Source organism: Pyrus communis, chromosome 1, assembly GCF_963583255.1.
Source record: "Pyrus communis chromosome 1, drPyrComm1.1, whole genome shotgun sequence".
NCBI classification, from domain to species: domain Eukaryota; kingdom Viridiplantae; phylum Streptophyta; class Magnoliopsida; order Rosales; family Rosaceae; genus Pyrus; species Pyrus communis.
This window is the reverse complement of record NC_084803.1, coordinates 16,165,891-16,237,979: the sequence shown is the minus strand read 5'-3', so window position 1 is coordinate 16,237,979 and position 72,089 is coordinate 16,165,891. Positions and strand designations below refer to the sequence as shown.

General features: G+C 37.6%; 5 protein-coding genes across 10 annotated transcripts; 2 read left to right on the top strand and 3 right to left on the bottom strand.

Moving 5' to 3' along the window:
* Positions 1-1,476: 1,476 nt before the first annotated feature.
* On the top strand, positions 1,477-3,100 carry LOC137708898 (GATA transcription factor 5-like). The gene is made up of 3 exons (XM_068448063.1): positions 1,477-1,579; positions 1,725-2,060; positions 2,159-3,100. Exons 2-3 carry the CDS (start codon positions 1,737-1,739, stop codon positions 2,828-2,830), a joined length of 996 nt encoding a protein of 331 aa, XP_068304164.1. The 5' UTR covers positions 1,477-1,579; positions 1,725-1,736; the 3' UTR covers positions 2,831-3,100.
* Positions 3,101-34,790: 31,690 nt separating this feature from the next.
* Positions 34,791-37,073, top strand: LOC137714540 (cytochrome P450 84A1-like). The gene is made up of 2 exons (XM_068453737.1): positions 34,791-35,881; positions 36,154-37,073. The coding sequence occupies exons 1-2, from the start codon at positions 34,952-34,954 to the stop codon at positions 36,772-36,774; spliced, it is 1,551 nt and encodes a 516-aa protein (XP_068309838.1). The 5' UTR covers positions 34,791-34,951; the 3' UTR covers positions 36,775-37,073.
* Positions 37,074-42,062: 4,989 nt separating this feature from the next.
* Positions 42,063-54,116, bottom strand: LOC137746475 (protein FMP32, mitochondrial-like). 6 transcript variants are annotated; one of them, XM_068486523.1, is made up of 12 exons: positions 53,813-54,080; positions 46,973-47,136; positions 46,178-46,253; positions 45,808-45,877; positions 45,485-45,699; positions 44,440-44,729; positions 44,145-44,276; positions 43,967-44,026; positions 42,831-42,907; positions 42,666-42,722; positions 42,491-42,557; positions 42,063-42,402 (listed from the first exon to the last, which is right to left on the bottom strand). In XM_068486523.1, the coding sequence occupies exons 6-12, from the start codon at positions 44,638-44,640 to the stop codon at positions 42,283-42,285; spliced, it is 714 nt and encodes a 237-aa protein (XP_068342624.1). In that variant the 5' UTR covers positions 44,641-44,729; positions 45,485-45,699; positions 45,808-45,877; positions 46,178-46,253; positions 46,973-47,136; positions 53,813-54,080; the 3' UTR covers positions 42,063-42,282. The 6 variants fall into 6 exon arrangements, with proteins under 6 accessions (XP_068342624.1, XP_068342606.1, XP_068342597.1 ...); XM_068486505.1 differs by having other exon boundaries at positions 44,834-45,699; positions 53,813-54,078; XM_068486496.1 differs by having other exon boundaries at positions 44,440-45,699; positions 46,973-47,150; positions 53,813-54,079.
* Positions 54,117-54,768: 652 nt separating this feature from the next.
* On the bottom strand, positions 54,769-59,152 carry LOC137735153 (uncharacterized). The gene is made up of 15 exons (XM_068474548.1): positions 58,812-59,152; positions 58,562-58,643; positions 57,823-58,464; positions 57,406-57,571; positions 57,145-57,297; positions 56,845-56,942; positions 56,629-56,720; positions 56,476-56,546; positions 56,246-56,381; positions 55,952-56,011; positions 55,789-55,871; positions 55,630-55,706; positions 55,475-55,545; positions 55,265-55,322; positions 54,769-55,101 (listed from the first exon to the last, which is right to left on the bottom strand). The coding sequence occupies exons 1-15, from the start codon at positions 59,039-59,041 to the stop codon at positions 54,979-54,981; spliced, it is 2,142 nt and encodes a 713-aa protein (XP_068330649.1). The 5' UTR covers positions 59,042-59,152; the 3' UTR covers positions 54,769-54,978.
* A 4,976-nt stretch (positions 59,153-64,128) lies between these two features.
* Positions 64,129-64,473, bottom strand: LOC137712773 (uncharacterized). Its single transcript, XM_068451972.1, has one exon. It carries the CDS (start codon positions 64,471-64,473, stop codon positions 64,129-64,131), a length of 345 nt encoding a protein of 114 aa, XP_068308073.1.
* Between the last annotated feature and the right edge of the window lie 7,616 nt (positions 64,474-72,089).

Here is a 72,089-nt window from a genome sequence, read left to right as displayed (position 1 = left end):
AAAACCTTATCGAAAAGAGTTGTCAGAGTAATTAATTACGAACAGTTAACTGAAACGAGATCTAACAGTTATCTGCTAAGTGCAAACATATGAAATCTTTTTTATAGCTATTAATTAAAACAAGGTCAAATATGTACACACTTATTTTGAAACTGAAGCGAGATCTAACTACATGTCCATTTTAAATCAAAATCCCTCTAATAGAGTTGAGACCCACATACGTTTACGGATCTTACTTTTATTAAAAAGATGATATAAATGATAATATAAATATGTGATAAGTGTAACATTACTTTATATTTCAATTGCACTAAATTCCATAGTTTGCTCTCAAAAGACAAAGTTGTGGTGTGAAAAAAAAAAAAAAAAAAAAAAACAGACGCAAGGCGTAATTTAGGGGTTAACTTGGTAATAAAGCGCGAAAACAATGAGCGGGGAAACAAAAACGTAACCAAGATGAGCGGCGATTAACGCGGTAGGCAAATTATGTAATTTAGTCAAAAGCAATGGGCAAGTTTATTTCTTTCCTTATTAAACAAGAAAAGTAAAAAGAAAAAAAAAGAAGAAAATACAACAAAGGTGGCGGTTTCCTAGTTGTTGACGACCCCATAGTTTCAATGGGACGAAGCACACCCTATGCTTCTTGCCCAAAATTGAATAAAAAGTTGGAAAAAAATCACACTAAAATGGAAGTTACACGTTTACCAAAAAAAAAAAAATGGAAAAAAAAGGGAAGTTACACAAATATGGTTTCCCATTTGTGGATATGGTCGGATTTGGCTTACCATATTTGTACAAACTCCAAACAAGAGGAAGAAAATACACTTTGGTATAGCGATACTCGACTTTCAATTAATTAAAACATGTTTAAAGTTCAATTTATAATCTCACACGAATGTATGAAGAATGTGTATTTATAATGAATGTGATACTAACTTACTAAGCGTTGAAAGACTGTGACTTGTCGTAGATGATTAACATCTTGTTGTTTGGTTGTAAAAAAGAAAACTCTTTCAAGGAGTATTTTTGATGTTTTGAAACACCGCTAAGGCGCCAATTGACAATATTATATTATTCTTTTACTAACATATGAAATAATACATTTCGTGACTTGTCTTTGCATTATCCAAAAATTTATCGGCTAAAAGGGGCAGGCATGGTGATTTCCGACACAAAAAGAAACATATTTTTCGATTTCGCTTTTTCCCTTTTAAAAGCATTCGATGAAACTGTAGGGTTGAATAGTAAACAGACTGCAAACGTATCAAAAGGGTGTATATACAGGGAACAGTAGTGGGTGGATGTATCATGCGCGAGGGTGTAGAAAGCAAAAAAGAAAAAAAAGGGGGTAAAAATCAAAAGAGAGGGAGAAAAAGGAGAAAGAAACGGGCACTTTTAGTAATAGGCCAAGGACGCTTTCAGCCCTAATTCAATGCTGTACCAAACTCACCCTCTTTTTATTCCAATTTCATCCCTCTCCCCCTTACTTGTTCAATTCTTTCTACAGCCTCAAGCTCTCTCCTCTCTCTCTCTCCCCTCCTCCTCTGCTCTCCTCCTCCCACCTCTCCCTCCCCAACAGGTACTTAACAAAATGGAATGCCAAAATTTTCAAACTATATCAAAATAAACCAGATTAAGAACAAACCCTTTTGCTGTTTTTTTGTAATTGAAGAAAGAATGTTGCTTTATTTTATTTCTGGGTTTTACTGGTTCTGTTTTCTTAGGTTGGAACTGAAATGGAATGCGTCGAAGCGGCTCTGAAGACCAGTATTAGGAAGGAGATGGCTTTGAAGGCGACCGGCCCACAAGTGGTGGTTTTCGACGACTTCTTGTGGGGCGGCGCCGTCGTCAATGGCCAAAACGCTTGCGACGATTTCTCAGTCGACGACCTTCTCAACTTCTCCAACGAAGACGGGTTCATCGAAACGGAGGCCGAGGAAGAAGGCGACAAGGAAAAAGTCAAGGGCTTTGTCTCTGTTTCGCCCCAAAAGCAGAACCAGGAGACGGAAAAGTCCAATTTATCGGAAAAAATCGAACCAGCGAGCGAACTCAGCGTTCCGGTACTTATTTTTGCAAATTTCCGTGTCTAGAAATGGTAATATTTTACTGCTTTTCGTGGTTTTTGACCAAAAGCTACCGTTGTTTTTTTTTTGTACAGGCGGACGACTTGGACAACCTCGAATGGTTGTCTCATTTCGTAGAGGATTCCTTCTCGGAATTCTCCACGGCTCTTCCGGCCGGGTTCTTGCCCGAGAAGCCCAAGTCCGAGAAGAGACCCGACCTGGAAACCCCTTTTCCGGAAAAGCCCTGTTTCAAGACTCCAGTTCCGGCAAAGGCCAGAAGTAAGCGGAGCCGGACCGGCGGCAGGGTCTGGTCGCTTGGCTCACCGTCGCTCACGGAGTCGTCCTCGAGTTCGAGTTCGTCGTCATCCTCCTCCCCGTCGAGCCCCTGGACCATTTACCCTGCCACCCAGAACCAGGAATTGGTCGAACCGGTCTTGTCTGTTGAGAAACCCCCGAGGAAGCCGAAGAGAAGACTGGTGGACGGAAGTTCGAGCCAGCCGCCGCGGCGGTGCAGCCATTGTGGGGTCCAGAAAACCCCTCAGTGGAGAACCGGCCCGAACGGAGCCAAGACCCTCTGTAACGCATGCGGGGTCCGGTACAAGTCAGGCCGGCTCTTACCCGAGTACAGGCCTGCATGCAGCCCGACGTTTTCGAGCGAGTTGCACTCCAACCACCACCGGAAAGTTATAGAGATGCGGCGGAAGAAGGAAGGCCCGGGCACGCCCGAACCCGGTATGACCATTGCTCCGGCGGTGCCCAGTTTTTGATTAGGAAGTAGTTCCACCAGAAAAAGGATGAAAGTTTAGTTAGCAAGTAGGGAAGAGAGGACAGTGAACCGGGGTTAGATTAAACCCGGTTCAACCAGGCCGAGTCAGTGTACATTTTTACCGTTGAATTGTTTTTCCTTTATCTTGCATGGTGGACCGGTGGTGGGTGCGGTGGGTTTGTAGGGATGTAACTGAAATTGCAGGAGACTTTACTAGTTTACTTAATTTGTTCTTAATTTTAAATTATATTCTTTGTTGGTTTTAGTTTGCTAAAGTCCGTGTGTTTTATAGTGATTTGATTTTAAGTTTCAGTTATTTTTTTTAGAGGGAAAGGAGGATTTGGTGGTGTAACTGACATTTTTGAAAGCCTTCAACTTTTTAATTTGGCGGCCGTTGGAAAACAAAAATGTTATGAACCAAGCGCGCCATGAGACGAGAGGGAGGGGTCGAAAAAAGGACATTTTTTTCAAGTGGCGTAATCTGCTCGCAAAGTTCTGAAAGAGTTGTGAAAGACGACGCTTCGTTACCTGCCAAGTTCTGAAAGAGCTCTTGTGGTGACAACTGAGCCACCTCTCACCTCGGGTTGAACAAGAGCAGAATCGGGTGCGAGCATGCAGGGCACCAGGTGTTTTTACTCAAATTTTTCTTCTCCGTAACGCATCAGATTTTCTCGTGATGGGTTTAGAGGCTATAATGTCAGGTGGGTAGGGCTCTGTTGACAATTGCCTTGAACTTAGTCACAGTTCACAACTCACACGGTAGTTTAGAATGAGTGAGGATTCTGGTCGGATTTTTTTTGTGAGGATTCTAAAGATTCTTAAATCATATATGTCATCGTATATTTTACGATCAGAAATCACGGTAATTTTTTATTATTTAAAATTGAATATAAACAGCATCTGATGAAAATTAATCATACGATATACGATGAATAAATATCATTAGAAAATTTTCAAAATCCTCACAAAGAGGATCGGCCCGTCCAGAATTTGAATGAGGGTGCCGCGCGCACACACTTAAGTGGTGACACTGACAACCATAATTACCAACAAGCCATGACTCATCATTCCATGTTGGTAGCATTGCTTACAAGCATACACAAAAAGAAAAAAACTCACTAATCCTTTCTTGATTTCAAAACAATACCCCTTTAAACCAATTAAAGTAATTTTGTTTCATAATCGGAGTAATCTAGGGTTTCATAAAGTTTGATTCTTTTATCTAGCAAAAAAGGAATTGTGATATAACTATGAGTGTATTAGTCATTTTTTCAAGTTTTTATAAACGTTCAGTTAAAAGTGAACTTTATTTCAAATTTATTAGTTGTGGTTAAGTTTTATTTTCATCGATAGACTAACAAGGTCAAAATATGTTAATCGCATCAAAGAATTATTAATTATATACACATATACCATAAAACTCTATCATCAAATTTGTGAGATAATTTTTCAGAACAAAGAAAGTAATCATACAAACATCCTTGACTTGAAAGGAGATGCATTTTACCATTTTCACACACGCGCGCGCGCACACACGTGTGTGTATATATGCACACACATATATATATGTGTATGTGTGTGTGTGTGTGTAATGTCTGAGTTTGAGTGGGTAAAAACTGCAGAGAAAAAAATTTCAAATAGATGGCGAGAATAGGATGCATGCCAGGTGAATTTCACATAAGACTATCCAGAGCTTAGAATGCGCATGCCATTTGTCGCCGTTACTTATACATGCAGCATTTGTCCTCACTCATATACAATTCTTCTTTTAATTTCTATATAACTTGCTGCTGGCCGGATTATGATTTAGACAGCAAAGAGCAGACTAAGATTAAACTAAATATTATTTTTCTACTTTAATATTGGACTATATATATAATTTTATATTGTTTTTGTATGAACACAAGGAGCAAGTTAATTATACTTTAAATACTTTAATCTTCAACTAAATATTCAAACCCAATGTCTACAAAGTTGTATTGTATCCGTCTCATTATTTGAATAATCAGATGCTAATTCCAAGTAGAAGAAACCACATTCTTGTCCTCAATCATACACGTCTATCAAGAGTCAAATATAATCATACACACAATTCCAGTGTTGCAAAGGTTTCTTAGGGCAACTCACTATTGAATAGCATCCAGTGAACAATAACTGTCTTTTGCATCTCCATCTCTAAACTAAATAGCCATGACAATAGGCAATAAAATATTAGTATTTTTTATTTTATAAAATAATACAAAATAATTTTATTTGTAATTTCGGATATAATTTTTAATCGATCTCGTTGTACCACGTGTCATTAAATAAGAAATTACAACCCAAAGTATTTGAGAAAATATAAAATTATGATGTAAGTTGGAAGATAATGATAACATATTTATAGAAAAAATTAAATCGATTTTTTTTAATTTTAATTTTTTTCAGATTTTTATTCAAATTCTTTTCCATGTCAGTCGGTTCCCACATCTCTCTAGCTCTCTCTCTCTCTTACACTTTCCCTCTCTCTACCGACGCAACCATTCCCCTTCATTTCTGAATCCTCTCTCTCTTCAATCTCTCGACACTCTCATTCTCTTTCTATAGCTCCGACAGCTTTCATCCTTCATCTTCTTCGAAACCGAAGCAAATCAAACTAACAAACTCTGAAATCTCAATCCCATGGATGAGAGGAACTCGAATATATCCTTGCATGCATCATCAGAGCACCATTTGGGTGATCTGTCATTAAAGCTGAGAGCTTTAAGCTTCCATTGCTCAAACCCAGGTGAGGTTATTGCCCTACTTCAATTACTTGAGTTATTCTCTGGTTTTTTATGTGTTTCGAGTTGAAACCCTTGGGTTTAGTCTTTGCCATTTGTCTGTGGGTGTATCATCAGCCTCGGTGATGAACTCCGATGAGAGCCATTCAGTTCGAAGCTTGCTGGGTTTTACATTTTTTTTAATATTTTACTTTTTTTTTAAATTTTTTACATTTCTTATTAATATTTTATATTGTGGCTGACGTCGCCCTGACGCTAGCATTGCATCACCCTCACCTCGGGCTCTCGGGCCATTGATTTGTGACGGGCCTGTCGCTCGGGCCCCCCCTGCGTTGAAGCGCGCATGGGTTGGAGTTGATCGCCACATCGATTTGCTTATGTGCAATCCATTGTCCATTGGGCTAAAGGCCCCGCTGGACTTGCTCTAATATTTATAACCATTTTTTTAGGAATTGGCTTCGCTGGTGCTCCAGCTTCATTACTTCATTGTTTGAGTGTACGTCGTTGCATGTTTACTTATCAAAAATAAGGGAAGTTGAGAATGGCGGAAGTAAGAACGAGAACCGAATTGAGTTCTACCTCCAATCCTAATTGTAGTATGTTTACTTCTAAGGCGAGACCACAAATTTTTTTGATTTCTTAGAACATCTCCAAAGGATATGTCTAAACATGAAATTTAAATTTAAAAGCTTATGTGGCACTTTGATCTCTTTTTTTTTTTTTTTTTTTTTTTTTTTTTTTTTTTTAATTTTGTTCTCCAACCAACATGTCAAATTTAAACTATTATTTACTTTTCATAATTGTATAATTATTTTAGAACAAAAAATAATTATAAAAACGATAAAAAGCATTTATTAATCACGAAAAATAGATTTGAAATTGTTGTCTCTTAAGCATTATGTAGAAAAGAGAATAGAGAGATTGTAGAAGAAGAAGAAGAAGAAGAAGGAAACAGAGAAAACTTAGAGAGAGACAGATAGAATGATTTTTCACTTGTATTTTCTTGATTGATTAACTAGTTACAGAGATACAGTTGCTATATAGATGGATATTCACCTAACTGCCTTATTCAAATCTTACACTAGCAACAATCCTAACTGCCTTATTTGTTTGGCTAATGACATTTGTCATAATCCACACCTTCCATTATATCCCCCCACAGGCTCATGGTGGTCCAAGCATGAGATTGTTGCAGTTGGAGAGTATCTGGGCAATCTAAACTCTTTTTGGATAGTATTCCTTGCAATTGGAGAATGGAGTATCTGGTCATTGTTGCACACATACCCTGCAATAAGAAAACCTCCTAGCATATGGAGCTTGTATTTTACCATTATATCGTGTATACCATAATACTAAATCAACATAGACTTGGTGCCCCACCCTTATAAACAATTCTCATATGGTAGCCTAACTGAATATCAAATATACTTCCACCATTGCATAACCGAAGTACATAAAATCCTCGGAACTCATGTACAACAGTTTGAGTCGAAACACCAATTTTTGCCCTGTTGTCAAAGTTAAGAACTGGAAATGTCACTCGAATACACGATTGTAAACCCACTGAAATTAGCTGAGAGTATGCACTTTCCTTGTTAATACATTCCAAAACTTGTTTTTCTGCATCATCTAAAAACATTTCATCTTCTAAAACAATGAAGTGAAAGAGAAAACCAGACTAGCGATCATAAGCTATAAAAATTTCGACATTAGAATTGCTCTGTAAAGGTGTTTCATGATTTTGCAGGATGACTGGACACACTAGTTTGAGTTGTTGATCCAATGTGCTTTGACACGATTCAGGGGTTGAAATTGAAGATTGAGCATTATGTATGTGATAACAATCATCATCAAAATGATCTTTCTGTGAACAAATTTGATGTGATCCGCTAGTTTGTGAACTTTCTTCACCAACAGAACTAGTTGGCTGCTCCTCGGTTTTCATTATAATTGTTGTATCACAATCGTTCTGCTTTAGAGCACTAATAGAAGCTCCCGTTGTCGAATTAAGTGGTAGGGAAAATCCAAGGTAATGAGAGAAAGAATTGACCATAACAGAGTTCGTCTCAATTGACTCCATTGAATCAGAAAATCGAACCTGATCCTGCAAGTTTGGATATTGTGTAATAGATGAGTTGGTAGTTTGAGCAAAACAATGGGCAACAAGATGATCCTTATGTGAACAAATTTGACATGTAGTAATTTCAAGTGGCAGAGAACTAGGATATGAAGATGGAGGTGAGCCAAGAATTCCATTATAACTATCAACATTATTACCATAGCTTGACTGGCATGAACTAAAATTGGATTGAGCATGATAACCACCATTGAAGCCAGCATGAAATTGAGAGCTAAAGAGAGGAAAGAAATATCCTTTTGTCTCACATTCAACAAGAGCACAATCCACAATGGCTTCCTTAGCGAGCAATTATGCACGAAGCTCCTTGAGTGAAATGATGCTCTCACACCCTTTGAGTACACATTTAAATGTGTTGTATTTTGGAGGGAGTCCATTCAATGCAATGATCACAAAGTCTTCATCAGCAAGTGTGACACCAAGAATATAAAGTCCATCCTTTGCTCCTTCAATTCTTTGAAGATACTGGGAAATTGAATTTGATCCCTTCTTAATGTTGTGAAGATCAGTCTGTAATTTGATTATACTGGTTTTTGTACTTGGTAAGAAAAATTGGTTTTGAAGACGAACCTACATCTCTTGAGAACTCTTGCTACCAATCACACAGGAAATAACGGATAAAGAAAGTGTGGCAGTAAGTAACAACATGCATTTTCCAAACTTTGCACTCATCGATTTCAATTCTTGAAGATGAAGTACCAGATGTTACCTCTGAATCTCCTAAAGAAGTAGCAGAAAACTGAGCAAGAAAGAGATTCGATCCATCAACGAACCCCATAAGTCCATGGACTTCAAGCATTAACTGCATCTGAAAATGCAATTGTAAATAGTTGGTCTCATCCAGCTTCACAATAACAGACGTGGAAACGGATGAAATCAATCCAGTGATGGGTGATTGCAAGATTTGATGTTGATTCGCGATTACCATTTTGGAAAAATGTAGAGAAATCTGTTTGAGGAAAAGACTCAAACACCTGGTGTGCACAAAAGAAAGCAGTGCTCAACGCTTGAACTACTAAACATGTTCCTTCAAACTGTGCGATATGGTAATTTTGGCTTTCAAGTAGAGCGAGTCAAAGACGGCTCCAGGAATTTTCAAAAAACTCAGTAGCAAATTCACGGAATCCAGTCTTAGTTGCAGCCATAGCATCAGAATCTCATTCGACTATCCTAACAAGTGAACCCACAGATGTCTCAACAAATGCATCCGCAGATGCAGCAAATTGCGCATTAAAAAAATGTGCCTTTTCAAAACGGCAGTAGTTAGAAAGAATGGGAAGATGTAACCATCCACTCCTCAAGCAGGTATGGATACAGATAAGGAAAGACTAATGGTACAGGTCGAGATTGAAGCCCCATCAGAGTTACCATGAAGAACTGGATAATCTTGATACACCCACAAGACAGAAGAAGAAAGAATTTCGTGTAGCGGAAGCAAAAGAAAGGATCGAAGAAGCTGATCAAGCTTTAATGGCGATTGATACCATGTTAAGCATTATGTAGAAAAGAAAATAGAGAGATTGTAGAAGAAGAAGAAGGAAATAGAGAAAACCTAGAGAGAGAAAGAGAATGATTTTTCACTTGTATTTTCTTGATTGATTAACTAGTTACAGAGATGCAATTGCTATATAGATGGATATCCACCTAACTGCCTTATCCGAATCTTACACTAGCAACAATCCTATTTGCCTTATCTATTTGGCTAATGACATGTGCCATGATGCACACCTTCCATATCCTATATACTCTAACACTGTCAACTTTGACAACAACCAACTTTACTGTCAATCTACATCATACCACAAGGAACTGGCATTTCGATTGGAAAACACTAATGATGTCTTTTTCTTATTGTTATTGCTGATGTGGACCTTCTTATCCTTTGGAGATGCTCTTAGGTGTTAGTAAATGTAGGGTAAGTTAGGAATTCAAATGATTTATTTTCTTCTCGTATTCATTCATCATAGGATGATGCTATTTGAATTTATTGACCATCGTACTCATCAACTCCCAAGTAGAGGCGTGTCAACTCTCTAATAGAGGCATATCCCACCAATGTATGCGAGTTCCACTTGTTTTAGAAAAGTGGTCAACAAGGTGATCAATAATTAGAGTTCAAATAGCATTATTTACTTGATATACGTAAACACACCATTAAATTAATTAATTTAAAAAAATAAGGATTTAACAAAATATGTAGAATCGTGCGTTAAAAGTTAGGCAGGAGGTGTAAAATCACATGGCTTCTTAGCCATAATAAGCAAATGAAAATCGAGACTAGGGTTCCACCAAAATCAAACTAACCCTAAACCTAAAAATGTAAGAAATACCAAGTGTGGGCAAAACGCCATGGAAAAAATTGGGTACGCCACCATAATTGTTGAGTGGCATTTACGTGATGGCCATCTCCCACCAGTTCCAACCACTCTCAAACGTCCATAATAGTGCAACATTAAGTAAGGATGCTTTTGTCCACTTGTGTGGGACTTGCATGCCTTTGGGTTTTGACCTTCTGAGAATCGGAGCCTTCCATGCCACAAAAGCTTTATGAAATATCTTGGTGTACAAAATGAACATGATTATGAGTTAGAAAAAAAGAAAAACTAGTCAAATATAAAATAGTTCATGCGTTATATTCGCGTACTAAATAGATTGACATGCATACGTTATATTCTCTTATCAAATAAATTATTAACTATGCATGGTAAATTGTTATTTTGTAGTTTGAATATGCGTTCAAACAAATTAACTCTAGTTATTTAGGAAGAATGTTAACAAAATCAATATTATTTGGGTTGAATGGCACTATGTCTATTTTTTGTTGGGAAAAGTGAGGCACTAGTCCAACGAATAGAATGCTAAGAATCAACGGGATTTGAATCAAGTTTGATGCCTTTGATAACAGAAAACGTGTTACGTTCCAAATAGAAAAAAATCTAGTATTCTTTTACTCCCAAAGGCCATCAAAACCAATGATGATGTTGACGATGGTGATGCAGATGTCAGGTTAGTGGTAATAAATTTGGTTAATTAAAGATATTTATAATATGTATTATATATAGAGGTTCTAATGAGACTATCTCAAAAGTTGACCCCTCTATTGATTCTCTGATACTTCATGTTTTTAATACAATATTTTACAATATTGACATAAAAATTAATGTTAAACTGTGAAATGTTAAATAGTACATGGTGAGTTGTACTTTTGAGATTGTCTCTTTAGCATTTCTTTTAGGGAAGTGTTATTAGCACTCCAAAAATCTTATTCTACACTTTTCACAAATGTATTTTTCTTTCTAAATATAGAAAATTTAAAATGTAGAATGAAAAATTTGAAGTATCAATAATAATTCCGTTCTTTTATATATAACAACATTTGGTAGTCAAAATTCTGGGCCGGCCTTTCACTCAAAGAGTAATGGATTGTCTCGTGCCCTCCATTTGAAAAATCCAAAGGCAAAACGCTCCTCTCTCCCTCTCCCTCTCCCTCTCCCTCTCCCTTATCTACAACGTCCACATGGTGGCAGTGAGTAGTGAGTAGTGACTGTGCCCAGGTGGGCAGCCCACCTTTCACCCAACTTTTTTTTTACCATAATGTTTGTTGAAGTATTAGCAGCCGTTTGGCGGCCTTGTAGTTAGTTCTTTGCATGTACTACGTAGACCTGTTTGCGAATAGGAGTTTACTTATCAGTTCAGCAGCTTCATCCCCATCCAAATAACGCATGGGTTGGGTCCTGTTCAGTCTTGTGTTGAACACTGCACTTGGAGTTAGACTGACTTAAATGATTAATTTGAATGCATATGTATGAAATATGCAGGCTGATATTTGATTTTGTTTGGTGCCTATCGAAGCTTAAGGAGCCGTTTGATAGTCATTTCATTTTAAGTTTCGAGTTTTTTCTTTTTTTCTTTTTAGGTTTCACTTTTTATTAAAACTGAAATCTTATTTGGTAATTATTTCAATTTTAAAAAATAACATTTATAAGACCAAATTTTGCAAACTCAAGAAAGTAGTTTTTAATTTTCAATATATATTTTTTAAAGTAAAAATTGAAAGTAGTTATCAATCAAGATTTCAGTTTAAAAATAAAATAAAAACCAAAAACTAAAATTTGAAAATGAAATTGTTATCAAACGATCCCTAAGTGGTACGATTGTTTGGTAGTACAATAGATATGAAGAAATTATTGTGTATTACTTAAACACGTCACTTGATATAACCATTCTCCATGCATACTATAATAGAGTGGTTGATTCAATAATCATATATGTACATCGTTTTTTGTTGAGCTCTATCAGTGAGATGTTTCATCTAACACTTGATGGAATTGTTGACATCAATCTAAGTCATTTGAAAAAGACATCAACTGTATAGACATCTGCGGAGTCCCAATAGCTTCTAAACAATTTTTTCCAGTAGGATCCCGGGACCCGGTAGGTCAGTTTAATGTATCGATCCTTCAATATAAGTAGATACCACTTAATTATATACCCTATAAAATAATCTCATCTTCTATTCATTTATAATACGTGAACTAATTATACTACGTGGCATAGTTTTTAAACACTAATGACCTAATCGGAATGCCAAATGCAATGAGCATTTCACTTTGCAAATTATCATGGTATGGCCATTGGAGCTAAACAGGTTCCTATTTCGGATCAGCTCTACCATTTTATGTCCCACATACAAGAACCTTTCCTTATGTTTTATATGATCGGATCATGTGTTTAAAAGTGGTTGGTTTGTAAAGTCAATTAGGTCCATAGAATTTGGTATTATATATTTGTTAGTATTTGATAAGATAACATCATCGAAATTTTCAAGTCATACTTGTTAATTTATAGAGTATAGAAGTCCAAATTAATCTTGTTAAACTGATATTTCATCAGGAATTATTACAATAGCTTAATTATATATGTTACTATTACTTGAATCTGGCAATATGCTATTGCCTTTGCTCTCTACCACAAGTCCACAACTCTAGGCTGATAAAAACGAAAGCACGCCTTGGCTAGTTTCAGTATTTTTAGGGAGCAACGTTTGCTCGTCAAATTAATATGAGTAGAACTTGAAACCTCCCACTTATAAAAATACTTATGCTCACCGATCTTAAATGTTGATGTGCATCACCCCCACCGCATAGATTGTCGTTAGATAGATTTATATTTCGAATTTTTTTTTTTTGTAGCAGATAAATTAAATCGCAATCATCTCACAGGGAAATGGATCATCTCCGAATCCCTTCCATCAAATCCACCCAATTAATTAATTCGGACCCTTGAAATTTAATCTAACAGCTACAAACAAGGGGCCCCTTTAAAAATTATAATAACTTTAGCCGTTTAATCAAATTTCAAGAGTCCAAATTAGGTAATTTGGTGGAAGGGATCAGGAGATGATCCCTTTCCATCTCACAAAAAAATATTGGGTGCGGAGAAAAGTGCACCCTCCCACACCAAAAACAGAAATTAATATCACTGGATGATGGTACAAGTTACTATTGGGTATGTATCGCGCAGTTGATCAATCAACGAGCCCATTTCTTGGTTTTGATTCAAGCCCATTTACCAATGAAATGCCAAATGGCCCATCAAGAGAGATGTGAGATTGGCCAGCCCAGTTCACACCTCTCAAGACCAGATGAAAATGCGACCCTAAATCCCCTCTATGGGATCAATGCAATCATTTTTTTTTTTGCTTCTTGTTTTTGCAGGGGGTTAGTTTGAGATTGTCTCTGTATGAATCATTATTTCTCGTAAGCACTTTTATTTAAAATGGTCTTTTTATAAACATGCCAATTTTGTTTTTTTTCTTTTTTTTAGTACATCGATTTTTTTACACTAAGGAAATGGAAAGTTCAGCTAAACCACATAATGGGCTGCTTAATTTGGTATCGAATTCTCCATCTATGAGATTCGAATCTAAGACCTTGCACTTTCAAGTGAAAAGAAATATCACCATACCATAGTATTGAGTAGGCCAATTTTCTATTAAACATTTAAGTTTTTTTCAAAGGTTTAAAAGTGCTTCCTAAAGAAGTACTTGATAAATGTAATCAAAAGCAATTTATGTTTTTTTTTTTTTTTTTTTTTGGTTGAAGAAGTCAAAAGTAACCTATCCCAACTCCCAACTCCCAACTCCCAACTCCCAACTCCAACGCCAAAGGGCTGCAAAAGAAATGATCGATATTTACACATATGACCTGATGCATTGTAATGCAATTTGTCCCACTTTACGCCAAGTCTGTCAATCAATACAAATCATCCAATTCTAAACTTTCTACACATATATACTAACTAACTAACCAATTACTTGGTTTAGCGCTAGTATCTATATATCTTTGTTTTTTTTTTTGTAGCCGACGGATTACCACTGTTATCGCATTATATGTGCATTTACAGCAATCGTATTATATGTACATTTACAGCATGCAAAATAAGGTGTGTAGCATATAGCTGCAGGTTCTCTCTATAAGCAACTTGGTTATCTGTCAGCCACGTTCCTACTTCATGAATATTAATTAGTATGAACTTTTCTGTGCTAATTACTCTGGTTTAGATATTACAACAGGTCACTGGCATGCATGCTCTATTATGGTTGATAAGTATAAGTATAAGATCCAATCTGAAAATTAATGGCCAGAAGATAAAATTCCGAAGTTTAACTACTTTGCAGTTGCACACTCGTAACTTGAGTTTTCAGCTGTAATTACACCAAAAAAGTCCACACACATTAATGCATGAACGCTGAAACTGCAAATTAGGTCAATTTATAAAATCTTGCAAAATATTTGAGAAGCGGGTGGGGGAAGAGTTCCCTTTGGCTTCACGTTCGAAGTAGATTAAGTTCATTTGAAAATACAAGTGCCGGCCACGGGAAAAAAAGGATGGAGGGAGGGAGAGGGTGGTGCTGGTCTATCTGTATACATGTATGTGTTTATAATTGCTATAGGTTTGTGGTGGTGGAATTCTAACTTTTGTGTGTATACATAAAGGAAACCTTTAAAGGAAGAGATTTCTATTTTTTTCATAAAAATGAAGATTAGTTGTGGAGCTCATACCACATCGAACTTTAACGATCTGAACCGTTTATTTTTCAAGTTTCACCTCGTATATCATTCTTGGAAAATATTAGTCAACTCAGAAATATTTAAAGCATCTAATTGAGTTCAAAGAAATTGACGAACACTTTATTCTTTAAGGAACATTGAAATTTCATCATGATAATTAAATAAGAAAATGATTTCCAATTGAATTGAAATTTTGCAAAAATGATCTATTAATCTTGACTTATAAAATAGATGTTCGGATTGTTGAAGTTTGATGTGAAATGGATCCCACAACTAATTCTCATTTAAAATAAAAATGGAAATCACTTCCCTTAAATCATCGATATATATATATATATATATATATATATATATATATATATATATATATATATATATCTTCTGTATATCTTGATAAGTGCAGTCCACATTATAAGGTCCCTCATGAATTAATATCTTCTCTAGGCGGGGCTGCCTCCCTCTTTATAAGTTCATATCATCATTTTTCGTTGTGATGCAATCGCCATTTCTTTAAGCTATTTATTCCCTCTTTTCTTTTGGCCTCAAAACTTCTTGATATATATATATATATAATTTTTTTTTTTTGGGGGGAATTTTTTGTTTAATTATAACTTTATAAGAAAATGTTACATAGTACGCCATGCCATGCATGGTCCATGAAACTGGTTTCTGTATTAGCATTTAGAAGCCGTGCCTTTTCTATAGAATAAAAAGGAATCCGAGTTAGATGGTGGACTGATCTTCAGTTCCAACTGAGTACAAGTTAAGTTAAGCAGCCCGATTCAATGTTTTTGTTACCCTAAACTGTGTAAAACGGCCGTAAAGTTTTCTTATACACACACACACACACACATATATGTATATATATAACTTTTTGGACTAAAATTAATAATTGATCCCATGAGCTTTAGCCCAAATTTAAGGGTAATCAAATGAACTCACCTACTAAATAAACATGATTGAGCCATCAAATTCATGTTTTTTGAAGAGTTAACTAGGATAGAGCTAATTTAGCTGAAATCATATTAAATTAAGAATTTCAAGATTACATGAATATACAAAAAAGTCAACACTTCCTCTTAAGTTGGCGCATATATGTCGCATATGACCAACTTGTGCCAGAATTTTAAAAATTTATGACTGGAAACAACCTTTGTGACGATATCGGCCAATTGATTCTTTGTTCTTATTGCCGATACTTCAACTATTTTTCCTTCCAATTTTTCTTTGATGAAGAATCGGTCAACTTCAACATGCTTTATTCGATCATGATGTATTAGATTATGTGCAATGTCATGGGCAGCTGTATTATCACAAAATAATTTTATGGGATGATCATTATACCCAAATCCCTTAATAGAAGCTTAAGCCACAAAATTTCACAAATTCCCAAGGCCATACTTTTGTTTTCAGCTTCTGCACTAAAACGGGAACCATATTCTATTTCTTACTCCTTCATGTAACCAAGTTACCCCCAATGAGTATAAAGTAACTTGATGTTGAGAGCCTTTCGTCAACAGAACTTGCCTAGTCTACATCAGTATAACCTTCAAATCTTAGATGGTTATAATTTTTAAACAAATTCATTTGCCTGGGCTGCCCTTCAAATATAGAAAAAAGTCTTCATCATTGTATTCATATGTTGTTCTCCATGATCATGCATGTATTGACTAGGGATGGGCAAAATACTCATGGGTTTGGATAACCGCGGTTACCCTCACATTTAAAGTTCATGGTTACTGTTATGAGTAACCGTTTAAACGAACAAACGGTTATGGGTATAACCATTTATCAGTGAAATTTTAATGGGTAGTTATGGTTATTACCTGCAGTTATAACGGGTATCCATCTGTTATGGGTATTACCCACAATTATGACGGGTATCCATTTACCCATTTATTTAATATATGTAAATTTTTTAAAAAAAATTAAACATTCTGTGATCACGTACCTCTGTTGGATTCATACTAATTGGTTTCTTCTCTAGTCCTTGGAGAGCTCCTCTCTCCCTTTCTATCTCTTGAATAGATTTGTCCAGCATCCTTTTGTTTTCCCGCAAAAGTTCTAAAATCACAAATTCAGACCCAAATATACAATTTTAGCTTATAAATAAGTAATTCTCACAAAACAATGATACGAATACAAAATAGTGTTACGTACCCGAAGACAACAATCAAGACATAAATCAAGTCTACCTTCAGATGGACGACATCATACAAAAATGTACATAAACCTTAAGAAGCAAACAACCGAATTACCAATTGCGCAATCAAACTCAGATATCAATGTGCAAATAGCAGCGTATAGTGTACAAACAAAAGGTTCGCAATTGTATAGATATCCTTCTACTTCAAGTAGTTAGATTTTCTTCATTTTGTATTCACATAATCCAACTGAAAATTACACATCACACCGCTACGGGTTCAACTTCGGATATCGGGTGGAATTTCTGGTCTAAACCCCAACGATGTCCCATACGCATAGGCATATATTGCAAAACAAAGAACTGGCGAAAAGCATTGACAAATATTAAATCTTTTGATCACTCACTATACAATGTAAACCTTCTGTGATCACTTACCTTTGTTGGATCCATGCTAATTGGTGTTGGTGTTCCTAAATGGGATACTAATTCAATTTATACATTTCTTTTGTATGCCTCTTTTGGTGACAATGAGTCGATGAGATTTTGTGATTAAACGTGCTAAAGCATTAGTGTTCGAAAGTGTTTAGTTTCGGAATATTTTGGAGCTTTGAATCATCTAGTATTCAAGATAATGACTACTTTTTGTTTTTAGAAGCTTTACTTTGTAATCATATGGATTATAATTAAAAACTTGATTGAGTGTAGCAGAAAAATATTGTTCATAAACTATCATTTCATTTATTGGAATTGTATGAAGACTTAAATGATTAAAATAGGAAAATGCATGCTAAAATGTACCTATAACGGTGTTTAATTGTCAGAAAACGAAAATTATGAAAAATTTTTCTTTTGTAATTTTCAAGTTGTTAAAAAAAAAAACATGTAGAAGGGTGAAAAAGGGTAAATGGGTAAAAAAAAAGGATAAATGTGTTCAAAAACGGGTAAACGGGTAAATGATTATGGTTAAATGGGTAAACGGTAATGGTTAAATGGGTACACGATTATGGGTATGGTTAACCATTTATAAACGGTTATGGGTATGGTCCTATGGGTATAACCATTTATGCAATTACCCAACGGGTAAACGGTTATGCGGGTATGAACATAAACGGTTATGGGTAAATAACCGTGGTTACCCGCCCGTCATAACCGTTGCCCATCCCTAGTATTGACTCACTACACTTAAGGCATAAGCAAGGCCGGTCTTGTGTGTACCAAGTACATTAAATGACCTACTAACCTTTGATATCTCCCTCTATCAACTGGTAATTGATTAAGATAACATTAAGCTTCAATCCTTCCTCTACGGTGTAGCTATTGGCTAACAAGCTGACATGCTTGTTTCGTGCGATAAATCAATAATATACTTCCCTTGAGACAAGAAAATTCTAAAACTGCTTCTCAATCGATACCTCAATCCTAGAAGATATTTAAGGGATTCAAGGCCCTTCATCTAGAATTATGTAGACATGTATCTTTGTAAGGCTGCACATTCTTCCGAATCATTTCATGTTACCATAGAATAAGTACATTAAGCTTACCATTTTATTTTTTCAGGAACAGGATATGACCGGAGTTATTTTTTCTATAACCAAATGCTCTCATAGATTTTGTGAATCTTCTAAACCATGGTCGAAAAGATTACTTTAAACCATACAAGGATTGCTTCAAACTGCATATCTTTATTTAGTATTTATTTAGAACATTACATCCTGGTGATACAAGGAGGCATTCTTTACATCGAACTATTGTAAGAGCCAATTAAGATTTGCAGCCAAACACAACAAAACGCAAACCGTATTGATCTTGGCCACAAGGAAAAATGTATCTGTATAATCGATTCCATATTTCTCAGTGTACCCTTTTGCTATTAGTCTCGTCTTGAAGTAATCTACCGTCTCATCAACTTTGTACTTCACAGTAGTATTGACCTATTTCTATCCCACGAGTTAGACCAGTCACGACTAAACTGGCTAGTTCGTTCCAGATTCGACTGGTTCTCCTGTTCACTTCAGTCAGACCAATTCTGAGAGGCACGAGTTTGAGCAGCCATGGAGCTAGGTGATTTGGTTATAGGTTTGTTTAGGTGTCAGGTGGGACAAGTCTTCTACGTGTAGGAAGCAGCAAGAAACTCGCAATTAAAACTGGTGCGGTGAAAGTGATTCGTCATAAAAACAGGCAGATTGGGTGCGATTGCAAGCGTTTTCGGCAAACTGCAAGAGGTCAGGCAAGCGCAACCAGTTCAGGCAAGTGGTGCAGACCGCGAGTCAATTCTTCTAGGTTTCATTAGCGCGGACCGTCTGCTTGACCTTGGTCATCGGTCAGAAAGCAGACGATCGGATGACAGACGATCCGCAGACGGTCGTATTAAAATATGAGTTCATTGAAACAGAACGGACCAAGCAAAGCAAGTGATTTTTGTCCCGCAACGATAGCATCACTCGCTGGTTGGATGGCACGCAACACAACTGGTGGTGCGGCTGATGGTTGGACGCCGCATTATACAACTGGCGGCGCGGTTGGTGATCGAGTTTTTTTTCTGGTTCTGCGCACAGCGGTGCGACTTCTTCCTTTTTTTTTCCCTTTTTCTCTCTTTTTTTTTTTTTTTTCTTTAACCTAGGCTTTGGTGCCAAGAAGAGAATGATCTTTTGGAATAATAGTATGTTTCTATTCATCTTCCAAGAAGAAATTTATAAGATGTTATAATCATATCAACAAGAAAAGAGCTAATTTACATTACTTCATACTAAACTAAGAATCCCGAGAATACAATAATACAGACAAAAATCAACAAAAACCCACTTAAAAACGAGGACGAGAATACAATAATACAGACAAAAATCAACAAAAACCCACTTAAAAACGAGGACAACGAATTTTTTAATAAAACATGATTTCAAGCTTAACCAAGAGTTCTCTCTTGTACTTGATACATTCATAATTAACCCATCAAAAGCCCTTTTTGAAGGAAGCAACATCTCTTTTCTCAGCCCAGTAGGCTCATAATTCAGCCCGACACTCTTTACTTCTAGTCCAATCGCTTCTTAAGTGAATCATCTAGTTTTGTATATATTACATTATATATACGCTTGCACGTTGTTGTTTACATTTTCAGTTATTTTACATTTCGTTTGTAAGCTTTTTGTTAGTTTCTAAGTTTGAAAAGAAGGCTAGTCAATATAATCTGATCAAAGCCAATTTTTATGAGTTTTTGACCTTCACTAAGAAAATATCAAAGTTCTTATCATAGAAAGCATAGAAAATAATCAAGACTAAACTACTACCTCATTCGTGACACAATCCCCTTAATTAATTAAGACATTAAATAACTTGTGATGCAAACAATTTACATTTATTCATTTATATTTACGATATTCACAACAGTGGCATGCCTAGCATTTCAACAACACAACTTAAAGCTTCTCCCAGCTGTCTATTGGCTTTGCCAGCAACAAGTACAATCCCTCGCCTCCGACCCTTGGTGCCGAAAAAAGGGAAGAAAAAAAAAGAACCAGACATGTTACAGTTATCTCCCTTCACATCTTAAAAACTTAAGAACACCAAGTTCAACGATCTCACTAAAATTCAGTGCATTGGTCGTGTTGGATTTTGTCATCATTGTCCACTTCCTTCCCTAAATTCTTCCAAAAACTAACAATATTCACACATGAGTCTAGTCATTTGGTTTATGCTGTTGTTTGTTTCGCTTTTGTTTAAGCTATTTACATAATGCGATCTAATCTACTTGACCGGTGCTCACAACATGGTGACATATTTGATTGTCAAAAAGTATTACATTGCATTCACATGTTAAGCAAAGAAAACTCCCCCAAAGTAAATAATCTGACCAGGTCAAAAATGGGTCACTTTGTTTACTTATTTTATATTAAGAAGATTTTGTTGTCATCCTTCGTTTCGTATTTTTAATTGTGTTAGTAGTGTGACCATTTCAAAGTTCTAAGAGGCTTAACTAAAAAGTTGATTCAAAACATGCTTTGTTCCATGAATCTCGGTTAAAACAAATCCTAAATCAGATGGTTTAGCATAGAAATTTCGTCTCCATAGATTAATGGTTTTACATTACCTGGGTCAATCAAGTCTACTCCAAAATCCACACTTTTTGCTCCGACTTCTAATGAATTTGGCTCATTGTGCCACCACCTAATTAACTTTGAAAATTTCCAAAAAACCCAAAAATTTCAGTGCTGAAAATATCCAAAACATGGACATGTCAAAAAGGGGATCATGCACTGAAAAAGCCAAATTAAACAACCTTTTCCTGCAGATGATGAACACAAATACGCGTTCAGATATATCTTGCATAGCACAATCAACTTAAATAGTTCTGCCTTTAAAGGCCAAAACTTTGGCCCTCGTTTTTCTTCAGATTGACAAAATGCACAAAAAAGAAGAGTCCATAGAAAACAAAGAAACTTTGAGGCCATTGAAATTAATTTATGCTGCAAATTTTAGGAAATGTGGTGGACAGGCAACCCTAATTTGACTTCCACCAGTTCAAAAACTGTTTCTGGAAATGAAAACCTAGTTTTGTAGGGAAACAATGGTAAATTGTGGGATTCCCACCAAGTTTGTAATTGTGTGTTCCAGAAAAATAAAGATGAAGATTGGGATTTGAGGTGAAAGATACACTAACAATTGATGAAAATAATGTTATCTGAACTGTGACATGTTCCCACCACTACTATGTGTACCACTTATCAACACTTGCATTATTAGAAAAGCAAATAAAAATTGAACGTGGATCAGATTTTGGAAGCGATACAAGAAAATGGATCCATCATTGTGATGAAATCATTATGCAACGAGAAAAAATTGCAGAGAAGCAAATTGAAGTTGACATCCATGGTGAGGTCAGTATGACTAAACATGAAGTAAGAGGTGGTGAGGTTAGTATGACCCATTGTACAAGTATACTTCTAGATGTTTCTTTTGAAATGATTTCAAAGGGTTCATTTATTTTCAAAGAAAATTTACCATGGTGTCTTTCAGTTTGATTAAAAGCTCTCTAATCTTTTAAAATGGACCACAACTTGCTCCCAATCATCAAATTCGATTAGTTTCCCTGAATTGTTGACGAAAATAAATCTTAAATTTGACAAAAAGAATGACAAACTTATCAATAGGCAACAAATTGTCATGTTTTAAAAGAAAAGACTATAAGGATCAAAATTATTAACCAAAGAATAATACTTGACTACTCAAAGATGAGTAGTAACTCTTTTAAAATTCTTTGTATTCAAATCACAAAACTCTGTACTTAATGATAAGAACTGACACACCCCGACCGAAATCAATGCGCGCTGGCCGTCACGTGAAGGTGACATAACCTAAAGTGCAAGTCATGAAAGAAAATTGTGAATAAATTAAAACCAAAACTAGAACTTAGTTAAACTAATAAAGTGAATGCGCAGTAGTGGTTACAACCCATAACTACAAGTATTCAGAGCATAGATAACATAAGGGAAAAACAATCGAATGAGAGAAGTACTTATTACACAACTAGAGATGAGTTCCTAAGTTAAGATGGAGATATGTCAGAATCACCAGCTATTCCTCGTACGCCACAGAGATAACTTAGCTAATTAGGACCTGAAGGGGCGAAAAACAGAAGGGTGAGTGGGCACAAAAATAAAGGTTTATAAAATCCTTTTATTTTACAAATATACTAACCCCTCGTTGTAAAATAAGTATAGTTTCCAGAAAATCATATTACGTATAAGTATGAAATGAAATGCATGCCATCAATGAATTCAGAAAGACGCCACAATAGAATATCACAACGACAATATGAATATAATCAGGTGCTCAACAAGCTATACTAGCACGCAAGTCGGAGTCACCTAATTTGACCTGTACTACTGCACTTATTGCTCATCTATCTAGGCTAACACATGAGTCAGAGTCACATAATGTGACATGCACGACATGCTAAGTGTAATAATAATATACGCTATAGTGCTATGATCACGTGAAGCTAGCGCTATGCGTGGGTCACCTACGAGTCGAAGTCGCCTAATGCGACCTGTACAACAAGCTAGCACCTACTTGGATCAAAGGCGAGTGTAAGGTGCAGGAGGTGAACATACACGTGAAAGACTAGCCTGGCCCTGGGCTGAGCACTAACACCTGGTTGTAGCAATGATGAGTCAACTATATGAACATGAGAATGCCATACAATTCAATCATTCCAACAATACAATAACTCACCTGGACTTACATGCGCGTCCCGTAGAATGACTTAGCATTTCAAAATAGTATAATATTTATGAGCAGGTAAAATGCATATGAATATGCCATGATAAAATATATAAATCTCAACCACATAACAACATTTTTTTAAAAATTATATAACTCATGGCATAATATGCATTAAACAGTTTAAAAGCATTTGTGGAAACTATAAAGTGTATATATCTACATATATATATATATATATATATATATATATATATGAAAACAAAATGCCCACTCACTAGTATGTCACAGGATCGTAGTCCCCTAGTCTGGCTTGTCCACGAACATCCTCAGGGTATGTCTCCCCTATATGCGAAACTACTTACAATTAATTAATAGGACATATATAGAAAAACTAGGAAAAACTTCCCATAATTTTCTCAAACGAAAGGTTTGAATATATCAAAATGTTCTAGTCGAAGTCACGAACCTGCACGTAAAAACCACTTGCCGGCCCGAGGCCGGACGTGCCCTCACGCGTTTGACAAAAAACTAACGACAGTTAGGAATATTCCGTTAAAAGTTAACGGCGTTACATGATGCCGTTAGAATATTCCGTCAACTTTGACGGAATATTCCTTGTCTTCTCCGGTGAGCCTCACCGTCCGCCGACGTTGGAAACTGGAAAAATTTGCTGGTTTCTGATAAATTTTCAAAACTTCAAAACTTGCTCATTTCTCAACCATTTTTCACAAAATTTATATGGATTTGAAGCATATGAAGAGTAGAACAACGTTATACATTTCAAAAGTCCAAAAGTGAACGGGAAATGGCCTAAAAATGGCTTGAAAGTCTCGGACAAAACTTTGCTCCTCGAACCCGTGTGCTTTCGAGGTTGTTTCTTCTTCAGACTTTTCCTAGGAGCCTCGGAGAGTTGTAAGGAAGCTTCCCCACGTCCTAAAATCTTGTAACTAGGCCGGGATCATGACAATACCAACTCGACCGAGTCGGAGCTTCCAAGTTACTTCGCGTTGGCCACTCAAACTCAACCAACGTGTGATTTGTTATATGGTCCAAAAGGAAGTGACTTAAATGGAAAAAAAGAAGAGGAAAACTAATGAAAATGGCTTGAAAACTTTTAGTTTTAACTATAAGGACAAAATAAAGGGTAAAGTGAATAGTAATAGGATTGACTTTTTAGTGTAAAAATATAGTTTTTCATTAAAGTGAATAGTACCTTGAGCTTTTCATTAAAACTCCTAAAAAAAAAAAGAAGGAATTAAATTGGACTATTTGGATAGTAACACACAATCAACAACTAACAACTAACTAACAACAGTTAAGACCCTATGAAACCCATCTATCATCTACCTCATGTGTCTCCAGCTCCAATCTTTAAAATGTACAAACATATAGGGGTGGGCACGGTGCGGTTCGGTGCGGTTCCACCCCTAAATTGGAACCGGAACCGAAATATATTAACGGTTCGATTCGGTGCGATTCCACTTAAATTTATGACTAGAACATTACGGTTCGGTCTACACCGGTTCCGATTCGGTTCTTGCCGGTTTACGGTTCCTAATAATAAATTATGTGAACACCAAATCATTATGCATTCAAATACATCTTCTAAAACTGATTACATAAAGTTGCATACAACACATCTTTTTTAATGCAAATGTCTTTGGTAGTGGCACCAAGTCAACAAAAAGAGACAACTAAAATACATATGCACTGGTCAATCAGTCAACAAATAAAAAAATGATGAAACAAATTGCAAGTTTTCAGACTTCAGAGAGCAAGCAAGAAGCAGCAGCTCATGTACACAATTTTTCAACCTATTTTTCAACCTATTATACCATGACATGTGTGTGTATATATAATTTATTTATTCATTATTAATAAAACGGTTCGGTTCGGTTCGGCCGGTTCTTGGTCATTCGAAACCGGAACCGGAACCGGTTTGAACGGTTCGGTTCGGTTTTTCACTCAAAGTTGACTTTTCCGGTCAACATGGTTTTTTTTCTTACGGTTCGATGCGGTTTTGCGGTTTGGCGGTTTTTATGCCCACCCCTACAAACATACCTTTTTCAGGACCGACTGAAAATGGTCCATCAAAAAGTCCTTATTTAGAATATGGTCCTCAACTTTTGTTAATTATTATCTGAATCACATGCTTTTCTTCATGACTTCATTATTGTCACTGTTTGTACTTACAGGTCGTGTTAATGTACAGCAACAAGCCCATACCCTATTCAATTATGATGTCCATCAATCATACAAAGTCAAACAGTATTTTTCAACTCTTTATATTATATTTCCGGTTTGCCAAAGTTTTGGACCGGCTGGTGAGAATAATTTAAAAACAAATAAATATGTGTACGTCACTTGCCAAGAAGGGCAATAATATATAGACAGTTTGTAATGCTCGTTTATCTGTTTTTGTACCTTTCAATAACCAAATTACTGTAGTTTTAATTGATTTTTTATAAAGGCTATATTTATAAAGTAATTAATAATATGAACGGTTATATCTATAAACACAAAGTTCTATAAATTAGCAAACGATTAGTTTTAAATAAAAACTTCTACTCATGTTTTGACTAGTGAAGCATTATTGTTAACCAAATTGGGGTGGTGAATTGAAAGAAGGTACAAGTTCACAGGGCATTGCTAAACTTTTCAATTGCTGTGTTAATTAATCTTTTTCATGTCCCGAAGACAAGATCTGATTGGAGACCACGTCGTTTTCATCACATTCCAATAAGATCAAAACATGTGTTGCCATCTTGATCATTGACAAAGATTAAACAAAGTGTGTTGAATAAGAGGGGAGGGGAATATGATGTTAGTGGCCTACCCAACTCACTTATCCATGATTCAAAGGCATTGCAGGAAGACAAAAACTGGTCGGGCGAGTAATTGCCAATTGCAGCAACGAGTTATCTGGATTCTTCAAGCAGTTTGTGATTTTCCAACTCCTTGAATATGGGAACGAATTGCTGGTCAATTAATTGTAGAACCGTCTCAAGGCTTGAACACTAAATTATTTAGCACGTTAATTAAGCGTATAGTTGAAACTAGCAAATTTAGTTCCGAAGGTCTCAATTTGAAAAGAAATTAGACAAGGAAGGTTGAGTAGTATTAAATTTGGGTAACATTTGATGACAATATTAAACTAATGTTTCTTTTCAATTAATATTTCAAGATGAATATGGATTTTATAAACCTGAAATGTTTACAAAAAAGGATTATTGAGTTCGAGTTTTGGGAGAAATTTTTTATTGTGCTCAGAACACGGGTAACACAAGTATCTCACCACTTGTATAGTGACAAGTGGTCAGAGCAAGCCCAGGCCCAATGTGGGTTGGGCAACCATTCGGGGCCCAAAACTATTAGGGTAGTATATTGATATATGTTTTCATAAGAGTATAAATTTATAAAATTTGGTAAAATACTCAAGAAGCTTAACTAGAACTAGTGGATTTAAATGTTTGCTTATTTACTTTCTAATTATTATATTATTAATTTTCATAAAGTATAAATTTATAAAATTTGGTCAAATGGATAAAAAGTTTAACCAAAATTGATGGTTTATATTTTTTAAAATTAACGAAAGGTCCTAAATTTGAAATGTTATGCGTATTTTATACAAAATTTAATCTACAGATTTAATCTCTTTAATATTAGCTTCTATGGATGCCGAACAACGTTTGCACTTTCTGCAAGTTGAAGAGCACTTGTTATTGGCTCAAACAAAAAAGAAACATATATATATATATATATATATATATATATATATATTATTTATTGAACAATTTCGAAGCTTCATGCACCTACCCCAACACGGCAACGTCAACATGCCAACATGTATGGACTACTGCAGAACCAACACTGCCGGTTCCAACTGCCTCATTTAATATCCCTTATACAAGCATCATTGTATATAAAATTGTATATTAGACTAGTGATAATTAATAGTCTATTCCCTGCATTTGGATCCCCAAATAATTAATTTTTTTTGTCACTGTTTATATAGGTTTTTTTTTTTTTTTTTTTTAGAATTGTTATTAGCATTCCAAACTTTTTATATTTAAAAAAAAAATACACTTATAAGAAGTGTAAATTAAGATTTTTAAAATCCTAATAATACTTTTTTTTTAATTTTTTTTATATCGTTATCTGTAATTTTGTTCTGACTAAGTCGCAAACTGGGAATTCAAATAATTGAATAGCACATCTCATATTAATTGTATCTCAAGCTAGGATTTTATATTTGTCGGTCTGAAAATTTCAATTTCAATCAAGATGGGATGTCAGTTGAACTTTTCAAAGATACAGTTGTTGTTGTTGTTTTTTTTTTTTTTCGAATTGTTCAAAGATACTGTTTACTTAATGTCGTTTTACCAAAATAAATATAAAAAAATGTCATTGTACTTCTAACCCAAGTAAACAATTATTAAAATTTCTATTTCAATTAAGATATGTCAATTGGATTAGCTAGAAATTTAAAATTGAAATCCAAGTATCAAGCTCTTGTATAATTAAGTAATCAATAATTGATCATGTCTTAAAATCAAGTGGCTTAATTAAAAACCCTTGTTGAATCTTAAACCTATGAAATAAAAAATGGATTGTATGCCAGTCTAGCAAAGGTATAATTATCTTTTTAAATTCCAGTTAATAGAACTCCAAACAATTATAATATCATACACTTGCACACCTTAAATCGTAATTAATATCTAAACCTAGTCACATGTAGGAGAAATGTTTTATTATGATCGGAATACGGAGGGTGCACCACGTGTTTTTATATAAGTGGTGAGAAATTTTATTTTTTAAGTTATTAACTTTTTAACCTCATCATTTGTATGGTGACACGTGATGTACCATCTCCGTATACCGATCACATTAAAATATTTCTCCACATGCAGAGTTGAACCCTGCATATTAAACGAGCAAACTTGAAAAGTGTCCCAAACCTACCTTGTTTTCTTTTTTTTTTCTTTTTTTTTGGGAAAATACATAAAAATTCTTAGAAAAAGATAATTGAAATGGGAAAATGATTAAGCTAATAAAAACGTGGTTGCGCATGCATATTTATCTAATTATTTCGGGTTTTTATGGCCATCAATCATATGATTTCGAGTTGGTGGAAATGTTAGTTAAACCTACTTGGCCAGTGAATTCCTTTAGGTCTCATGAAGGTCTATCAACTGAAAGTGAATTTTCTAGCTATCAAGAAATTCTCGAAAACTTACTGGGTTGTTTGGAATTTCAAAATCGCACGAAAAATTAATGTCCAATTAAATGCAGAGACCAGCAAAGAAGAGAGGAAAGTTCTAGGGTTCTAGCTAACAGTATATAGTAACTTGACTCAAAATAATTAAATGGATACTGCCATGGATCCTAAATATAAATAAGCAAGGTGATAACTCATGAAAAATTAAGGGTGTACCCTTCCATCATGAATCTTTTTAATGAGATTACTTCAGGTGTTTTAAATTTTTCCATACACAACAACGATATACTTACATTAAGGGATGAGATATAAATTAGTATCGAACTTGCTATTCATGAGATTCAAACCTAAAATTTTACTCATACGTTAAAATGAATATCACTAAACTATAAAACTATGTAACCACATGTTATAGTATGTTTGTATTGAGAATTAATGATTAAATTTATAACCGACTTTAATTTTACGTACACAACATGATGCTACATTATGAGTTTGAAGGGAGTGTTAAAAATAATAAAAAATGGAAAATATTTTTTGAGATTGTTTATATGAGATAAAGCAACTTAAACCATGTGCCAAACAATTCTCCTGGATCAAGTGCACTATGCTAAAACCAAGGCATGCATGTATCTTTGTCAAAAAGGAAAATAAGGACAAAAAATTGTTACTGTTCCATTTTTAAGAAAGAGCTTCTTCTGTCAAACTTTCCGGCCATGACCTTTCCAGTAGCAGCTAGCCCAAATTAATGAGAGGGCACCACCAACACTACGTCTAACATTAATGCATTAATTTTTACCCATATACACAATATTCAAAAGCTTGTATGGATTTTAAACCTTTGCGGATCAGGGCACATTAGCGTGTGTGACCACAATATCAATCGACAAGAGTGACGTTCATATTCATATATATAGCCAATGCAATTTGGAACCTTAAGATTTGTCAAATATACAAATTAATACAAATTACGCAATACAACTACGTCCGTGACAGATCCTAAACGTAAGTCCTTTCAACTACAAATAAGCTTTTAGGGTATGCTTAGGTGACAAAGTCAAAATTTTAAAGAATTCAGGCATAGTGATGAAGAAATAGATTGCAAAAAGTCTAATGAGAGATTAAAAATGCACTACATTAGCATTACAAAATGCATGATAAAACAATTCACAAATAACTACTAAGTTCTTATCACATAACTTTGTAATGATCATCGTTTTAGTTTCTCTTATGTAACTTTTTGCCATTATTTCTTCTTCATTTTGTCTAAAATACTTTGTAATTTAGAAATCCTTACCTTTAGTAGTACCACGAAAGTTGCTTATAATTGTGTGTGAATATGATAAGAACTTTTCACACTAAATCTCGAAGTTGAATGACCCCCTGCTAGCAATATTATCTTCACTTCTGTGGGCTAATTGCCAAATTTTTAATTGGTTCATTTTTAAATTGATTAAATTCTGATATGTCATCATTTCGTCATAAAAAAATATTATTTTTTCTTCATGCACAGGCTACAGCAAACCTAACCCTCCCCCTTCCCCTTCTTTACGCGTGTCCACGACAAAAAAAAATATATATATAGAGGCGGCAGCTCATTGGCTAGTTTAAGACTCATTTAATTTAATATCACTGTAATAAGAGGTGAGATTCATAAAGGTAATAATAAATAAACTAAAATTTTAAATTAAATTTTATAAAACAAATGATGTGGTTTTTAATGGTTGAATTATTAATATTGATTAATGTACTTATTTTTTATTGGTGATGTCACATCCCGACCCGGGGGGATCGCTTCCCGGGCCTGCTCCACCACCATAGCACGATATTGTCCGCTTTGGGTCTCGACACGCCCTCACGGTTTTGTTTCTGGGAACTCACACGAGAACTTCTCGATGGGTCACCCATCCTGGGAATGCTCTCGCGCGTTACTCGCTTAACTTCTGAGTTCCTACGGAACCCGAAGCCAGTGAGCTCCCACGCGACCAGGGTTAGGCTCTGATACCAAATTGTCACATCCCGGCCCGGGAGGGACCACTTCCCGGGCCTGCTCCACCACCGTAGCACGATATTGTCTGCTTTGGGCCCCGACCACGCCCTCACGATTTTGTTTCTGGGAACTCACACGAGAACTTCCCGATAGGTCACCCATCCTGGGAATGCTCTCGCGCGCTACTCGCTTAACTTCTGAGTTCCTACGGAACTCGAAGCCAGTGAGCTCCCAAAAAAGCCTCGTGATAGGTAGGGATGGGAATATACATTTAAGGATCACTCCCCTGGGCGATGTGGGATGTTACAGTCCACCCCCCTTAGGGGCTCGACGTCTTCGTCGGCACACACGTGACCAGGGTTAGGCTCTGATACCAAATTGTCACATCCTGGCCCGAAGGGGGACCACTTCTAGGGCCTACTCCACCACCGTAGCACGATATTATCCGCTTTGGGCCCCCATCACGCCCTCACGGTTTTGTTTTTGGGAACTCACACGAGAACTTCCCGATGGGTCACCCATCCTGAGAATGCTCTCGCGCGCTACTCGCTTAACTTCTGAGTTCCTACAGAACCCGAAGCCAGTGAGCTCCCAAAAGGTCTCGTGCTAGGTAGAGATGGGAATATACATTTAAGGATCACTCCCCTAGGCGATGTGCGATGTTACAGGTGGCACATTATTTAATTTGCAAATTTAGTTTAAAGTTTTATTCTCTCTAGCATTACCCAATTGATAATGATGATGGTCTAAAGTAAAATTAAACTTAATAGGTCTTAATGAATACTCATTAATAATTCAATAAGTTGATTTACCACTGTAAAATTTATCTTTAATTACGTGACATGTCAGTTTTCTATTGTTGCAAATCTCATTAATCATATGACAAACCTAAAGCATTAATTATATGACAGTTTGTAATATTATGATCAATATATTTTCGTGTTCAACATGATGATTTTACTTTTGACGTCATGGATAGACTACAAAATTATCTAAGGGAATAGACGTAGTCTACCCTTAATGGCCTTTTATGCCACTAATAGATCATCGGCTCTCTAAGCTGCCCTTACATATATTATGGTCTTTTCGGGTTGACCATAATATGTCAATCCATCAGGCTTACCCCATGCAATGGTGGTCAATCACCGACTTTCTAGAGTTTCCTCTTGGATGTCTGGCACATCTAGCTCTTACCAATACAAACCTTCATTCGTGCTAGTTGACAGGACCATGGAGATTGACCCGTATCATCAAGGATTGCCTATTATACTCTGCAGTCTCCCCTCCCAGCTGTTTGTTAGGGTTTTTCCCTATAAATAGCCAAGTCAAATAGAGGAAACGATAATCGTCACTTGCTACTCATAACTTTCTCAAGCTCTTTTTTTACTTTCTACTACTTTTCTGAATTAGGCATCTGATATCCTTTGGCGGCACCCTTCCCCTTTTGCTGGATGTCGATCAATTAGGCTAACAATGTTTGTTCTCTTATTGGTGAAATTTTGTCAAATCAATTGTGTACAAAATTTCCATCCACAAAAACGAATCTTAAAATCTATCTAAATACAAATGTAAAAAAATTTAAAATGCAGCAATATATAAAGTTTACACAAAAAGGCTAAATGGTGGTGCCACATAATCACTTCTTACATACTCCTCTTAATTTTTGGCTATTGAATCAAATGAACTGAAAAATATTAATAAATAAAAATTAATAAAGGTGTGTAGAAGATAAAAAAATAATGTGAAAAACACTATCCAAATTAAAATGTAAATTTCTACACAACAAAGTTAAGAATGTGAATTTTCACACATGGGAGTTGATGATGTTGAGAGGCTGTCGTTATCCCTTTCCAATTCCGAGTTTAAAACACTAACTTGATAAGACTGTTTTAGGAAGCTAACTAGTAATAAAATGCCAACACAGGCAGGAAGTAAACACAAACACATTTAGTGTAAAAAAACGTGTCAAAATTTGATCCATGTTCATGCCTCGAGTGGTGGTCCGCCACCGCATCTCAAAACTTCACTTCGCATCTCTTCCACCAAGATTATCAGATCAAGTAATTTGAACCTTTTAAATTTTATCTAACGACCCATCTATTTTGATTCTTTAAAAACTATGATAATTTTTTTATCATTTGATGAAATTTGGAAAGTCTGAATTACTTAATCATGTAACCTTGATAGAAGAGATCTGGAAATGACCTCTTTCCTAAGCGAGTATTGACCATGAAATGGTTTCAACTAAAATAATATGTAGTTTTTCGGGTGCTTATCAAAGATTTAAAAAGGTTTAGCGGATCACTATAATTAATATCAACGTTGTTTCAATTTAATTACATGTTCATTTTAAATTAAATATGTGTGATATTTTGTGATTTGTTTTTTTTAAAACATGTGTGAAATTTTGTCAATTAAATCTCAATATAATTTTTTATTAAAAAAAATCTCAATATAGAAATAATTTAACTTCATCAAAACTTTGACGTGAGGCATACTTCAACAGCGCGTTGAGGTCAACTTTCTGTTATAGATGTAAGCCTTTTAAAGTGTGGTTCACACACGCATCATATAATGGAATGAATATTAGGAGAAAAGAAGTGGGAAAATATCAAATCCAATCCGAAGGCGCCGGAAGAATTATTAAACTAATGAATGATATTGTGGTGATGCTAAAACACGCAATCTAATCTAATCTTGTAATCTTATCTTAGGTTTGAAGTACAAATTAACCCCATTTATCATAAATTGCAGTGAGGTGAAAAAGGTTTGAAATGGTGAAATGAAACCGTCAATGGCTGGAAAGTCTAAACCCTGACAGCTACTTGGTATGGCTAATAAGGTCGAGCATCAAATCTATCACATTTCAGATACAATACTTACTAATAAATTCATCATGCATGATTCACATTGAAGAGATCGGGGGTTAGGTGTAGCCAATTAGGGTTTTACCCAAAAATTAAAAAGAAACCCACAAAATAAATCAAGATTGGTTTTCCAAAGAAGCACTTGTAATTTAAGGAACCAATATGTAACACACACACACACACATATATATATATATATATATATATTTTTTTTTAAGGAAACAAATCAACAATCGTATGAGATTGGATCAGTTTGGTGAATATATTTATATTTGGGTGGAGAGGACCAATATGCCTCACATGTATGTGACTAGTTCGACGAAAGTCCACAATGGCAGCAGCTCTTCTTGTTGCCTTCCAGCCATGGTTGAACTTTAGAACCATTAATTTATTTTTCTCAGGAAAACATTAATAAAAAATGTCAACAAATATTATCCAAGATTCGCCTGTAAGTTATTTTGTCTAAATTGCAAGAGCTGAACTCATTTCTTGTAAGTTTAGTTTTGTTCATTAGTCTTTTTATTGAAGGAGTTTCAGATAATCAATTCCATTTGCTGTACGAAAACTCTGTTAATTAACTTAATTACATGTATCTCTCTTTCGTGTTAATCTGTTTGAGATGTACTTAGGTTTGCAAGACATATAAATTATTTCAAGGCCCCACATAAGATATATCTTTTAACCAAACCATGTTTTCTTGTAATCGTGTATATGCATAATAATATTTTATTTTGACAACATGATATGACGTCTATAACGTAAAAATTAATATTGTTATAACAATAATAATGTCATTATGTGTTATTTAACTAAAATCTTACCATTATTATGTAATCTTAGACTATAAATCTTGACGATTACGGTGTAATTAATCTTACATTTCTTGTAGTTCAGACGTTGAATGTTAACATTATTTTATAACACCAAATCTGAAGGTAAAGACCCAAAAGTGAATATTGATGAATGTGAGATTTCTTGACGACTATTTTTAATAACTTGCGTCTATAGACGCTATACTATAACAAGACATTCATAACCATCAAACATTAGTGTAACAATATCATTCCATAACCTCGATCACTATTTATGTAACGTTTAATAGTAAATGACAATTATAATATAATTGTTGTTATACGAATGGTAGCGTAGAAATTTTCTTTATTAATTTGGGACTTAGTTGTAAAAATATCAGTTGTTTTATTTCAGACAAAGTCAAATTGAAGCAATTTTGTAACGTGGTTCCTATGAGTAAACTGAACCAACTCTCTCATTTTTGTTTGTTTTAGGTGGCGTCTTAAAACTAACTAATTAATACTCCCATGTCCACACTTCATATATTTATAATCAAATTCCTACGTCTCTAAACGTCAAAACGGCTCGAATTTGGATAATGAGAAAAAAAAGGATTCAATCCAAAAATCCGCAAAACTTGGTTTCTTGTCCCATACTATTTCTTTTCTTTTCCAACTCTCATTACCATAAAAATACTATAAACAAAACTAAACAATCTCAATTGTTTTTAAATAGTTTATTACTGGATAGCCGACCAAATTCCACTGTAGCACTAAATAAATAAATAAATAATCCAACAGTTGCACAAACTTTGTATATAAAAGGCCCTACTACTTCTGCTAATCATACCCACGAAAAAAGAAAAAACACAATAAAACAATAAAACAAAAAAACAAAAAAACAAAAGAAACACACAATATGGATTCTCTTCTGCAATCCTTGCAACCCTTGCAATCCATGACACCACTCTTGCTCATAATCCCACTCCTATTTCTCCTCCCTCTAATTTTCCGTTTCCGGCGACCACCACCATACCCGCCCGGCCCCAAAGGCCTACCCCTTATTGGAAACATGTTATTGATGGACCAACTAACTCACCGGGGCCTCGCCAAGCTGGCCAAGAAATACGGCGGCATATTCCACCTCCGCCTGGGGTTTTTACACATGGTTGCGATTTCCAACCCTGACGTGGCACGACAAGTACTTCAAGTCCAAGACAACATCTTCTCCAACCGCCCGGCCACCATCGCCATCAGCTACCTCACCTACGACCGCGCTGACATGGCCTTCGCGCACTACGGGCCCTTCTGGCGCCAGATGCGTAAGCTCTGCGTCATGAAGCTCTTTAGTCGCAAACGCGCCGAGTCCTGGGAGTCTGTCAGGGACGAAGTGGACTCGGCGGTTAGGATCGTCACAGTTCATGTTGGTTCGGCTGTAAACATCGGAGAGTTGGTTTTTTCGCTCACGAAAAATATTATTTATCGGGCGGCGTTCGGCACGAGCTCTCAGGAAGGGCAGGATGAGTTTATTGGGATACTACAGGAATTTTCCAAATTGTTTGGAGCTTTTAATATTGCTGATTTTATTCCTAGCCTGGGGTGGGTTGATCCTCAGGGGCTAAACAATAGACTCGCTAAGGCTCGTGAGTCCTTGGATCGGTTCATTGACACCATCATAGATGATCACATGGAGAAGAAGAGGAATGGTAAGGGAGGGAGTGACAGTGAAACGGACATGGTGGATGAGTTGTTGGCTTTTTACAGTGAAGAAGCTAAAGTAAATGAATCTGAAGATAATTTGCAAAGCGCCATCAAACTTACTAGGGATAACATCAAGGCCATCATCATGGTAAATAACTATTACACAATTTCATATCACATATTTATATTATAACCCCACAGGTTGCATGTTTATGTAACCTGTTTTCTTGGACTAAACTTTTGGCTAATTTTTTCTTTTTATCTGATCAGATATATTAATTGCGTATTGAGACTACGAAGATAGAAAGTACATATTATATTATTTTGAAAACTGATTGTTTAAATTGACGATCTGACTAGGTATACAACATGCTGTATATGCAAATTAATAAGCTAATTATATATGCTACGTTCTTTCAGGACGTAATGTTTGGAGGGACGGAGACTGTGGCGTCGGCAATAGAGTGGGCCATGTCGGAGCTGATGAAGAGCCCGGAGGACCTAAAGAGGGTCCAACAAGAACTTGCTGACGTGGTGGGTCTAGACCGTCGACCTGAAGAGACCGACTTCGAGAAGTTGACATACCTAAAATGTGCCCTAAAAGAGACACTAAGACTCCACCCACCAATTCCACTACTCCTCCACGAGACCTCGGAGGACGCTGTAGTAGCCGGCTACCGCATTCCCAAAAGATCGCGTGTGATGATCAACGCGTGGGCCATTGGACGTGACAAGGACTCGTGGGAGGACGCCGAGTCCTTCAAGCCCTCGAGGTTTTTGAAAGAAGGTGTGCCTGACTTTAAGGGGAGTAACTTCGAGTTCATTCCGTTCGGGTCCGGTCGGAGGTCGTGCCCGGGCATGCAACTAGGGTTGTACGCGCTGGAGATGGCGGTGGCACACTTGCTTCATTGTTTTACGTGGGAGTTGCCTGATGGTATGAAACCTAGTGAGCTCGACATGAACGACGTGTTTGGACTCACCGCTCCGAGAGCGAGTCGACTCATCGCCGTACCGAGTAAAAGGGTGGTTTGTCCACTCTGATGGTGATGAAAAAACAGCATTCGACGAGGAGAGATAAACAGTGGTGCAATTTGTTTGGAGTGTAATGATACTGTGAAAACTGCACAGGTAAATTGCAAGCGTTTTTTTATTGTTCTTTTGAAAAACAAAATAATTACAAAGAGACCATGAATAGTTGTGAGGGAATTTTTAATTCTCTCTCTTTGTGTATATACACTCTCTTTTGTTTTGTTTAATATGTATGCAAATTTATCTTTAATTTCCTCTCTTTTTTCCTTTTTGTTTTGTTTTGTTATTATTGTATTGAAATAAAAATATAATGGCTGAGTTACAAAAATTATTTGTCATGGTGGAAAAATTGATGGGCTGCTTATGTTACGATTTCAATTTGTTTTCTGGGTCGGTGGCAATAGTTGAATTATTTTGTTTAAAAATGACTGAAGAAAGATTAAGTAAAATTAGCTCTTGAACAACGGTAGAATAATGTTAAATCATGCTTACGACAGAAGTAGCTCACACTGTCCTCAGCAGTTGTGACAATTGACACTTAATTTGACTGATGCATGTCAATTATATATTTATTTTGTGGTTAAAATTGTTACATAAAAAATAAGAAGAATAAGGCTAGGGAGACTAAATTTATAGATTAAAATTGTAAACTAAATAATATGTCATCAATAAAAAATAATCACGTTTATCAACGTTTAAGTAATAATACAATCATCAACTTCCATGTCATTTAATTTACAAAAATTAGTCTACAAATTTAGTCTTCCTAGCATTACTCAGATTTGAATGATTGTGAAAATGAATTAAGGTTGGTGAGGACTTTGACATAAATCTAAATATAATTAAGAAGGCTCTATGATAGTTCTATTCACACACTCATTGTTACTTTTTTCACACTCTTATTAATTTTTATCTATTGATATTCTTCAATTAATTTATTCTGACGGCCAGAAATCGAAAATAGTATGTGAAAAGTAAAAATTAGTGTGTAAGTAGCACTACCCGTGGCTCTATATATGGTGCCCAAGTCAGATCGATGCATTTTGGTGGCTCCATATATTTGCACGACAAGTGCCCCAGCTAGTGACCATGAACTAGTTGTATACAATTGTGTGTTATCTCTCATCATGTAGAAAAGTTAATTAATTAAAAAAGTTTATAACGACATGCGTACAACTATGTATCGACCGTGGTATAAGACCAGAAGAAGTACTGTATATCATATAACATAGGATAGTTGGCTTGATGGTACATTCCAACCGATATATGTGTGGAGGAAGTGTTGTAAATGCCTTGTTGAGCTGCATCAGCATCTGTGTGCGAGAGAGAGAGTGAATGAATATATTGAGTTTAGGTGGGCAGTGAAAAGTGAAGTGAGGAGGACGTGAGGCCTTTTCCTTGTACTATGAGGATGCGTTTGTTACACCTTCTTGAGGGATTGGCTTAAACTGACTTAACTAGAACTATACTTCTACGTTTGGTATGTTTCTGGACTAGATTAAATGGAACTCGCTCCAACTAACAATCCCTCCACGTTTCGTTAAAGCTCGTTATTTAGTTCGGAGCTTTCGCTTGGTATTAAGCATGACTAAAATGGAAAACGAGGCCGACATCCACTCTGCCTTCTTTCTGCTGCACCGTTACTATGGCCAGGTCGTCGGCGGTGCCTTCTCTTATGTGGCCCAACCTTAGGTGATAGCTGCAGCTCACAGCTGAAGAGGCGCTGCTCTAGGCCAAAATCGCGAGTCGGTGGAGGACCTGGCAATGCTACCGTCGGCGGGCGTTGCTGACGAGAAGCAGATCAAGAGCTTGACGATGAAGGTTGGGAAGATCTGTACAATATTATGCGATTTGATTATTTGGTTGCAGGATGGGGAGATCTGTACATTTTTTATGCGATTTGGTTGCTGACATGATTGAATGAGAAAATTAATTAGTTTTTAAAAGTTAAGATAACTATAAAATAAGTGAGAGAGATGGTGAGATTGTGGAGATAAAAAGGTAAGTGGAGGAGCATGCCGGAGAAATCGAGAAGGGGAAGTTGAGCAGAGTTTGCTGGGAGAAGGATTGCAGTAAGAAATTAATTTTGATAGAAAAGAAATTAAATTTAATAGAAAATAAAATAATTAAATAAAAATTATTATACTTTTTTATTTGTAATCCAACATTACACTAAACGTTTCACTAAATCAATCTAATTAAATTTAGTCCTTGAAGCTAGTCCAGTCCGAAATAATCCGATGCAACAAATGCCACTATGTATATCGATGATCATGAATCAAAATAATGTGTATAAAAAATATATATAAATATGTTGTGATTTAGGGACACGTTTGTGACATATTTTGACACATATTTTTATGAAACTAACTCTGTAATGTATTTTAGAGATCCAACCGTCTATCTTTTATATCTTAATTTTTTTTTATATCTTTTATGTCTTACCTTAAAGATAATATCTACCAAAAATCACCTAAATCTGAAAACATATGACCGTTGATTGAATTTAGTGTCTCATTGTAGAACAATATTTGTCTATTTTTTTTCACTACAAATAAATGTCTTAATAGTCTTGGATTTGCATAATTTTTTACAAGAATGATTTATGAATGATATAATAAAATATAGACAATTGTGATCGTCGAAATACATATAAAATAAACTATACATACTATAAAAATGAGTGTCAAATTCTGTGCCAAAAACATGTTCGTGTATTCTAACTCTCTACGTATGTGTGTGTGAAAGCAGATTGGTATTATGTAAGTAAGAAAGAGAGGGAAAGGGACTCCATGAGATATTTTCCATCCCCAACTACCTTGAATATGGACGACGGAGGAGACAAGGAACATGAAAAAGGAAGCCAATCAGATACAGTAGGAGATATGTGTATCACATATTATGCATATTTTATAAGTAGGGTGGTTTGGTACTCAAGAAATAGGACCCACTGTGCTTGGTTATTTAACTTGAATTGGCTGATGGAGTGGGATTGAATGTAGGTAGATTGTCGGTCCTTCTATTTGGATGTACTTCCTATCCTCTTCTATTTTGTACGATCACGGTTAAATTATGTCATAGATTGGGATTGAATGGAGATAGATTTTCTGCCCTCCTGTTTGGATGCCCTTCTCATCCCCTCCTATTTTGTATGGTCATGGTTAAGCCACTTTAATATTTTATATTAATTTGTTTATAAAGATAATAAGATAAAAATCAGTAGGAATATAAAATATTGATATGGTTTAACCGTGATTGTATAAATAAAAAAAAGGATAAAAATGACACCAAACAGGAGGCAAACAATCTGCCTCCGGATTGAATACCTGTCCAAATTAATTGCATTTGCCAATTTGCCTATCTATTATCTCCATTTGTTTTTTTTTTAACATATTAAATAAGTGGAAAGAAAAGTCTGCGGTTGCTTTGCGTGCACTTACAGCACTCAGATTATATTGATAGAATATAATTCTCTCTCCAAATTTTCATTTCTTCTTGTCTTCTTTTATTTTGACGATTACGATTAAATCATGTGAATAATTTCTATTTATTTCTTTAGAGAAAGAGAAGTGAGGGACAAAGACTTGAAGGGGTACTAATTGAGAAATGAGCATTCTCTCAGAATCCTATAATCGTGTTCATTTATCGTATATCATATGTTTATTTTTTATCAGATACTGTTTATATTTAATTTTAAATAAAAAAATTTATAATAATTTCTAATCGCATAACATACGATGAACGGATACAATTAGAGAATCTATGATATCTTCACAAAAAAATATCGGAAAAAATATCCTCATTCCTAATTGAGGTCAAATTTTGACCTGTACATGTTGATTTGGAGAGAGAGGAGATGACAGTTGACAGCTCAGAGGATGCGCTGTTTGTGGCGAAATGCTTACCCTTAAAAAGTCAAAGTATTTTACTTTTATGTACATTATATGTATGATTTGATATTAACATGATAAACTGTTTTTTTTTTCAACTTACGTGCGACAATACGGTATAGGGTATTGTTTAAATACAATGTTTGATATATAATAATAAAAATGAAATCTCACTAGTGTGACTTTTCCTACCATCCCTTTCGAGGTTATATATTTTATTGTTTCGATATTTATGAGTTCATCAAATATGAGATATGAAATAAATTCATGTCCCATCAACTGATTATAAAGTTATAATGTCTTCATCAATTGGAATTTTTTTTTTTTTTAATTTTAACATAACTCAGGTTCATTGAGGGGAAATTATCGTTTGTAACCAAAATTTAGCATAAAAATTCAAAATTGTCAATTTTTATAAAATATTTTAAATATAGCCAAAATCTCACTTGAATAGATCCAATTGCCATCAAAATTTACACCAAATTACACCTTAAAAGCCAAAACCCTTTTTAAATCTTGTGTCATTGTTGATTAGGTTTCGGGAGTGGTTGGAAATGCATGAATGTATATTAGTTGCAGCCATTGTTGAACAAGTGAGACATCATGAAGTATGTTAGCTGCACCATTACGAAGATGGAAACGCATTCTACTTGTCAACCATAAGTCTAAAATTCGAACAATTCTATCATAAGTATAAAATTCGAAGAATAAATTAGATTATTAGATCCAGCCAAATTCTAGCCCAATAATAAAAAACCCATCTAATCCCTTTATTATTGGGCCAAATTTGGACTAAGGCCTATACCAGGCTACCAGCTCAAAATCCTGTGAGTAAAATGTGTTGACCCAGCCAAACCCAACCCATCACTTACTGAAATTTAAGAATAGTATTGTGTCGATTTCGTCCTGTCCATTATCAAATTTTCCCTTTGAACTTTGATTTTAACTAGAGGTAGTCCTATTCACATATCAATTTTACTTTTTGCACATCTTTCTCAATTTTCAGTTATCGGGTCAAATCAATTAAAGAGCAATTAACAAAAATGCGCGAGAAGTAAAAATAAATGTGAATAACACTATCCTGTAACTAGTATCCCCCTACACTATTGCATATAACCAATTTTTCCCTCCATGGTTGTTCACATTTCATTTAAATTTTATTTAAAACATCCAATTTTAAAAGAAGAGTAACAAATAACAAACAACATTTAATGACCGACATCCAACACGTGGCTCTTCTAAAATGTAAAACTGAATGCAAGGTTACAAAACACGACACTAGGGGGAAATTGACAATTTATAATAGTTCAAGAAGAAAATTGCCAAACTAAATGTTAAGCGGGAAAATCGGCAGTAGGGTACAAGTCCAATGGAAAATTGACAAACGAAACTACTCAATACATCAGATCCTTTACCAACAAATACTGAGAGGAAAAAAAAAAAAAAGGGGACAATAAGTTGAGTTTTACGTAATTGAATTCTTCCTTGGATCCCACTTACAATGTAACGACTACGCCTTATCTTTCACATCTTCATCACATTTCTTAAAATTACAACAGCTTGAAAAGAATGGACCATTTCCCAGTTTTCCCCTATTGGGATTTGTCGTCGTTATATCCATAGAACAAGTTTACATCAAGATACGGAGTACAGCAAGACCGACAGCAGATATCGAAACAAGAGTACCTATGCAGTATTTTATGACATCGTATTTTGCTGCTTCCACCTGAGCCCTTAAAGCATGAATTTCCTGATAGTAATATGTAAGTAAGCGTTAGTGAAAGGACTGTGCGGTGCGCTCCTAGTTCTACTTGAAAAAGTAGTCACCCAATTCTTACCCGATCAAGTTTGTTAGTGAGGTTATTTGTTTCAGCATTCTGATTGGATAGCTCTTCTCGTATCCTCCTGCATTTATCAACCATATGAATGAACAAAGAGAGCGAATATCATGACTCAAACAGAGGTTTTGACGAACTCAGAGAATACTATGCATTATTTAACGTATTCACTTACCCTCTTTCCAGGTTCAAGTCCAACCGCTGTCCTGCGGTAACTTTGTCGATTTCATACCTGCATCACAATGAAAACATTCGCACTGTAATGATGATTATAGAAGCAAACACAAATTCACATAGAAACAGACAGAAAATGACGGTAAAGTAACTCCATTAATCAGACCTCAATTCACTGCGCATCTTCTCTATATCATTCCGAAGTTTTTCAGTCTCGTGTTGCAACAAAGAAAAATGGTGTCCCTGCATAACATATTTTTTTCAGAGAACCAATGGCACTATCCCAGGAACTAATAAACATTTATTTTTCTTTGCAATGATTGTTTAGGGAACATTGAGGTCCAGCCTCGTTAGAAAAGTCTTCAAGGAACTTTTAAACAGAGACCTTAATGACGTCAAGGTCACTTCGAAAAACACCATAACTATCTTTCTTGTGATAAAGAAAGGGAGAGAGATAAAGACATGGTTGTCAACCTTGAAAAATGTAATCACAGTAACAACTACGGAATTCATATTCCGGACCAATTATGCTGCTGAAATAAAATAAATTCAGCTCCAAAAAAATGTAGAAATATAGATAATTCAAATCCATTCTAATAAACTGAAAAAATGTCAATGTCATAAAACATTGGTTCCAAATGGTTGTTTGATTTCATTCCAGTGCCCATATATGCTGGAACCTATGAATTGAGAATAACCTTTTTGATCATGTAGGAGGTTATAAGATGAAATGTCGACCACAGTAACTAAACGTATGGCTGAAATCCTAAATGTTTGGCTGCCAGTCAGATCCCCAGTCAGAAGCACACCCCACCATGCAACAGCCACTCAGAAAATGGAGACATCATATTTTAGGTACATGAACACTACTAAACATCCGAAAGAAGGTAGTTGATGTCCACAATATATATGATCCACGCCAGGATGGGGTCCAATCATTTATCATAATGCCGTCATACGCATACAAAAAGGGTGGGGGGCTCAGGGCATATTTCATGTCTACGGATGTTAACAGGAGCTTGGAGACAACATCATCATTCAAAACCCAAAATGCAGTCCCATTAGCATATCGTCAATAATTTGGAAATCATTTATACACAAGACAAACACAAATAAAGACCAAGCTTAATCCAGAAATTCCAATCAGTGTATGTTTGCAAGCACAACAGTAACAAGATTTGAAACGGCAACTAGAACAGAATCATCCAAATATCAACATAACCAAGAAGAAAAAGCTACAACTAAATACAAACCACGATCTCATAGTATTGGTAATGACTAACGGAAAGAGCTAGTAAGTACCTGCGCACTTTGAATTTCGGATTTGAATTTGGACAAGTTGGATTCTTGGATCATCTCCGTCTATAAACAATTACGCAAAACATAAGTTTAGATACAAGCATCATGATTTGTTGAACGACAACATACACAGACGCAATCAGTAAACGGGGAAATTAGAGTAAACATGAAAACTCCTTACTTTCTGCATCTCTCCTTTTGTAACAAATGAATGAGACACATTTTCCAAGCTGTCATTCAAAACTTCAGTAATGGCAGCAGTTATCGCCTCCGCGTGCTTCGAGGGGACGCCTTGTCCCTCTAATCTCCTAACCTAAACACAATGCAGCACATAATTACCAACAACTGCAAACACAATGCAGCACTGCAACTTCTCTAATCTCACCGTAATTTTTCATCATTTGACTTTTCACAATCATGCCATTTTCAAAAATTCAAATTATCATTTCTCAAGAGAAAGCGATTCGATTACTCACCAGAGCTAATGTATCGACGAGAAACAACCGCTTTCCATTTGATTTGACTAGCTGAGAAGTCAGCCTGCAATCCAAATGCCTGTACTCCACCGACGGAGACACCGTTCTCGAAGCACCACCGGGCCCTCCGAAACCGGATAATCCGATCCCGGACCCGGTCCCCAATTGGGCGACCCGTCTAGAAGCCGCAGCAGCGGCCATTCGAATTCGATTTCCGCACCTGATTCCTCAATGCTAATCTCGATCTCAATCCCTCAATCGATTCCGAATCAAAACCTTCAATCGGTTGCCTGCCGAGAAAACGATAGGATTACAGTTACAATTTGAAAATCCAATCCGATCCAGTACCTATCCGTATCCGGAAAGTTACGAGCCGGAGAGCTAGGAGCAATACATGCTAATTTCCCCACTGGGAGATCCTGGAGGACTGGATAGGATTGTTGTCCCCTGTCCGTCTCGAGATTCGCGAAATATAAAAGATGGAGGGTACCGGGAGATCCTGTTTATTTCGCGGTTTGCTGCTTCCTTTGGTTAAATTAGCCTGTGTGCCAAATTGGAAGAAATCCAACAGGGAAAGAGTTTCCAAATTTTGTCTTACTCCTTCGAGGAATTCAATTTCGACGGGTTACGGCTAATGTCGTGACAGATGCTTTTGGCTTCATATGAGCGTTCATAGATTCTAATCAAGTTTCGGAGCACGTGCGTTATCAGTTGTTTCAATGTTTAATTTTGATCGTTTTGCATAAAATCGCTTATACAGAAGAATACTTGAAGCGCTTCTCTTTATAAGTGATTTTGGGCTCCCCGAAATAGGCCCTAATTGTCTCAAGGCACATAGGTTTCTCTTATTAATCTACTCGCATAATATGAACTAGGAAAATCTTGTATACAACCGATGAATATAACACTTCTCTTACACTAATACGCTCACATGTTAGTCACGCGACCAGTTCTACGATGGGAAAGTTATCTACAAGGGTTATATACAAGAATCGTAACGTAAAAGTACGGTAAACGATTGTCATGTAGCAAATATGGAATCAACCTGACTCGAAGACGAATATAGCAGATATGGAATCAAACCGAATCCTGCTTCTCGAGTTATTTGTTCATTCGTCTGGTTTTTTCAACAAGCAATCTTACTTTGGTCGCCCTCTGTACGAGTACAGAAACTCGTAGATACTTCCTTTTACGTACTTCCCAACTCTACGTATGTTCTTAGTCACCCCTGATGCAACAAGATCTGCGTTTCTTGTAAACCTATACATTCATTAACAAACCCCAGATAACCCATTACGAATAAGGCATAACGTTTCAGAAAACTAGGATTCCATAATTGTCACTTGAATAGTCTAATCTTATGCTTGCCTGTTGAAGAAGAGACTTCCGGCTGACTGAGTCGGTTGCTGCCTCTGAGTCTGAGGGACTTCATGATCATCTAAAAGGTAATCACAGGCGATAAATAAAGCGACAACAAATGTTTAATGTAACATTTGACCTTAACTTAAGTGCACAAGTACTTTTCGAAATCATTTCTAGAAACCAAACACTAGTTTATACATCATTTCTAACCAATGTCAAAATCTATTCAACCAAAGTAACTTACGCGACCTCATTATCAGCGTGCCAGTTTTGCAGGAAACGTCTTGACTACATTGGAGGCAAACTATTGTAGGCAAAACCTAGAAAGAGAGATACAAGGGAAAAAAGGCGGGTAAACAAAAATTCAATTCCTTACCCCGTTTGTGATGGACATGGGCAGAAACAGGAGCGGCAGCAGGTGTCTTTTGAACCTTTCTTTTGCCAACCAAAAGCTGCAGTAACCCATGTCAGTCAGAATGCTTGGCTAAACAAAGATTAATGTAGGGAGAAGCACTTTATGTAGAAATTTCATGTGTCGAGAAAGTCAGCTTCTGCATAGACTTAATTACTTCTAGTTTTCTAAGCACCAAACGCATTGATCCAACTCCAAATTGCACCAGAAGCTCACATGTCACATCCTCTAATGAATGGTTCATAGCTTGTTATCATGCAATGTATTTAGATCTTGTATAGCACGATCTGATGAGAGCTCACTGTTCAAGGGCTTGTTTGGATTAGGTTTCATAATTCACTATATTTAAGGTATGTTAAAGAATCAATGAAAAAATTGCGTCCAACTTTTTGAAGATAGAAGATGGATAACCCATCAAGGAAACTTATCCCTTGCTATCACCCCAAAATTGTAGGATTACAAGGATAACCTCCTCCATGTCTACTCCCCTCAAAATGAAAAATCATTCACCTCGATTGTCAAGTGAATTATAAGAGTTATCCATTCCAGTCCCGTCCTAGGCATCAAATGAGCCCTAAATGGCTAAAAGTAAAAGCTAATCCAATTAATATAAAAGAAACACGAAAAACGACATGCAAGCTCCATGTATTGAAGAAATCAGTTAAGGTCAATTGCCCACATCTCATATTAGCACATAATACAATGTTTTACTCTCTGTGTTTTTATGTGAGGGCTTAGGAGAGAGGAGAGATATTTAACCTTGAGACCGTAGCAAACGGGCAATTCTGATTGTTCCTCGGAATGGTCTTTCGTAATTCGATCCAAATACACAGAGTAACCAGCACAAGCATAACGAAATTCAGTAAGATGTCGATCATCTTTAGAAGCTTTCATTTCAGTTTCTGCAACTATTGACTGAGGCACTGGTCACCAAAATCTGCATATTAGCAGCTAGTCCAATAAAACAACTACTGAATTTTGAATGTCTATATTTTTGTATTATGTAAAACCAAGTACAAGGAAAGCTCATATAAATGAGTGGAAGAAAGGAAAAGAAACAGAAGCCGAAAACAGCAAAGCAGAAAGAAAGGAAAAGTAAAGTAGAAAACACGGAAAAGTAAAGGTGAGAAAACATGGAAAAGTAAAGCAGAAAACATGGAAAAGAAAAGGTGACAACTATGACAGCCAATGTACCATACATACACCCATGCTTTCTTCCAATACTCCCCCTCAAGCTGGATCAAAGGGATTAATTGATCCAAGCTTGAACAAAAGACGTTGAAAATCAGCAGAGGGTAATCCTTTTGTGAAAATATCCGCAAGTTGATCATGACTGCGCGTGTAGTGAGTGTCGATCACCTTGGACTGAACTTGATTTCTGACGTAGTGACAATCAACTTCAATATGTTTAGTTCGCTCATGGAATACAGGATTCGATGCAATGTGCATCGCGGCCTGATTATCACAGTGTAGGGACATGGGTTGTTGATGAGGAAAACCTAAAGTCAACAGAAGGCTTTTGAGCCAAATAAGTTCACAAGCAATGGACGACATAGCACGATACTCTGCCTCTGCACTAGACCGTGCAACAACACTTTGTTTCTTGCTTTTCCAGGTAACTAGGTTGCCTCCCACAAACGTACAAAACCCAGTGGTAGACTTGCGATCGAGAGAATTGTCTGCCCAGTCAGCATCGGTATAGCCTGAGATCTGAGTGTGACTATTGTTGCGCATAAGAATTCCTCTACCAATGGAACCCTTAAGATAACGTAGTACACGATGAACAATCTTCAAATGATCCATGCTTGGAGAGTGCATAAACTGGCTAACAATGCTGACAGCATATGATATATCAGAACGTGTGATAGTCAGATAAATGAGTTTGCCAACCATTCTTTGATAGTAACTTAAATTGGGAACTGGATCACCGTGAGTTTTTAGCTTCAAGTTGCTATCCAAGGGGGTACGAGCAGGCTTGCAATCTGTCATTATTGCTTCGTGAAGAAGATCCATGACATACTTGCGTTGGTTGAGGAAGAAACCCTTGTGAGAGTGTGCCATCTCGATGCCCAGAAAGTATTTGAGAGTGCCAAGATCCTTGATAGCAAACTTGTTGTTGAGATACTGTTTAAGAACATTAATCTCTGACATATTATCACCTGTCACAATTAGATCATCAACATAAATGAGCACAACTAGTTTACCCACTAAGTTGGAACGAACAAATAGGGAAGAATCCGCAATACTTCGACAAAAACCAACCCTTTCCAGAACATGACTGAGCTTGGCATACCATGCACGTGGACTTTGCTTGAGACCATAACTGGATTTATGAAGTTTGCACACCATTTCTGGATTGTTTGATTGAGGATGACCTGGGGGTAGCTTCATGTAAACCTCTTCTTCAAGTTCACCATGCAGGAAAGCATTTTTAACATCCATTTGAAAGAGAGGCCATGCATTGTTAATTGCAACCGACAACAATACTCTAACAGTGTTCATTTTTGCCACCGGAGCAAATGTCTCTTTATAATCGACGCCATAGGTTTGTGTAAAACCTCGAGCAACCAAACGAGCCTTATTCCTTTCGATCAAAGAATGGTTGGCAAACTCATTTATCTGACTATCACACGTCCTGATATATCATATGCTGTCAGCATTGTTAGCCAGTTTATTCACTCTCCAAGCATGGATCATTTGAAGATTGTTCATCGTGTACTACGTTATCTTAAGGGTTCCATTGGTAGAGGAATTCTTATGCGCAACAATAGTCACACTCAGATCTCAGGCTATACCGATGTTGACTGGGCAGGCAATTCTCTCGATCGCAAGTCTACCACTGGATTTTGTACGTTTGTGGGAGGCAACCTAGTTACCTGGAAAAGCAAGAAACAAAGTGTTGTTGCACGCTCTAGTGCAGAGGCAGAGTATCGTGCTATGGCGTCCACTGCTTGTGAACTTATTTGGCTCAAAAGCCTTCTGTTGACTTTAGGTTTTCCTCATCAACAACCCATGTCCCTACACTGTGATAATCAGGCCGCGATGCACATTGCATCGAATCCTGTATTCCATGAGCGAACTAAACATATTGAAGTTGATTGTCACTACGTCAGAAATCAAGTTCAGTCCAAGGTGATCGACACTCACTACACGCGCAGTCATGATCAACTTGCGGATATTTTCACAAAAGGATTACCCTCTGCTGATTTTCAACGTCTTTTGTTCAAGCTTGGATCAATTAATCCCTTTGATCCAGCTTGAAGAGGAGTATTGGAAAAAAGCATGGGTGTATGTATGGTACATTGGCTGTCATAGTTGTCACCTTTTCTTTTCCATGTTTTCTGCTTTACTTTTCCATGTTTTCTTACCTTTACTTTTCCATGTTTTCTGCTTTACTTTTCCTTTCTTTCTGCTTTGCTGTTTTCGGCTTCTGTTTCTTTTCCTTTCTTCCGCTCATTTATATGAACTTTCCTTGTACTTGGTTTTACATAATACAAAAATATAGACATTCAAAATTCAATATATTGGAAGAAAGCATGAGTGTATGTATGGTACATTGGCTGTCATAGTTGTCACCTTTTCTTTTCCATATTTTCTGCTTTACTTTTCCATGTTTTCTGCTTTACTTTTCCTTTCTTTCTGCTTTGCTGTCTTCTGCTTCTGTTTCTTTTCCTTTCTTCCGCTCATTTATATGAGTTTTCCTTATACTTGGTTTTACATAATACAAAAATATAGACATTCAAAATTCAATATGGTATCAGAGCAGTGACCCTAACCGGCCTGTCTCTGTGGTGTTCTCTTGAGAGATTTGTGAGCTTCTTGTGTTTCAATCATGGCTGAAGAAAGCTTAGTAAATTTGGAAGGAGACGGCTTTCATGCTACTCCACCATCACCACACTCAGATATTGATATCAACCCAAATCAACGTCTTAGTTTTGTCTTGCTAAATGAGTTTAACTATCTTCCATGGGAGAGAGCAGTTTCTCTTGCTCTGGGAAGACGATCAAAGCTTGGTTATGTTAATGGTGCTATTCCAATGCCTGAAACTACCTCACCGGAGTATGATGCTTGGCTATGCAAAGACCAGTTGGTCATGTCGTGGCTACTCAATTCCATGGATTGTAAGATTGCAGAAATTTTTAGCTATGCTGAATCCTCCATGACTCTTTGGAAAAATCTCAAGGAAATGTATGGAAATCAGAACAATGCGGCTAGAGTGTTTCAGTTAAAGAAGGACATTGCTGGTTTGCAACAGGAAGGGAAGCCATTTGTGCAACATCTTGGAAAGCTGACCACTATGTGAAATGAGCTGAATGTGTATCGACCACACACCATCGACGCTGCTGTGCTAACTAAAAGAGCCGAGGAAGACAAAATATTCCAACTCCTAGCAAGCCTGAGCCCTGAATTCGAAGATCTTCGAAGCCATATCCTCATGAATCCCGACCTGCCTTCTTTTTCAAGTGTGTGTGCCACAATTCAAAGAGAAGAGGTTCGAAGGAAAGTCATGACCTTGGACATGAAGGCAAATATACCAGAAGCTAGGGCTTACTTCTCTAACCAAAAACTTGGTGAGGAGAGAAGCTACAAAGGAAAGAAAACTGGCTTAAAATGTAGCCATTGTGATGCTGGTGGGCACTCAAGAGACCGATGCTGGATTCTTCATCCAGAGTTAAAACCAAAGTTTTCTAGGGATAACAAAGGTGTCTCGAAAGGCTCGTACAACCCTTCTTACAAGGCAAATCATGTTGCCACAACTTCTTCTGATGGAGTACTGAAGTTCACCACTAATCCAGCTGCATTGATCAACGAGTTTGCTATGTTTCTTCACAAGAAACAAGGTCTTGGAGATAGTGAAGGACCACTAAATCAGTGTGACAACAATCAAACTGCACTACTATGACAGTTTGCTGGCTTCCTGGCTGGAAATGAAGGCGTGGTACAAAGGGACATCCCAGGTATCTTACACTCCTTCTCAACTACTCTCAACATTGGTAATGTGCATGATTATTGGATTATAGATTCTGGAGCCACTGATCATATGACTAACAAGTCTACAAACTTGCATAAATTTGAAAAATTTTCTATTCCATCTCAAGTGTCAGTTGCCAATGGAAAAAATGCTATGGTTGTGGGAAAAGGAAAAATACATTTGATCTCAAGTGATGTCGAGTTTGAGGCTCTTTATGTTCCCTCATTCCCTTTTGAACTTTTATCTGTTAGCAAGATCACAAACTCATTAAATTGTCTTGCCATTTTCTCTCCCAAAAATGTGATCTTTCAGGATGTAGTCACCAAGAAGACGATTGGTGAAGGATTTTTCTTAAATGGTCTCTACTATCTTTCCAAGCATATTCAAGTTCCCAAGGTTTTTCAAGTCACTTCAAGCTTAGCTCAAGAACAACTTTGGCACCAACGTCTAGCACATCCTTCTGAAAAAATTCTATCCACCTTGTTCCCAAATATGTGCACAGTTACAAGTCCTTGTGATGTTTGTCATTTTTTTAAGTTTACTAGATTACCATTTACTTCCTCTTTGTCTAGGGCTAGTAACCCTTTTGAAATCATGCATTCCGATGTTTGGGGACCAACTATAGAGTCTTTTGATGAATACAAATATTTTGTAACTTTTGTGGATGATTTCACAAGGATTACTTGGTTGTATCTTTTGAAATTTAAAAGTGAAGTGATGGAAGTTTTTCAAGATTTTCATAGACTTGTGGCCACCCAATTTGCTTCAAAAATTCATATTTTACGATCAGATAACGGCACAGAATATATGTCTCATAACATGTCACACTACTTGAGCACGCATGGTATATTACACCAAACAAGCTGTGTTGGAACACCTCAACAAAATGGGGTGGCCGAGAGGAAGAATAGAGATCTACTTGAGAAGACTAGAGCTCTTATGTTTCACATGAATGTGCCTAAGAAGTTTTGGTCTCAAGGAGTCCTTACTGCGGCATATCTCATCAATAGATTGCCTAGTAAAGTGTTGAATTTTAAATCACCTTATGAGGTCTTAAAAAATAGAAAGATCAACTTTTCCCATTTGAGAGTCTTTGAGTGTACATGCTTTGTTCACATTCAAACTCAAAATCGTGACAAGCTAGACCCAATGGCTGCTAAATGTGTCTTTCTAGGTTATTCATCTACCCAAAAAGGTTACAAGTGCTATAATTCAACAACTAGAAAAATGGTTGTTTCAAGGGATGTTAAATTTGAAGAACATGTTCCTTACTTCTCACAATCACTGGATTACTCTAGACAAGGGGAGCATTTGATGGACTTATTTCCTTTTCCATATCCAAACGGAGAAGATGCAACATGCACTCCTAGTGATCATGTGCCGGATGATGTTAACCTTCACTCGGTGGAACATCTTGAAGATGAAAACCCTTCCTCATCGGAGATTCACAATGCATCCTCCAGTGATCCTTCCAACCATGATGTTGTTCAAATACCTGTAGTTCAATCTCCTACAGTTCGTCGCAATCCTGCACGAGAGAGGAAACTTCCATCCAAGTTGCATGATTATGTGACCTACATTGCCAGGTATCCCGTGACTGATGTTATTGATTATAGCAAAGTCTCATCTTCTTTTGCTACATTCCTAAGTGCCATTAAAGAAGCTCGAGAACCTCAAAGTTTTCAAGAAGCCAATCTTCACAGTGAGTGGAGAAATTCTATGGCAGAGGAGCTTCAAGCCCTCCATGAAAAAAACACATGGTATCAGAGCCAGGGGACGGGCCCGTACTGCCACGTGATTGGATGGGTCCGCATTGGCCCCGCGTGATTGTCCACGTAGGCCAAAGATGCCACGTGTTTGGGTGGGTCCCATTGGCCCCGCGTGATTGGGTGAGTCCCGACATGGCTTCACGTGGTTGCCGATGTGTGGAAATTCACGTGTGACCCATAAGTGGGGTCTCACGTGCGGGGGAGTGTTGGAACCCCCAGTCCCACATCGGACAGAGGGAGAAGAGAAGAGTGCTTTAAATAGAAATACCCCTCTCTAATTAACACCGAGGCCTTTTGTGATAAAACCCCACACCTGAGGATTGTACAGGTGGTTAAGTGGGGACAGTATCGATGTTGTTGGAGTGGGCCCTCGGCCCGTCGACCTGAAAATTTCCACAACAACGATAGAACGAATTTCAACTGACAAAAAGAACAAAGAACACCAAACCAACAATCTCAACTACAAAAAAAGGCGGTTCAAAAATCTAAATCGCAAAAATGGCGAAGAAAGATAAACCCTTTATAGGAAAATATAAGCAGATTGCAGCTCACAGGTGATGACTTTGGTTAATTTCCCAAGCAAAATTATCATCATTAATCTCAAATTTAAGGCGAAATGCTAAAACGATAAAAAGAGAAAAACTTTTGTAATAAACTCAAGCCAATACAAACCAGAACTCAGAAATTGAAACCCTAGAATTCAAAATTCAAAAGAAAGACTACCAAAAGTTCCGCAATTAGTAAGATTTCTGGTAATAAAATTGGTCCGTTGGTGAAGAACTAACGTTTTCTTATAAAAATTTTATCGGGAACCAAACAGAAAATAGCGAAGAGGAGAGAAAAAGGGAAAGAGGAGACCTTCGGGGATGGCGCGAGGAATGCCGACGCAGAGAGGATTGTAAGCCTTAGATTTGAGGGCGGAGGAATAATAGAGTGTTCCTTTGCATGATCTGCCTTTTTTGGAGGCTTTTGATTGGTCCGGGAGCTCGTCTTTGCCGCCGTTGTTCGTATCCATGGCGGCCCTCGTCGTCGTCGTCGTCACTGTGTCATCTGTGACTGTCTTTTTCTCATTGTGTCGCGGTCGCTGTCTCGTTTGTCATTTCGCTCGGGTGGCCTCACGCATGGTTTTAACTCGCACGGAATGCTCTCTGGAGGCAGATTCTCTGCGCTCTTATGTGATCACGGTTAAACTACGTCAATATTTTATACAAGATAGAAATAGTAATATAAAATATTGACGTGATTTAACCATAACTATACAAAACAGGATAGCATGGAAGTAGGAGGGCAGATAATCTGCCTCCATGCTCTCTTCTCCCGCTTACAAATTTACCAGACTATTTTTTATTTTATGATTAAAGTTGAGCTTTAGCATTCCTTTAAAATAATACGCAATGCAACCAAGTTTAGTTAAATTTGTTAGAATCATGTCTTACTGATTCTAAATTTAATTCTTCTTTTCGTAGTTTAGGTAAATTTAGCATGAAGTATCTTTTTGTGTATCAAAATGAGCTGAATGGAAAGTTCAAATTCATGGGTTTTGCATTAAGCTCATATAATCATCTTTGTTTCACTTTGTTAGTCGACGTGATCCATTCCGTTCAAGTTTTCAAAATAGTAAAATAGCAAAAGTTTTTCATGTGTATTAACCCCTTGGCCAATTTACTCCAAATGTTTCACTCCGGTGGCCAGCTATGTAAAGGTGGGGGCAGGGGCGTCGGTGGTAGCAACCGTCGAGGAAGGGGATTGGGGGCGGTGGAGTTCGGGATGGTATACAGGTGGGTTCAGTCGGACCTGTTTCTGCGAGTGCAAGAGGCACAATATGTACATATTTTATTCACAAAAAAATGGAACCTTTTTTTGTTCTCTTACAAATATATGGAAGATTAATGAGTGACCAAATACGAAGCAAGAAGCTCGATCCAGTTGCGTTCTCTCTCTTCTTCGTCCTTGCAAATACGAAATCGTACTAATAAACTGGGAATGAAACTAAGAAAAGAAGGTGATGTAGCACAAGGTAAAGTTTATTTTATGCAAATCATGCTCCTGTGAACGGGATAATAGCCTTCCAGTTCAACCAGCTCCAGGATCTGCTTTGTAGACCAAAGATAGGAAGAGTGCGAATCAATTATGTCCGTTACATCCACCTGCAAAAACGGAAAAAATACTGATATTGTTAAGGCGATTATTCATAAAAGCCGACATGGTTGTAAAGCATTGGATAAAGCAAGGAATTGAAAGAAATATCTTCAATCCGATATCAAATAGTAGAGAGAGAGAGAGAGAGAGAGAGAGAGAGAGAGAGCTCACATTCTCAATCCCTTGAACATTGATTGGTTGAATTCCAGCTAATCCTCGAGAAAGTAGACTGTTCATTAGGTGATCATTAGTTACAGTCGTGGGAAATCAAGAAATTAACATCAGCTCGTAAGCTAGTTCAAGGTCGAGATGAACTCTCATTTGTGTTTGTGTATGTGTGTGTGCGACCAAAGGCTCCCCCAAAACAACCATTATGCATACCTAGCACGGAAAGCAACCCCAAGCATCCAATCATTTGTGGAGTACGCATTCACAAATCTTCCAGCCACCATCTGCAAATAGCAGGACGAGAAAAAAAAAATGTAAATTCTGCAAAGTTCAGTAGTGGAAAAAAAAAAAATTAGAATTTTAATAACCTTTCTAGCAGCTTCCCATTTCTCATCTGCAATCGAGATGGGTGCTCCAAGCAGAACAACTCGCTCTACAAGTTCAGCTGCCAATATTGAGAATAAATAACGACTATTAATTCAGGTAGAGAAGATTGATAAGAAACTATCAATTTATTATCGCTTTACCATGATGTTCAGTTTCTGCCAAACACTGGAGACACTTGAAAATTACTCGTGCTCCAAGTGAGAAACCCACAAGTGTTACAGGCCTGAAATTCACAAAATGGATTTTTGTTTTGTTATGATTGGTTTTTCAGGAATGTTAGTGCTTTGAAGTTACGATATATACCTGTTCCCATGAATTCCCTTTAGTAACACCTCAGCAAGAAGTTTTCCTGCTTTGTCTGACCTGGAATTGAAAAAAAAATAGAACTAGCTGTCTAGCTATTAATTCATGACAAATACTACTTATGTAATTACTAAAACTTGAATATCTTCATAGGACCGTTCATCACAAAGTGCTTCGTACCATATAATGAATAATTCCTGCAATCATAACAACAGCTTTTGGAAACCACATGTAAATAAGAAGTAACTGAAACGAGAGGTTTCCCCACTCTTCCCAGTAAGAGAGAAAAAGGACCTGTCCACGGCAATTGCCCATTTGCTGTCTATAAAAGCAGTAGCCGCAAGTAATGTTGCCGGCCAAGCAAATGCAGTTACAAGAGTGCCTAACACAGTCATCATTGCACCTTGCTTCATCAAACCCATTGCAATTGCTACATCAACCAGTGGCAAAATCATTACCCTGGGCAACTTTTATCATCATAGTAGTACTAAAAATAATAGTAGCCATGGGTCCAAAATATTTACTTGAGGTAAGCCAATCCTGAATTGCAGTGCTCACTGCAATTAAATTCTTAGACTCCCAGAGCACTGCATACCTATAGATTCATTAATGTCAAAATAGATAAGTCGTCTATTCATTCCATTTATGGATTAACACTCATGTAATTTCAAGTGTACCTTTCCAAATTGTCATCATGTCCCTCCCAAGGCTTTGTAAAGTCTTCCTCATCAAACACAAATCCTGAAACCAAGATCTCGACTGCTAGCCTCTGAAACATAAAGTGAGTAAAATTACAGTTTGAAGCAATAATAGATAGATATATGGATGGAGAAATATATCTCTATGTGAGAGAGAGAGAGAGAGAGAGAGAGAGAGAGTATAGCCAAACTCACGCCCTGGTTATGATTTTCTCCAATAGCTTTGAACTCAAATTGATCGACACCTCCAGTTCTTCTAGCCATTTTGCTCCCTGTGAGTCCAGCTCCAGCAGCTTGATTGGACAGAATGAGCAATAATCCATAATTTAGTTTGCAAAAAAGCAATATGAAATATGAAACTGTTTGTAGAAAACATTTTTAACTAAATAAGAAAATCTATATAAATCATGAAGATATTTCCCACATAAACAAAATATTAAATCCAAAGATTCTAAAAGAAGCCCCCAAAAACAAAAACTTAAACCACTTAATCACCTCCAAATGATGCAGCAACAACAACGGAACCAGCAACAGATCCTGCAGCAGTTGCAGCTGCGGCAAACCCACTTGCTCCAATGACTGGGATGATAGTGCCCAATGTTGGAGCTAGAGCACCAAGTCCTGCAGCAATTGCGGGGGCTGCTAGTCCTGCAGAATAGTAAAACTACATGAATTGCAATGCAGAACCAAAACCAATAAATCTGATAGGAAATTAAATTCACCAGCAACAAGGAAAAAATCTTTAGGATCTATTACCACCAGTTATTGTCAACAACGCTCCTCCAGTTATTGCAGCAGCACCAATGATACCACCACGCTTCCATTTAGCCCATTTGTCTTTTGGTGATTGGGTTCCTTCTTTTTCTTCTTCTTGTTTTACTAATGCCATTGCAGAGCAAGCAACCATTGTCTCAATGGCTTCCTACAAAGCAAATTTTTTTTTTGGGGAGGGGGGGGGGGAGAATCATAAAAGATCACCATAAACAATCAGGTAATGCAGTTACGGTCAATTTGTGTCAAAATAAGATACTAATCTGATCGTTCTCATTAATGATAAAAATGCCGAGGTTTCTTTTTCATATTGATCATACTTCTAGACACCTAACATAAGTAAGAACATTATCTACCAAAGCATATCTGGAATAGGGTACTCAGAGGGACAAGTACACATACCATTTTTATCCATTTGACGTCAAGCCAAGTTGCTAGCAAACGCAGAGCTACACGATGCCGAGCATCGTAACCCTTTCTCCGACGGGTACATTTCTTCTTCTCTTCACGTTTATCAGCCAGACAAGCTGTAAGAAGTTCATAGAGAACTGTAACTTTCCTCTCATAACTGAGCATTGTCAACTCTCCAATAGTTTTCTCACGAATGTCACTGGTAGACGCAACTGCATCTTTAACCCTAACCAGACTACCACCAGTCCCATGCAGATTTTCCAATTGCGAGTCCACTTCTTCAATTTTTTGTTTCACATCAGCTGTGGAGCATTTCTCCATCAGCTTCTCCAAATGCTCATCCACTTCTTCCCTTTTGTGCTTCACCGCAGCTGTGGACCCTTTCTCCTGTGAAGTTCCCAACTTCCCATCCGCCGCCTCAATGTTCTCTTTCACCTCAGTTGTGGAGAACTTCTCGCGGCATTCATTTTCATATTCACGATGCTTTTCCATCTTCGACTGGGAAGACTCATGATCCTTTTCCATGCTAGACGCCATAGCGTCAATACCTTTTGACAACGCAAGCTCTTGATCTGAATTTTCGGAAGCATCCTTACCATCACGACCACCTTCTTCAGCAAGCAACCTCAAGAACTATGACAAAAATCAAAATCAATAACAAAAACGAAACCCAAAACCTGAAAAAACCCGAATAAATTGTTTATCGCGATATTGCAACAAACGAACTTACAGCTCCAACATGATGGCTAGCAGGAGAAGTAGCAGCACTCTCCTGAAGTCCAGACCATGCTGCAGAATCAATCTCCAGAAACCTATTCACAATGCCTCAGGTAATCAAAACCCTAGAATTCAAATCCCTAAATATAAATTACTGTCCTAAATTCCCAACAATCTCAGCACCCAAACAGGGCAACGAAAAATTTCTACGATCACCTCAAATAAATAAATAAAAGAACTCAAAATTGAAGAAGAAAGTGGACCTGAAAACGGGTGCGAGGAGATCCGAGTTTTCGTGGACCCAGAGATCCGGGTCGTCGGAGACGGAGTCGGCGCTGCTGACGCTGCTGGTCCGCTCCTCCGTCGACTCTTCTTCTTGTGATGACAATCGCAGAGGGCGCGTCTGGTGGATCTGAGCCTGGTGAAGAGCGAACGCGAACAGAGCTCCGGCGGCGTACCGCTGCGTCGGCGTCAGATACGACGGCGGGGCCATGAGTGATGCCACCTGAAGCCTCGAATGAACTGAAATTTTTTTGAAATCCTGAAATTTGTCCTGGCTACTTCTTCATTGCTTGTCCACGCGGCAACGTGAAGAGTTGTTTTCGATACAATTGATATACATATCAATTCATATTAGTGACAACATATCAATTCATATTAGTGAGAGGAAGGAAGTAGGTATAAAATATCATACTGTAATTATAATAACACAAGGGGATGACAAATAAAAAAGGAATTGATAGATACTGATGTTATTGGTCTTTTCTTCTTCTCAGTCTATTTTGATAGCACACGGAGCGCTCTATTTATAAAGCAACTCCAAACGAGCGTAATAATTACACCTTGAAATTTATAGCACACACCTTTTAAAAATACAATCCTCATTCATTTTCCTAGTCAATATTAATGTGTGGGCATTCATTAACCCACAAATATTTTCAACACTTTCCCTTGGATGCCCACATATCAACATCAATTGCCTCGTTAAAACCTGACTCGGAAAAACCAAGTGGGAAACCATAGCGAAAGAAAAAGAATACAACTTTACCTAGATTGTTGATATAGTGTTAAGTATGCTTATGTTACCTCATTAAAACCTTGATAGGAAAAATCATGATCGAAGGAAAAAGAGTACAACATGCATGTATCATGGATGCTCCCCCTGATATGTATCTCCTCCTGATTCCGTATTTTCCAAATTTATCTGATTGGTAAGTCGACGTAATCCGATACTTTGCACTAACTTCTGAAACGTTCACTTTGGTAGAGATTTGGTGAACAAGTCTGCCAGATTTTCATTGAAACAGATTTGTCTGACTTCAATAACTTTAGCCTTCTGAAGCCCATGTGCACTGAAAAATTTTGGAGATATGTGTTTAGTCTTATCGCACTTGATGAATCCTTCCTTCATTTGGGCAACACAGGCTGCATTATCTTCATGGATGACAGTTGAAATGTCTGTCTTTGAAGGTAGACTACATGAATTCTGGATATGATGGATCATTAATCTTAACCAAGAACATTCACGACTTGTTTCATGTAAAGCAAGTATTTCTGAGTGATTTGAAGATGTAGCAACTAATGTTTGCTTTGTTGAGCGCTACGAAATTGCTGTATCTCCATTCTTGAACACATATCCAGTTTGTGAGCAGGTTTTATGTGGATCAAAGAGAAAACCAACATCTGCATATCTAACAAGAACCTGGTCATTTGTGGATTTATTTGAGTAGAAGAGACTCATGTCTGTTATCCCATGAAGGTATCGCAATACATCTTTGACTCCCTTCCAATGACGAATTGTTGGAGCAGAGTTATACCTTACTAACAAGTTGATTGAAAAATGTATATCTGATCTAGTACATTGTGCTAAATACAATAAAGTATCTATTACACTTCAATATGGTACTTCTGAACCAAGGACCAGTTCATCATTTTCTTTTGGAAAAAATGGAACTTTCTTAATGTCCAAAGAACGAACGATCATTGGTATGCTGAGTGGATAAGCTTTGTCCATGCCAAATCGCTTCAGGATTTTTTCAATGTAAGCTGATTGGTGGACCAAAACTCCACTAGCACAATGCTCGATCTGTAGGCCGAGACAATATTTTGTTTTTCCAAGGTATTTCATTTCAAATTCACTTTTCAGATATTCAGCAGTTTTATTGAGTTCTTCAGGGGTTCCAACTAGGTTCATATCATCGACATATACTGCAATTATAGCATATCCAGTGTTGGATTTCTTAATGAACACACAAGAGCAAATGACATTGTTGGTATACCCTTCTTTGATCAAATACTTACTGAAACGATTATACCACATTCGTCCAGATTGTTTCAGCCCATACAATGATCACCTTAATTTGATTAAGAGCATACCTCGTGGTTTGTTAGTTGTTTCAAGCAACTTAAGTCCTTCTGGACTTTCATAGATATCTTAATATCTAATTCTCCATAAAGATACGCAGTGATGACATCCATAAGTTGCATGTCAAGTTTTTCTGAAACTACTAAACTTATTAAGTAACGGAACGTAATTGCATCCATTACAAGAGAGTATGTCTCCTCATAATCAATTCCAAGTCTTTGTGAAAAGCCTTATGCAAGGAGTCGTGCTTTATATCTTGCAATCTTGTTTTTCTCATTTCGCTTTCTTATGAATACCCATTTGTAACCCACATGGTTTATACCAAGCGGGGTTTGGACTACTAGTCCAAAAACATTTCGCCTTTCCAAAGAATTTAATTCTGCCTGGATTGCATTTTTCCACTTAGGCCAATCTTATCTTTGTTTGCATTCATCAACAGAGCGGGGTTCAATATCATCACTTGATATGATTTCAGTGGCTACTGCGAACGCGAACATGGTGTCGATGATTATTTCATTCTGATCCCACAATTCATTAGTACAAGCATAATTTATAGAGATTTCTTTGTTTTCATGCACCTCTGTTTCTTTAAATACATGTGTCTCTTCAAGGATATTTTCTTTTTTGAAAGTACAGGATCATGAATTGTGGATTTGTCATTCATTTTTTTCTTCTTAAATGATTTCGTTTGGATTCAGTTGTGCCATCGTCTTTTTCTTTCAAAAGGATGAATCTTTGGAACCTGGGAGTCTACCACGCTTCAGATGTGCACCAGATGAATCATTCGCTGGCACTTTATTTTGTCCAACAGAGACATCAATTCTTGCAAGTGCATTTGTAGCTGGTATATGTGATTTTGTCACTTTCATAGCATTATTAAATGCATCTGGCATTTGATTGGCAATACCTTGAAGATGAACGATTATTTTCACTTCATTTTCACATTGAGTGCTATATGGATCAAAATGAGATAAGGTGGGAACAGCCCATGTCAGCTTTTGTCATTCTTCTGGAACGGTCTTTTCTCCCCCTAACGACGGGAAGACTATCTCATCAAAATGACAATCAATAAAACAAGCTGTAAACATATCACCTTTCAAGTGTTCCAAATATCTAATGATACAACGAATCAAAACCCACATATATTCCCAGTCTACGCTAAGGTCCCATTTTAATGCGTTGTGGTGGTGCAATAGGCACATAAACAGCACAACCAAAAACTCGTAAGTGTGAAATGTTCGGCTAATGCCCAAACACGAGTTGCATTGAGGAGTATTGGTAGTTGGTTATAGGTCTCAATCGAATCAATGATGCATCATGTAAGATGGCATGTCCCTATGCATAAACTGACAATTTTATTTTCATAAGCAGAGTGCGGACTATTAATTGAAGCCACTTGATAAATGTCTTTGCTAAACCATTTTGAGTATGGACATGAGGAATAAGATGTTCAACATCAATGCCCAATGTCATGCAGTAATCATCAAAGGTTTGAGACGTAAATTCACCAGCGTTATCAAGTCGGATTGACTTAATAGGATAATCTAGGAACTGTGCTCGCAACTTAATTATATGAACAAGAAGTCTTGTAAAAACTACACTCCAAGTAGACAAGAGACAAACATGTGACCATTGGGTAGATGCATTAACCAAAACCATAAAATATCGGAATGGTCCACATGATGGTTAAATAGGCCCACAAATATCCCCTTGAATTCTTTGCAGAAATGATGGGGATTTAGCATCAACCTTTAGTTGTAATGATCTAATTACCAACTTCTCTTGAGAACAAGTCTTACAAGGATTATCATTTGAGATAGTAATGTGTCTGCTCAATAATGGATGGTCATTAAAGTTGGCAATGATTCTGCGCATCATGGTAGCTTCTGGGTGACCCAGACGGTTATGCCCAAGCATGTAAACTTTTGAATCAATGAACTTCTGGTTCATGACAATATGTGATTCAACTGTCTTTATGTATGTATAATACAATCCACTTGTCCAACCATGCAACTTCTCCAATATACACTTCTACGTATCATTGGAGGTAATGCATAGATACTCCACATTTTTTGCACTTTTCGTTTCAATATGGTATCCATTTAAACGTATGTCTTTGAAACTTAACAAATTTTGAGTAAATCGAGTAGTGTATAATCCATTCTGTATGGACAATATTGTTCCATTTGGTAATATAATATGGGCTTTTCCTGAGCCTTCAATTACATCTAATTGACCTGATATTGTTGTTACCCTTACTTTTGTAAGGATCAATCTTGAGAAATACTTTCGATCTTGAAGTATTGTATGTGTGGTTGAGCTGTCTGCAAGACAAATATCGTCGTTATTTCTCATATTTTGAGAATGACCATAGTTTTTATCCATACTTTCTTAGTAAAGGGGATCACAGTTAAAAACAATTTATAACAGGAAATTTAAATGCCACTTTAATTGAATTTGAAATGCTAGTTTTAAACTACAAGTTCAGTACATCAAACATAAATGATTCAGTCAGACTGGTACACTTCAATCCCTATTTCCACAATGAAATCTGAAACATCTAGGTGGGTTGTGTTTAATTGCCCTCATAAATCACACACTGCATCAGGTATATCCATTGGTTTAGCCTGATCGAGAAAATTTGTCTCAACACCCTTTTCCTTGATGGAGGCTTGATATAGATCCACCAGATGTTTTGGGGTATGACAAGTATGCGCCCAGTGTCCATTGCCACCACACATATGGCAAGCTCCTTTAGAGTTTTTGGGAACATTATTCATATGAGCTTTGCCTTTGTGGCGATTTATATTTTTGAAGCTCGGGCCTAAATTATGCTCTGGTTGTGAAACTGTACATCAAGATTCTTGCCTTTCCCGTTCCACCGTCCTCGCCTGTGGCTACGTCCTCGTTTATGATTATTACCACCAAAGGGTGTGGAGTTTACTTCGAGGGAAGCAGCATTCACTTCTGGGAATGGTGCAAATCCAGTAGGTAGGGACTAATGATTTTTTCATCAGGAGCTCATTGTTTTGTTCAGCTACTAGGAGCATAGATATCAACTGGTTGTATTCAGTGAAACCTCGCTCTCTATACTGCTGTTGTAGGAGCACATTAGAGGCATGAAAGGTGCTGAAATTTTTTTCTAGCATATCTTCCTCAGTGATGGTTTCCCCATAGAGTTTCATCTGGGAGCTAATTCTGAATATCGCAGAATTTTACTCAGCCACTAACTTGAAATCCTGGATCCTTATGTGAGTCCACTCATAACGAGCTCTTGGAAGAATCACCGTTTTCTGGTGATTGTATCTGTTTCTTAATACATTCGAGAGAGCTAACGGATCTTCAACCGTTAGGTACTCGCTCTTTAGTCCTTCATTAAGGTGGAGACAGATAAAGATCATTACCTTCGCCCGATCTTGAGAAGATGCATTGTTCTCCTCCTTAATTGTTTCTCCAAGATTTCCTACCTCCAAATGGATCTTGGTATCCACTACCCAAGTACGGTAGTTCTTCCCAGTAATGTTCAGGGCAACAAAATCAAGCTTTGCCAAGTTCGTCATTTTCTTTTCTGAAGGAAAACTAAGATGTGTAAGAACTTGCAATAATATGTATTTTGGAGGTATGTAGTGTTAGAACTTCTGATTCTTACAAATTTTTCATTTTGATATTCAGGCTAAAATGTAGTGTTACTACGGTCTAGTAGTATTTCTCTTCGCTTGGAAATGAAAGGTCTTAGGTTCAAATCTCGTGAATAGCGATTCGATACCAAATTAGGTTGCCCACTATGTGACTTGGTCGAACTGCCCCTCCTCTTAGTGTAAAAATATCGATGTTCTCAAAAAAAAAAAAAAAAAAAAAAAAGAAGAAAAACAATGTTTCCATCTTCATTTATAATAGATTGTTACATGTGACTATGATAGTCTGGTAGGTTTGAGATGTTACCGTGAGTCGTAATCGAAGTGTCAACAAATCTCTCTCCTCACTAAGTTATATTGCGTGTCATAGTGTGTATAGTCACTCATGCGAGTGTAAGCGATTTTCTGATTATAAATCATTACAACTATACATGACCCACAATTAGAAATGACCAACGCTTATGGTAGAATTAGTTGTCCAAGCACGCATGAGTGATTTTTTTACCACGGATTACTAAACCACCTAAATTGATACGGTAAACATAACCCTATATTTAGGTATGATTGGATGGAGTTGCCATTTAAGATCAAGCAACTTAGCAAAATGCACGAGAAGAAAACACAAGGAATTAATTCTTGAGTTGGGTAAAAGGTCCATTGTGGACGTCATTACTTGTTCATCAGATATTACTTGAAACATGGAATGAATACCACAATATCATGGTACTCTAAATTAATATGCTAAATCTAATCCCAAAAAAATAATTATTCACTTAAGCAGTCTCCTCATTATGAGCAATGAATTCAAAATTAAATGTGTCTAATTTTGTTGTTTGAGACCCAAAATCAGGGGTGCAAATAACCACACGACGCTCCCTTCTTGCAGTGCCCGCTTTCGTAATATTTACAAACCCGCTCTTTAGTCCTTCATTAAGGTGGAGACAGATAAAGATCATGACCTTCGCCCGATCTTGAGAAGATGCATTGTTCTCCTCCTTGATTGTTTCTCCAAGATTCCCTACCTCCAAATGGATCTTGGTATCCACTACCCAAGTACGGTAGTTCTTCCCAGTAATGTTCAGGGCAACAAAATCAAGCTTTGCCAAGTTCGTCATTTTCTTTTCTGAAAGAAAACTAAGATGTGTAAGAACTTGCAATAATATGTATTTTGGAGGTATGTAATGTTAGTGTAGACATCGAAATTTCAGTAAAACAAATGTTCACCAATGCATTAAAGTTTTGACGTGTCAAAGCATACATGGCATACGCCACGTGTTGTACAAATTGTACACATGGCGTGTGACTCAACAAAATAGGAAGAAATACCCTTGAAGGACTAAACAAGTTTTTCTTCTCATTTTGGGCAATGACAAGGCAAATACATTTCTCTACACACCAAAACCTTGAAGCCTTAAAGTTCTAAAGCTCTCAAGAAAATCCCGAAGGATCAAGGAATTCACAAATACATTTCTCTACTCCCAAATTGGAAGAGAATTCCCCAAATCCTTGAAGCTTTGAAACTCCAAAGCTTCCAACCATTCAAATTCCCAAGAATTCCGAAGGATCGAAAAAGCTCTCTTCGTTCTTCGCCAAATCCTTGAGGTCCACCTTCAAGATCAAGCCCCGAAGGCCCTTGAAGAAACTTCCATCCACCTTCAAGATCAAGCCCAACGGCCCTTGAAGAAACTTCCATCAAACTTCAAGATCAAGCCCCGAAAGCCCTTGAAGAAATCCACACAACCATTATTCAAGATCAAGCCCCGACGGCCCTTGAAGAAAGTGTTCATCCGTTCATCCTAAGATCAAGCCCCAATGGCCCTTTGGATCAACAACCTCAACAAATCCACACATCCAATCGTTCTTCAAGATTAAGCCCAAAAGCCCTTGAAGATCCGCTCATCCATCAACCTTCAAGATCAAGCCCAAAAGCCCTTGAAGAAATCCACACAACCATTATTCAAGATCAAGCCCCGACGGCCCTTGAAGAAAGTGTTCGTCGTTCATCCTAAGATCAAGCCCCAACGGCCCCTTGGATCAACAGCACAAACAAATCCACACATCCAATCGTTCTTCAAGACTAAGCCCAAAAGCCCTTGAAGATCTGCTCATCCATCTATTCTTCAAGATCAAGCCCAAAAGCCCTTGAAGAAAACCAATTGTTCATTCAAGATCAAGCCTCGACGGCCCTTGAAGAAAACCAACCATTCTTCAAGATCAAGCCCAACGCCCCTTGAAGATCCGTTCAACAACTGTTCATCCAAGATCAAGCCCCGACGGCCCTTGGATCAACAAACAAATCCACACATCTATTCTTCAAGATCAAGCCCAAAAGCCCTTGAAGAAAACCAACTGTTCATTCAAGATCAAGCATCGACGGCCCTTGAAGAAAACCAACCATTCTTCAAGATCAAGCCCAACGCCCCTTGAAGATCCGTTCAACAACTGTTCATCCAAGATCAAGCCCCGACGGTCCTTGGATCAACAAACAAATCCACACATCTATTCTTCAAGATCAAGCCCAAAAGCCCTTGAAGAAAACCAACTGTTCATTCAAGATCAAGCCTCGACGGCCCTTGAAGAAAACCAACCGTTCTTCAAGATCAAGCCCAAAAGCCCTTGAAGATCCGCTCATCCATCAACATTCAAGATCAAGCCCCGAAGGCCCTTGAAGAAACTTACAACTGTTCATCCAAGATCAAGCCTCGACGGCCCTTGGATCAACAAATCTAGATCTTACGGAGATAGAATCAGAGGACCAAATTTAAGAGAGCTCGTAACCCCAAAATCATAAACACAAAAATATTATTTTGTACACGTTATTCTGGTTTCTTGTTTCAAGGAATCTTTCGTGTTCACAAATTTGGCACGCCCAGTGGGACCATCTCTACCTCTCATCTCTGTCTCCGTTCAAGATATTTAAGCACAGTCCATGGCTTCAAACAAAGAACAAGTCATGACTATCGGCACTACCTCCATTGAAAAACAGTTGGTTCAGATGAAGGAAACAATTGCAAGGCTGCTAAAGACTGCAGAGGAGAAAAACTTGCAAACCGCCGGACTCATCAACCGTCTGGAGGCGCAACATGGCGTCAAAGTGAAACCAAGCTCTCTTCCAACTAAGAAGACCGAAGAAGGCTTTAACCCAAATGCCTACGAACTCATGTCAAAGGCTAGGCATGACTTTGCTTCCTCTTCAAATCTTGGAAAGAAGGTTTCAAACACCGTCAACGACAAAGATCGTGACCTCACCAAAACTCAAAAGAAGTTGAAGGAGCATGGTTACGGAGTTGACAACAACCAAAGCACACCTCCAAAATCAATGGCATCAAGCAAGGGACAAGCCGTTCTTGCAACCACCAAGGGAAGAAGCATAAGCACTTCCGCTGCAAATGGAGCATTCATTGGTGCCACAACCACTTCTCAACATGCCGCTGCAAAGTTGGTACTGCTAAGCAAGCAAGAGCAGCATCAAATACGCGAGTCGGTCATCCACCTGACCTTGATGGGGGCACCAAAGCATGCTATTGAGGCACACAAGATGACACCCCAAAATGGCCAATGGGGTTCTTCATCAGCACTATGGATGTCTGAAGGAAAGTCATGTCTATTGGTTGCACAAGTCATGACCATCGGCGTCACCTCTGTTGAAGAACAACTGGCTCAAATGAGCGAAGCAATTGCAAAGCTTACACAGACTGTGGAAGAGAAGGACTTACAGATTGCCGCACTTGTCAACCAACTAGATGCGCTGCCCGACGTGAAAGTCGACCCAAATGTTGGCCTATTAAAGAAAGAAGTCGACGAAGAAGAGGAGCCTCCAGTGGAGAAAGTCGAAGAGAAGCTGAAGCTAGACCAAGCAACGGCGTTCATAGAATCTCTCTCTATCCAGCAGCTACAGGAGATGATCGCAAGCACTGTCAAGACACAGTACGAAGGAAGCTCGCATGACTCCGTACTGTACTCAAAGCCTTACTCCAAGAAGATTGATGCTTTGAAGATGCCAAGGGGTTATCAGCCCCCAAAATTCATGCAGTTCGATGGAAAAGGCAACCCGAAGCAACATGTCGCCCATTTCATTGAAACTTGCAACAATGCTGGGACAGAGGGAGACTACCTTGTCAAACAGTTCGTACGTTCGCTGAAAAGTAACGCTTTTGACTGGTACACCGACCTCGAACCCGAGTCTATCAACAGTTGGGACCAGCTAGAAAGGGAATTCCTCAATCGTTTTTACAGCACTCGTCGTACTGTAAGCATGCTAGAGCTGACCAGTACGAAACAGTGGAGAGATGAACCTGTCATCAACTACATAAATAGATGGCGCTCCTTAAGTCTGGATTGTAAAGATCGGCTTTCTGAAATCTCTGCCATTGAGATGTGCGTTCAAGGCATGCAGTGGGGACTACACTACATCCTTCAAGGCATTAAACCACGAACATTTGAGGAGTTAGCCACCCGCGCCCATGATATGGAGTTAAGCATCACCCGTCATGAGAAGAAAGAACAGATCGCCGACTACAAGAATGACAAAGTTTTGGCACGCCCAATGGGACCATCTCTACCTCTCATCTCTGTCTCCGTTCAAGATATTTAAGCACAGTCCATGGCTTCAAACAAAGAACAAGTCATGACTATCGGCACTACCTCCATTGAAAAACAGTTGGTTCAGATGAAGGAAACAATTGCAAGGCTGCTAAAGACTGCAGAGGAGAAAAACTTGCAAACCGCCGGACTCATCAACCGTCTGGAGGCGCAACATGGCGTCAAAGTGAAACCAAGCTCTCTTCCAACTAAGAAGACCGAAGAAGGCTTTAACCCAAATGCCTATGAACTCATGTCAAAGGCTAGGCATGACTTTGCTTCCTCTTCAAATCTTGGAAAGAAGGTTTCAAACACCGTCAACGACAAAGATCGTGACCTCACCAAAACTCAAAAGAAGTTGAAGGAGCATGGTTACGGAGTTGACAACAACCAAAGCACACCTCCAAAATCAATGGCATCAAGCAAGGGACAAGCCGTTCTTGCAACCACCAAGGGAAGAAGCATAAGCACTTCCGCTGCAAATGGAGCATTCATTGGTGCCACAACCACTTCTCAACATGTCGCTGCAAAGTTGGTACTGCTAAGCAAGCAAGAGCAGCATCAAATACGCGAGTCGGTCATCCACCTGACCTTGATGGGGGCACCAAAGCATGCTATTGAGGCACACAAGATGACACCCCAAAATGGCCAATGGGGTTCTTCATCAGCACTATGGATGTCTGAAGGAAAGTCATGTCTATTGGTTGCACAAGTCATGACCATCGGCGTCACCTCTGTTGAAGAACAACTGGCTCAAATGAGCGAAGCAATTGCAAAGCTTACACAGACTGTGGAAGAGAAGGACTTGCAGATTGCCGCACTTGTCAACCAACTAGATGCGCTGCCCGACGTGAAAGTCGACCCAAATGTTGGCCTATTAAAGAAAGAAGTCGACGAAGAAGAGGAGCCTCCAGTGGAGAAAGTCGAAGAGAAGCTGAAGCTAGACCAAGCAACGGCGTTCATGGAATCTCTCTCTATCCAGCAGCTACAGGAGATGATCGCAAGCACTGTCAAGACACAGTACGAAGGAAGCTCGCATGACTCCGTACTGTACTCAAAGCCTTACTCCAAGAAGATTGATGCTTTGAAGATGCCAAGGGGTTATCAGCCCCCAAAATTCATGCAGTTCGATGGAAAAGGCAACCCGAAGCAACATGTCGCCCATTTCATTGAAACTTGCAACAATGCTGGGACAGAGGGAGACTACCTTGTCAAACAGTTCGTACGTTCGCTGAAAAGTAACGCTTTTGACTGGTACACCGACCTCGAACCCGAGTCTATCAACAGTTGGGACCAGCTAGAAAGGGAATTCCTCAATCGTTTTTACAGCACTCGTCGTACTGTAAGCATGCTAGAGCTGACCAGTACGAAACAGTGGAGAGATGAACCTGTCATCAACTACATAAATAGATGGCGCTCCTTAAGTCTGGATTGTAAAGATCGGCTTTCTGAAATCTCTGCCATTGAGATGTGCGTTCAAGGCATGCAGTGGGGACTACACTACATCCTTCAAGGCATTAAACCACGAACATTTGAGGAGTTAGCCACCCGCGCCCATGATATGGAGTTAAGCATCACCCGTCATGAGAAGAAAGAACAGATCGCCGACTACAAGAATGACAAAGTTTTGGCACGCCCAGTGGGACCATCTCTACCTCTCATCTCTGTCTCCGTTCAAGATATTTAAGCACAGTCCATGGCTTCAAACAAAGAACAAGTCATGACTATCGGCACTACCTCCATTGAAAAACAGTTGGTTCAGATGAAGGAAACAATTGCAAGGCTGCTAAAGACTGCAGAGGAGAAAAACTTGCAAACCGCCGGACTCATCAACCGTCTGGAGGCGCAACATGGCGTCAAAGTGAAACCAAGCTCTCTTCCAACTAAGAAGACCGAAGAAGGCTTTAACCCAAATGCCTATGAACTCATGTCAAAGGCTAGGCATGACTTTGCTTCCTCTTCAAATCTTGGAAAGAAGGTTTCAAACACCGTCAACGACAAAGATCGTGACCTCACCAAAACTCAAAAGAAGTTGAAGGAGCATGGTTACGGAGTTGACAACAACCAAAGCACACCTCCAAAATCAATGGCATCAAGCAAGGGACAAGCCGTTCTTGCAACCACCAAGGGAAGAAGCATAAGCACTTCCGCTGCAAATGGAGCATTCATTGGTGCCACAACCACTTCTCAACATGCCGCTGCAAAGTTGGTACTGCTAAGCAAGCAAGAGCAGCATCAAATACGCGAGTCGGTCATCCACCTGACCTTGATGGGGGCACCAAAGCATGCTATTGAGGCACACAAGATGACACCCCAAAATGGCCAATGGGGTTCTTCATCAGCACTATGGATGTCTGAAGGAAAGTCATGTCTATTGGTTGCACAAGTCATGACCATCGGCGTCACCTCTGTTGAAGAACAACTGGCTCAAATGAGCGAAGCAATTGCAAAGCTTACACAGACTGTGGAAGAGAAGGACTTGCAGATTGCCGCACTTGTCAACCAACTAGATGCGCTGCCCGACGTGAAAGTCGACCCAAATGTTGGCCTATTAAAGAAAGAAGTCGACGAAGAAGAGGAGCCTCCAGTGGAGAAAGTCGAAGAGAAGCTGAAGCTAGACCAAGCAACGGCGTTCATGGAATCTCTCTCTATCCAGCAGCTACAGGAGATGATCGCAAGCACTGTCAAGACACAGTACGAAGGAAGCTCGCATGACTCCGTACTGTACTCAAAGCCTTACTCCAAGAAGATTGATGCTTTGAAGATGCCAAGGGGTTATCAGCCCCCAAAATTCATGCAGTTCGATGGAAAAGGCAACCCGAAGCAACATGTCGCCCATTTCATTGAAACTTGCAACAATGCTGGGACAGAGGGAGACTACCTTGTCAAACAGTTCGTACGTTCGCTGAAAAGTAACGCTTTTGACTGGTACACCGACCTCGAACCCGAGTCTATCAACA

Excerpts from the sequence above, each read along its gene's own strand:
- LOC137714540 (XM_068453737.1), top strand. The coding sequence starts at position 34,952 with ATGGATTCTCTTCTGCAATCCTTGCAACCCTTGCAATCCATGACACCA. Across the intron at positions 35,882-36,153 it reads ACATCAAGGCCATCATCATG|GACGTAATGTTTGGAGGGAC; the intron begins GTAAATAACTAT and ends ACGTTCTTTCAG.
- LOC137712773 (XM_068451972.1), bottom strand. The coding sequence starts at position 64,473 with ATGACGAACTTGGCAAAGCTTGATTTTGTTGCCCTGAACATTACTGGG.
- LOC137746475 (XM_068486523.1), bottom strand. The coding sequence starts at position 44,640 with ATGGCCGCTGCTGCGGCTTCTAGACGGGTCGCCCAATTGGGGACCGGG. Across the intron at positions 44,027-44,144 it reads CAAAAGGAGAGATGCAGAAA|ACGGAGATGATCCAAGAATC; the intron begins GTAAGGAGTTTT and ends AATTGTTTATAG. Across the intron at positions 42,558-42,665 it reads GACTTGAACCTGGAAAGAGG|GAGGATACGAGAAGAGCTAT; the intron begins GTAAGTGAATAC and ends TGATAAATGCAG.
- LOC137735153 (XM_068474548.1), bottom strand. The coding sequence starts at position 59,041 with ATGGCCCCGCCGTCGTATCTGACGCCGACGCAGCGGTACGCCGCCGGA. Across the intron at positions 56,012-56,245 it reads TGGGCAATTGCCGTGGACAG|GTCAGACAAAGCAGGAAAAC; the intron begins GTCCTTTTTCTC and ends TTTCAATTCCAG. Across the intron at positions 55,102-55,264 it reads ATGTTCAAGGGATTGAGAAT|GTGGATGTAACGGACATAAT; the intron begins GTGAGCTCTCTC and ends CCGTTTTTGCAG.
- LOC137708898 (XM_068448063.1), top strand. The coding sequence starts at position 1,737 with ATGGAATGCGTCGAAGCGGCTCTGAAGACCAGTATTAGGAAGGAGATG. Across the intron at positions 2,061-2,158 it reads CGAGCGAACTCAGCGTTCCG|GCGGACGACTTGGACAACCT; the intron begins GTACTTATTTTT and ends TTTTTTGTACAG.